Source organism: Peromyscus californicus, unplaced genomic scaffold, assembly GCF_007827085.1.
Source record: "Peromyscus californicus insignis strain IS unplaced genomic scaffold, ASM782708v3 Scaffold_7__1_contigs__length_154581171, whole genome shotgun sequence".
Lineage (NCBI taxonomy): Eukaryota > Metazoa > Chordata > Mammalia > Rodentia > Cricetidae > Peromyscus > Peromyscus californicus.
This window is the reverse complement of record NW_026294595.1, coordinates 128964425-129036513: the sequence shown is the minus strand read 5'-3', so window position 1 is coordinate 129036513 and position 72089 is coordinate 128964425. Positions and strand designations below refer to the sequence as shown.

At 47.3% G+C, this 72089-nt stretch overlaps 1 protein-coding gene across 1 annotated transcript; it reads right to left on the bottom strand.

Annotated features, from left to right (window-relative positions):
* Window positions 1–15910: 15910 nt before the first annotated feature.
* Window positions 15911–59851, bottom strand: Chmp4b (charged multivesicular body protein 4B). Its single transcript, XM_052724509.1, has 5 exons — window positions 59559–59851; window positions 19791–19968; window positions 18133–18247; window positions 17161–17287; window positions 15911–16158 (listed from the first exon to the last, which is right to left on the bottom strand). Exons 1-5 carry the CDS (start codon window positions 59746–59748, stop codon window positions 16094–16096), a joined length of 675 nt encoding a protein of 224 aa, XP_052580469.1. The 5' UTR covers window positions 59749–59851; the 3' UTR covers window positions 15911–16093.
* Window positions 59852–72089: the final 12238 nt, after the last annotated feature.

The following is a 72089-nucleotide window of genomic DNA, read 5'->3' as shown; positions in this document are numbered from 1 at the left end:
CCCCAAGGTTGTCCTCTGCCTCCACATCCACAGGAGCACACACACACACACACACACACACACACACACACACACACACACACACCCCACATGGAATGAGCACCTATTTTGTGCTGGGGACTCACTGCTCAGTTTCTGTAGTCCCCCTGGTGTCCCTGATGCCTTGTCCCAGCATGTGGCCCCGACCAGTCTCCTCCAGGATCTGCTTGACCACACCTCCCTGCTGCACACCCGTATCTTCCTGTCCAGCAGAATCCCCACATGGCCCAAGAAACCCCCCTTGCCCTCCTAGGCATTGCTATCTCTAAAAGTGGCCCCTCTGAAGACCACCACCCCCCAGTAAAGGAATGGACGGTAAATGACTCCCTCCCAGGCTAACAAGTTATGACTCAGTAATTCTGACTGTCTCTTGCTGTTTTATGCTGATGGAGTCAAGGAAGGAAGTCCAGCCAGGAGAGTGACTGGAGAGTAGAAGGTGCCCTCCTTTTGTAAGTTTTATAGGGTGTGTCTGGCCCCAATTTAACTGTGCTCTTTAGAATTGGGATATGGGGGGCTGGAGAGATGGCTCAGTGGTTAAGAGCACCGACTACTCTTCTTAGAGGTCCTGAGTTCAATTCCCAGCAACCACATGGTGGCTCACAACTATCTGTAATGAGATCTGGTGCCCTCTTCTGGCCTGCAGGGACACATGCAGGTAGAATACTGTATACATAATAAATAAATAAATCTTAAAAAATAGAATTGGGATATGATGTGTTTGCCTGGCCTCAGTTTATCATTTCCGGGGCATGGTGGCACTTCATGCTGGTAGGTACACACACACACACACACACACACACACACACACACACACACACACAAAAGGTGAATTGTCCAATTGTCCAAGCACACACAGTGGAAGCAGCCCTGGTGCCTAACAGTGAGGACCGGAAGGAGAGCAGGCATGGTGGCACACATCTGTAATCCCAGCACTCCAGGCATGGTGGCACACATCTGTAATCCCAACACTTGGGGAGGCAGAGGCAGGTAATTCTCTGGGAGATGGAGGCCAGCCTGGGCTACATACTGAAACCCTGTTTTCCCCCCACACACACCCCAAACAAATGAACCCCCCCCCAAAAAAAAGAATCAGGACCACATCTGACGGTTCAGTGTTATACCAACCAGTCCCTAAAGTGGTGCCTTGCACACAGTAGGTACTCAGGAAATATTGTGGGAGGAAGGATGGGGGGGCGGTGAAGAGGGAGAGAAAAAAAGAAACTTTGATTGGTTCTTCCAGAACAGCAGGAAGCAAACCCATTTCCATCAGCAGAGCTGGAGAAGATGAGGGAGGGGGCTTGGGGGGGGAGGGGGCATGACTGCTCATTTCAACACTTCCATCAAGTGACGTCAGAATTCAATTCCAGCCTGAGCGTTTTTCTTTTCTCATTTCGTCCTCTGCCATCTTTTTAACACTCTCTGTTGAATTTCATGTTTTAGAGGCTGATTGAATTGTGGCTCCGGGAACTTGCGACAGTCACTTTAGATACTTAAGGGTTCCAATCATGCTGCCGCCACCCAACCTCCCACCACCTGAGTGCTGAAGAAACCATCTCTTATGAGAGCTGATTATATCTTTACAGCCCAGAATGTCACACTCTAAAAACAGGGGACTGTAAAAATCAGAATTCTCCATGACTAACACAAGTCACAGGGAAAGTAGTAAAATGCCGATTTAATGAGAAACGGCTGCTTAGAAAGAGCCACATGCTGGGAAAGTGTGTAACTGATGTCATTTTGAGAGTCATGGGGTGGGTCGAAGGCCGGGGAAGCCCACGAGGTCACTCCTGCCTAAGTCAAACTGTCCAAATCTCTCAGACCAGTGAGTTCCCAAGGTCCCTCCCACCACAGCACCCGAAGAAGCTGATGGCTCAAGGAGACAGTGTGCACTCTGACTGAGCGCCTTCTCCATGCCAGGCACAACCTTACGAAGTCCTAAGAAGAAGGCGTTTCCACCCTTTTCCAGGGGGTGTTTCCCTTGGGGCTTCAAAGGGTGAAGAGGAGTAACGGGAATGGAAAGGTCCGAAAAGGTGTTATCTGAAACGGGAACTGCATGTGTAAACCAAGCGACAACAGAGTAAAAATAGTTGGCACTGCTGCAGCTTTAAATGTCAATGGGGATAGGTGACGATGACGAGGTTGGAGGTGACAGGACAGTCACCAAGAGTTTTAAGCCAGTGCGTGCAAGAGTAAGCTGTCATAGAGTTCCCGGAGACAGGCCATGGAGCCTGGGGCCAAGTCAACAGGACTGGGTGGCTAGCTAGATCTCATGGAGGGAGAGAAGATGATGCTCGAAATCCAGTCTCCAGGGCTGATGGTGGGACCCACAGGAAGTAGAGCCATAAGACACCAGCCTGGCCATGACTCCTAAAGTCACGGAGTTGAAAATATGCTGGGACAGTGGGTGTGGGAGGCCGCAGTGGGTGGTCCCAGGATCCTCCCTACTACACACAACTCAATTTGACCTATATAAAATCTTTGAGCTCTGTAGCTTGTCTGGGGAAACATGGCCTGGAAAATCCCAGAGTAGCTGTCCCTGGCTGGACACCACTTGGACAGGATACATGCTCTGCACCGTCCTCATCACCCCTGCAAGCAGAGGCTGTGTGGCAGGAGCCACCCCACAGCACTCGCTGGGATTTCTATGGCCACACCTCTGTCAGCTTCTGGGAAACCAGGAGTGGCCTCAGAGAGACACGATCGCTTGTTTCAGTCGAAACAGGACAGCATAGTTATTTGCCAAGACAAGTTCTGTAACAAGCAAAACAAGACCAAGACAGGATCCAAATCTAGGCTAGGTCAGGCCCTTTTCTGTCATTCAAGAGACCTGCTACTGAGGACTCCTGGTCCAAACAAAGACAAGATGGTGTTGCAGTTACTTTTGAACTGCTGTGACCGAACACCATGACCAAGGCAATTTATGGAAGAAAGCATTTAATTTTGGGATTGTGGTCTGGAGGGTTAGAGTCCATGGCTATCCCAAGGTATGTGGGCGGGGGGTTGGGGGGGAGAGAAACATGGCAGCAGGTATGCCCAGCACAGGAGCAGGTCACTTTATCATGGCGCTGGGGATTCACATATGGATCCACGATCATGAAGCAGAGAGAGCTAACTGGGAATGCCACAGCTTTTCAAGGCTGCCCCCAGGGACACACCTCCTCCAACAAGGCCACACCTCCTAAGCCTTCCCAAATGGCTCTACCAACTGGGAACCAGGCATTCAAATATATGAACCTACGGGGTCATTCTCATTCAAACCACCACAAAAGAGAAGGACACACAGGGGAGAGGGAGGAGAGGACAGTGGCAGAGGAGGTGATGGGGGAGGGGCGTAAAGGAGTTACCATTGCTGGCAGGATATTACAGTGGGTAAGGTGTGTGTGGGGGTGTTTGGGGGTGTGTGTGTGACATGCAAACACACTCCACGCTGTACATGAATCCACACAGAAGAGTGTACACATGAGTACATGCACACCCACTAGGCATGTATGCAAGCCCACATATGACGCTGCATATTTACACCCTTTCGTATGCAGAGGTACATGTATGCACAGGCACAGAAGAGTGCATACAGGGGTGAAGCAACATGTACACATAGGCATATGTATGCATATATATACATTAAAGCATACATAAAGGCCAACACACTATCCTGTGTACACATACTCTTTCCTGCACAGAGGTATACATGTACACACTCAGAGAAGAAAGAAATACAGAGGTGTGCAAACGTAAGTAGACACACAAACATGCATGCGCATGGACTCAGACATTAGGTACACATGACTGACAGACTGACACACGCATGTGCACGCAGCCTGTGGTCCCCACCTCTAGGGATCCTTGCTCAGACCTCATGAAACCCTGCCAGTAACAATCCAACGACTTGTAACTAAATAAAAATGATAAATAGCCCCTCCAGATGGCTCCACACACACACGCCCACTCCTTATGCTGGAGAGATGGCACTCTCTGTGCCAATAAATCCTCCTGTTTGAAAACATTTGCCTTCTTAATTGGCCCGTTTAGGAGTAAAATATGTTTTGGGATAGCGCTTTCCCAGAGAGGGCTGCTGGGCACAGGGTTGCTGCACAGGACACATCCCTTCCTTACCCAAGGCCTGCCCGACCTATGTCCTTGAGACCCAGCAGAGAGGGTGTCACTGCTGCCAGAGCGGTCCTCAGGGGGTCCTCTGGACTCACTTCCGTAACAGCCTTGGTAGGTGAAGGGTGATACCCCTGAACAAATGTTCCCACCAGACCCTGTGAATGGGACATTCCTGGATAAAGGCTCTTTGCGGATTTGAGGGTTTTGAGGTGACGTCATTCAGGGTGTCACCTCCGATGTCAATGACAAGCATCTTTACAACAGACAAGAAAAAACAGTGGTGGCACTGATGTCTGTACACAGAGCTGGAAATGGGGCCAGGGAGGGCCACGGGCTGCCCGGAGTCCCTAGGAGGGACCCTCCCCACAACCTAGGCCACCACCACCTCAACTTCAGATCATATAAGGCCTCTTCAACTACAAAGGAATACATCTCCACTGTTCAAAGTCAGTTTGAACTGCGAGGCAGTGAGTCTGCGCAGCCTGAGGAGACAGACCCAGCCCCTTGCCTCCACAGGAAGGGGCCTGATGCTTCCAGACAGCCTGAAACTGCCTTTGCACTGTACCCTGGTGCCTCAGACGGATGAGGACCTGACTCCAGCGCCACTCCCCTAGTCATTTCCCCACTAGGAGCTGAGCAGGTGGTGTGTGCAGCCCAGAACTGCCCAGCACAGGCACCACCAGGGGCCTGCTCTGGACTCCACTGGGGAAGGACAGGAAAGTCCCCATGGGGCTCTGTCTGTTTCTACTGTCCGATGGAGCCCGAGCTTTCTCCTCACATACCCACCCCCACCCAGATCAGTGGGCATGGACATCTGTCCTCTGCTGGCTTGGCTGGGAAACGAAGCCAGGAAGCCATCTTTCTGCTGCGACTCCAGCTCGGGCCTGCTTAACCATCCTGCCTCCCAGGAGAGACAGGGCTGCTCCCTGTTGTGAGACACACCAGGCCAGAACATCGGCTCGGGTACCGGTTCTGCTTCCCCTATTGTCCTAAGAGCTGTTCTGTGGCATGCAGCCTCACTGTGTTCAGGTCAGGTGAGTGGGTTAATCTTGACCCGATCACTCCTCCTCACAGACTATTTTTCATCTGAACAATGATGAACATGATCATGGCCCCTAAGGATCATGTGAGAATGCCCTCCACATCATGCTAGGCACCCAGGTAGTGCCTAGCATAGGCTGGCTGTTGTTGAAGAGAGTTTAGAGGCCAATAACGGGGTGGGGGTGGGGGTGGGGGGTGGGGTGGGGTGGGGGGTGAAGTGGTTTGTACAGGACAACTGCCATGTGACTGCAGGCTGTTAGTTGGGACTGAGCCCTGGTCTCTCCACAGGACACCAAATCCTCTGCGTGACTCAGCCTGGCCACTGTCCCCAGAGCTTGGCCCAGGGTGGCCAAGAGGGATCTGCACACGCACGCGCGTGCGCACATGCACGCGCGTGCGCACATGCACACACACACACATACACACACACACACACACACACACACACACACACACACACACGGAGGGTAAGGGAATAGCTGTGAACACCATCTGGATTTATAACCAGCGTGATAGCTGAAGTGAGAATCTGCCTTACAGGAACATAAACCAGGTCATTAACACAGCCAGGAGTGGGGGTGAAGGTCAAGTGTATTGGTGACAGTAACGTCACCCAACCTTTCACACTTCTGCAGTGGCCCTGTGCGGAATCCAGAGTCAGAGCTGCAGTCCCCGGCCCCTCCCTTGACTCTGTGGCAGGCGAAATAGATGCACTGTTTTATGTCATGAAGATATTATTTGTCTAAATGATCCTGTTACCAAAACCTCCTGTCCCGGTCCAGCTGTCCCCTTTAATTAGTTCAGTTAGCAGCAGAGTGCCGCTCACAGAGCATGAGAACATCACGGCTGTGGCTCTCACAGAACCTGTGGTCTGGAAGGAGAGATAGGCATTGAGGAAGAAAATGTACAGTTTCTACAGTGATGAGCAAGCCAGGCCAGGACGTACGAGTGGAGAGTTCGCAAAATACAGAATACAGTTAAGAGCCAAGCTGAAAGGCCTAGTCCTGGCTGTGTGTGTGTGTGTGTGTGTGTGTGTGTGTGTGTGTGTGTGTGTACACACGTGTGCACACCCATGTTCCCGTGTGTACACATGTACATGCGTGTGGAGGTTGGGGTCTACTTTGGGTGTCATTCCTCAAGAGCCTTCTATGGTGAATTTTGATTTAGGGTCTCTCTCTGGAATCTGGGGCTGAGCGAGCCCAGAGATCTTCCTGTCTCAGCGCCCAGGGCTTTTTACGTGGATGCTGGGAATCAAACTAGGTCTTCAGGCATGTGTGGGAAGCACTTTACTGAGTGAGACTCCCTCGCTCTGCCTAGCTCTGAAAGGACAAGTGTCTGGTGATGCTATAAGCCGCAAAAATATACAAAGTAGGATTTCAGCTGATTATGACAAAGCTATACCTGGAAGAAGCCAAGGGCCTTCCAGAGGTCAAGCTGAGGCTCAAGGAGCCTTGGTGAGATTTGGCTTTTGATTATCAGCTGTTTTCCGCTGAGTTTCTTGTGTGCTGTTGTAGCTTTTCCATCATTGATTGGGCACCATTTCCCCTCTACTAAAGGAATATTTAGATAACCTGCACTGACAGCTGTGCACAGCCAGAACCCCAGTTCAAGCCTCCCTGAAATTATCATCATTGGCAGCATCCGGCCAGGTCCAGCCTCAGACAGAGTTAAGTACCTTATCAGAGATACCTCTGTACTCTCTAAGAACAGACTTAAGCATCCAGACTACCTGTTTGAGAAGGCCTGGCGGATGTGCCAATTAAGCTTAACTTCCTCCTTTCCCAAATCTTACCCCTAGTTCCAGATCTCCCTTTAACTATCACCAGAGGCATCTAGCTGTACACAGGTTGCCTAGCGACTGAGCACACTTTCCCCCACCCTGCAGAAAAACAGCAGATAGCTTGGACAGATAGGAGCCACAGGGGGAAAAAAAAGGCAGTTTTATTTTCTCCCATTGACCTAGCAACTTATAAATTCTTAACATTTTCTACCAATCACGTTTAAGGTTATAGCTGAGCACATAAGATCCCTCTCCTTAGATATTACCCAAATTTAGCCTTTAGTTAATTCATTAGTCACTTCCCTTTGGGGTTGCAAATGATAATTAACAGCTACTGCCCCATTAAATGATTCTTATCACCCCTCCGTTTGACCCTGGAAGCCTGGTGGTTACTGCCGGAGGAAAATTCTTCCCTACCTTTATGACCCCGTAGAATTCAAGCCTGGTGACCTTGTTCAACCAGGGGATTGCTATTGCTTGGGTTTATAACTAGATCCTGAGAGACTTGGGGAGGACAGAGAGATGGAGAACGGAGAGGGATAAGGAGGATTTTGACCAGAAAGTACAGGTGGACGAGATGGAAGATGAGGAAGAGTCAGATGGGGAATTACTAGCTGGGTAAGAACAAGACGAAAAGGACCTAGATGAGGCAGAGTTAAGACAGAGAATTAAGATAAAACTTAGAGGGAGCAGTAGATGAATATAGAGAGAAATCAGGCAAGAAAGGAGCTAGACATGAGAGCAGAACTGAAGCTGGGTATATGTGGATGTTATGCCAGAGGAACTAAAGCAAGTGGACTACAGAGCTCGGTGTGCTGAGATTCTATTTCCTGAATATAGTCCTCGCCGTTCGTACTTCTCTCTCCTGAGCCCCTGGGATGTGTAATATTAAGGCTGGTCCCTCTAATATTATACAAGATGGTGGGAAAGTGACAAGACCTTGACTAGATGCTAAAATGCCCCCGACTGCCTATCAGAGACCTGTATACAGGGGTCAGACGGAGAGCAGGAGGTGGTGGAGGTCATGGCTGGCAAAGATGGCAGTGGGTGGGGCCTGTTAAGTATCATAGTTACTCAATCCTCACAGTTACACAGGCCTCACCATGCAACACTCACCTTTAATTAAGACTCACTCTCTTGAAATGCTTGTTTTGGATTGGTTTTTCTTGTGTATATTGTTTGGAGACAAGGTCTCACATACCCCAGACCTGGAACTCAAACTTGCTCTGCTTCTGAAGACAGCCTTGAACTTCTGTTCTTGCCTCTACCTCCCAAGTGCTGAGTTTATAAATGTGTGTCACCATGCCCAGCTACAATACCAGATTGCTTTTTTTTTTTGAGTCATCAGCTCATGTAGCCCAAGCTGGCCTCGAACTTGCTATGTATCCGAGGATGATCTTGAACTCCTGACCTTCCTGGCAAAGCATGAGCCACCACCCAGTTTGTTTAGGTTTTTTGAGGCAGGATCTCACACTGTTATGGAGCCCAAGCTGACAGAACTTTCTAGGTAGCTCCAGCACCCCTCCTCCGAGCCTCCACGAAGGACCCCTGCAAAATACTCCAGGGAAAGCAAGTCCTGTGATCACCACTACTGTCGCAATAGCCTGCCTGTCCCTGAGGTTCTCTTACTCACCAGCCTCTGGTAGGAGGAGAGCACATCACACATCTTTCCCTCAACTGTTGGGGGCATCTCTGAGACAGCAGGCAACGATGAGGGTGTGAGGGTGCGATTAGAAGAGGGGTGCAAGGAGAGGAGACCCCCAGTGACACACACCCTCCTCCCGTGGTCAGCGCGGGAGGAGCCCAGAGCTGCTTCACTGCCTAGGAGATGGCGCCACCTGCAGGCCGCCGGGAGCGCTGCTGCCCTCACGCCCGACGCTCCTCCTCGGAGTAGCCGGCTGCCTTGCTGGACCACACATCACACCGCCGCGTCCCAGCGACTCCCCAAAGGTCTGTGGATCTAGTAGTTTGGAAATGTTCCTTGGACATGTGCATCCGCCCCGAGTCTGACTTGAGTTAACCTGAACAAGACCTTGGGGAAGGAGGGGGGAGGGGGGAGAGGGGAGAGGGAGAGAGGAGAAGGAAGAAGGGGGGGGAGGGAGTGTGTGTGTGTAGGGGAGTGAGGAGGAGAGACACACAGAGAGATACAGAGAGACAGAGAGAGGCAGGTCTGCCTGAAACCTGGAAGCTGTGACCACGGCCAAGGAATATTTAGAGCAGCTATTTTCAACCTGTGGGTCACATAAGACCACCAGAGAGCACAGATTTTACATTACAATTCACAACAGTAGCAAAATTACAGTTATGAAGTAGCAACGAATTAACTTTCGGCTGGGGGTCACCATAACATGAGGAACTGTATTAAAGGGTCTCAGCCTTAGGAAGGTTGAGAACCACTGTTTTAGAGGGAGAATGACAGCTTTTTTTCTCTTCTAAAAGAGAAGATCTTGTTGTGTTATCCATGCTGGCCTGAAACTCACAATTCCCAGGCCTCTGTCTCCCAAGTGCTGGGATTACAGGTAAAAGCCGCCATGTTTGAGCATGATGATCAGGTGGACAGCAGGAAGACCAGGGAGGCAGCTGCAGAAGTTTCCAGGGAGAAGAGAATGATGCCCCTGCCCACGATGGCAGTGGAGCGGGAGGAAGAAGGCAGATTTCAGAGGTAAATCCTTTCACTCCTTTGGAATACAGGAAGAAAGTGCTACACGTTTTTATTATGCTTATTTCTTGTGTGTCTGCCTTTAAAAGCTTCAGGCAGTTACCTGTATATTGCTATACAACCTAGCACAGCAGTGTATATAGAATTTATAAACACAGAATATGGTAGATATTCAAAAATAATCTTTTGATGCAAGTTTAGGGGCCAGATGAATTAATTCATACTTGGAACTTACTGAACTGTGGGGGACCAGCCCCCACTTTTACGACCAGGGTACTCTTGAGCAGGGAGAAGTGAGGAATATTTAGATAAAAGAGATACCTAAAGAGATTAAAGGCGGTGGTGGCGCACGCCTTTAATCCCAGCACTCGGGAGGCAGAGGCAGGCGGATCTCTGTAAGTTTGAGGCCAGTCTGGTCTACTGAGCGAGATCCAGGAAAGGCGCAAAGCTACACAGAGAAACCCTGTCTCGGGGGAAAAAAAAAAAAAAAAAAAAAAAGATACCTAGATGACGAGAGGAAAGACAGAAACACAGGATAGCCTCGGGAGGGCCTGGGTCAAAATCCACCAGCCCAGAACTTTATTCAAAAGGGCTTTTTACAACAATGCCAAGGGGAGGGGCAAAAGGCCTCCCCCTTGCTAGTTACAGCCAAGTGTAGACCCTCCCAAACACCTGGTACCCAGGCCTATGGCCCAGCCATCCTCTTATGCAGTCCTTCTGGGTAAAGCAACTAGGAAATCTAGATGAGCTCCAACACCGAACATGATGTAAAAAGCTGGGTGTGTAGCTCAGTGGTAGAGTGTTTACCTAGCATGGGCAAGACCATGGGTTCCAGAGCCCAGGAAAAAACACACACACACACACACACACACACACACACACACACACACACACACACCACACACACACACACACACACACACACATTTCAGGGTGGCTTTTTTGCAGCAATAAAGAAGCAAGCCAGCTTCATTATGTACCTTGGTGGCTTTGCCCACTCTTTCTGTGAAGGAGCCAAGTGTCCCCAGAGGGCCATCCAAGTTGAAGAGGGAGAGGAAGAACCGAACATCAGTGTCTGGAGAAAAGAGAAAAGGTCTAAGATCGAGGGAGGGGTCTGGCCTTAGGGTCCCCATCTTATCAGTCATTATGGAAGGACACTGGGCTATTGCATGGCTCTGATCCCACTCTTCATTCCAGGATTCTCTAGATGATTCTGGCTTCTGTGGCTTATAACCCTTTTGGCTCTCAGCAGCAAGCAGAAATGAGAGGCAGCCCTCATTTCTGAGACTTTGGACCCCAGCACTGGGTCACATTCAGGTGTGGCACCTTCTGAGACAGGTATATGCCTCTGTAAACCTGCCCCTGCCTCACCATGGTGACAGTGGAGGGTATGAGGAGGGAGGTTGGTTTTGTGCCTCCTTGCTCAATGCCCTATGACCTTAGGCAAATCTCCTTAACTCTTCTGTGCCAGGGCTTGCCCAGCTGTACAACAGGCAAATAGTTCTGAGATGATCTTCGGGGGTTGACTGAAATGGTGGCTGTGTGTGTTCTGAGTTCACTGCTCCTGCTGAGCTGTTGATCCTGCTGAAACCGAAGCATTCGGGCCTGTGGTGCTCTGAGCCAGAGAACACACTTCTGCCAAGAAAAGGACCAGCAAGGCCAGGATGCAACCTGGCAGGAAGGAAGGAAGGAAGGAAGCTGTTTTTGTTAGGTGGATACCTACGACATATTGAAGGAGCCCTGCATGGGCAGAAGGGCTGAGACCATGTCTTAGTGCTGGCTGAGGCTTGGAACCCCCTGGTGCCTCAGTTTCTTCATCTATAATTCATTTCATAAATATTTACTGCAAGTCTACTGACTCCGCCATCACTCAGAAGTGGGGCAGCTCCTGACCTCTGCTCATGCTTCAGGGTGGGGCTTCCTGTCTTCACCATCCCCACCCCTCAGTCCTCCTCACTCCTCCACTCTGGCTAATGGTGCGCCTTCCTACCAGTGCTCCTGGAAAGGCTGGCGGGGGTTGGGGGGCGTGTTCTTTCCAATGTGTTTCATCAAACTGATTACTCAGAGCCTGGAGGCGAAGAGAAAGAGGAGTAATGGCGACAACCTTTCTCAATTTCCTATCAAACCAAATTTTCATAAGAGATGGCAGAGAGACACTCAGAATACATTTGTACGCTGGCAGTGGTGGTGCACACCTTTAATCCCAGTACTTGAGAGGCAGAGGCAGGCGGATCTCTGAGTTCGAAATTAGCCTGGTCTACAAAGCGAGTTCCCAGGACAGCCCGGGCTACACAGAGAAACCCTGTCTTGAAACAAAGAAACAAAAATGTATTTGTAGGGTTGGGCTTAGAGTGGGCAAGGTGCTGGGTTCTGGTCTCAGCACACACACACACACACACACACACACACACACACACACACACACACACACACCAGAGAGAGAGAGAGAGAGAGAGAGAGAGAGAGAGAGAGAGAGGAAGGGAGAGAGGGAGAGAGAAGGGAGAGAGGGAGAGAGGGAGAGAGAAGGAGAGAGAAGGAGAGAGAAGGAGAGAGAGAGGGTAAGAGAGGGAGAGAGAGAGAGAAGGAAGAGAAGAGGGCTGTGTCCAGGAGTGGGAGGCCAAGGCCAAGGGACTAGAACTCCCGTTCCAGGAATTCTGGGTAACAGTAACTGGGAGATAAGCATGGAGCCAGGTCGCAGAGTGACCGACCACATGCTTTCCTGAGGATTTAAGGCTGCTGGCTTTAAGTGTAGGCCCCGATAGTTACCAAGAACTTTGCTAAACTGAAGTCTCAGATCCCTCACCTTGTTCTGGGGCTCCAGTTTTTGATAGGGTCTCACTCTGTAGCCCTGGCTAGCCTGGAACCCTGTAGACAAGGGTGGCCTGGCCTCCAGCTGACAGGTCCCTCCACCTCATAAGAGTAAACGCTCAGCTATTCTCTCTTAAAGAGAGAATCTGAAGATGACTGAGGGATTTGCAAAAGTGTCTTGATTCCAGCTACTTTTAGGGGCTGGGAAGACAGCTTAGGAGTTAAGAGCACTGGCTGTTCTTCCATAGGACCCAGGTTTGATTCCCAGCACTCCCTTATAACCCCACAACCTTCTGTAACTCCAGTTCCAGGGGATCTGACACCTTCCTTTGCCTTTCTCAGGCACCAGGCACATACAGTGTACAGACATACATGTAAGCAAAACACTTGTACACATAAAACAACCTTTAAAACATTTTAAATCCATATTAGCCATGTGGTTGATTTTTGGTGTCTGCATGGTGGACCCTGATGCCACTGCCTGCCCAGCAACCAGCTACTTCCTCCTGGTAACAGAAGCCCAGTTTTGTCTACATAGCCCAGGCAGGCTGGGCTTGAACTCAGAAATTCACCTATCTCTGCCTCCTAGGGCTGAGATAAAAGACATGTGCCACTCTGCCCCAGCTTCTCTAGGCTCGGACTGGGCAGACTGTAAGATACTCTGGGACTGGAAAGCCAATCTCCAGGTGGGGGCGCATCCTTGTAGACTGTTGCACACATCCTATCTCCCAGGCTCCCTTGCAGTAGGAACCACCCATGTAACAGTCATGGCCCGTAGAAATAGTGTGTAATCTTACGGGATCTGTTAACACAGGCAGAGGCGAAAGCAAGGCCAGATGTGGATCCTCCCATTGTTTGCTCTGGGAGTGAAGTGGGACCCAGGGACCAGAGGTAGTAATCTAAGGAGAACGCCCACGTGCCTAGGCAGAACCGGAGGCAAAGGACTTTGGTTGTTTTTAGACAAGGTCAGTCTCTCTATGTAGCTCTGGCTGTCCTAGAACTACCTATTATAGATCAGGCTGGCCTTGGACTCATAGAGATCCTCCTGCTTCTGTCTCCTGAGTATACCACACCTAGCTGTTTTGGTTGTATTTTGAGTCAGTCTCACTACTACATACAACAAATTAGCCTTGAACTTGTGGTCCTTCCAACTTCAGCTTCCTTGGTGCTGGAATTGGTTGTGTTCCATCAGACTGGCAAGAGTGTTGTTCTTGAGAACGTGGTTGAGCCACTGCTTCAGACCCAGAACCTCAATACTGCCAAGACTTCCTGTCCTGAGACCTGCCTGCAAATACCAAGGGCATGGGCTCTTTTGTACACATTCCCAGTGCCTGCACACAGTAGGTGCTCAAAAAAAACTTGAATAAATTTAAAGTGTCATGTCTGTGTGTTGGTTGAGTTTTCTGTTGCTTGTATCCAAGGAATCTGGCATGGTTATGTCTCACCAGGCCTGAGAACTTCCTAAGGACAGAAAGGGGTCTGGGCACTGGTAAGTCCTGTGCCCCACAGACCCAGGCACAAGGTGTATGTTTTGTAGAAATGAGCAGCGATTTCTTGGAGAGGCCGAGACACTGCCCTGGACTGGTCTCTGTGCCTGTTAGAGATGGGGGGATCTGGAAGCCCCACTCACTTAGTCCTACGGTGAGAAGTCCAAGGCAGCTGGTAAGACTCAAGAAGGGCCACTCTGGCTTTCCCCACACCAAAGGATGCCTGGGAGCCACACTACAGTTGGCTGTGTGCTACCATTAAATTCTTCATGAGGTGTATAGAACTTGTGACATTAGCCAAATCCAATCTCTCCCAAGCCAGGAATTTTCAACCCAGTCATCAAGTCCCAATTCTGAGTGTGGCAGCCATGAGGGTAAGGAGCAGGGCATGAACAGCTTCACATAAACAAAGGAGAACATGAACCCAGGGAGCTATGGGGTTTGAATGAGGATGTCCCCCATCAGCTCCTATGCTTGAATGCTTGGTCCCTAGTTGGAACTGTTTGGGGAAAGATTAGGAGGTGGCCTTGGAGGTATGCCACTGGTGGGTGGGCTCTGAGGTTTCAAGCCCATGCCAGGCCCAGTCTCTCTCTGCCTCCAACTTGTGGATAAGATGTGAGCTCTCAGCTACTGCTCCCACACAGTGGCTGCATGCTGCCACGCTCCCTGCCATGAAGGTCATGGACTCGCCCTCTGAAATTGTAAGCAAGCCCCCAGCAAATGTTTAAAAGTTGCCGTGTGTCTCTTCACATCAAATATAGCAGTGTCAAAGACAGGAACACAGGCAGCTTGCTCTGGGCACACTGTGAGTATGCAGTATTCCATTGTGGACTCAGATTGGTTTTTATCTCAGGAAGTTGAGAAGCTAGGGTAGTGGGGGTGACTTCTCAGTCCTGAGACAAGATGCAGAGGAACAAATGTGGAGATCCACCTGCCCGGAGGAGAGGTCAAAGCATCCATCAGTCTCTAAAGAGGAAGGTGCTGAGTGGAAGGGTTGGGCCAGAGCCCCCCAGACCGGCAGACCAGAGTGCCCCAGTCCTCCCTCACTCTGCAAACTTCCCTATCATGGGAACGCACCTCCTGCCCGGGTCTTGTCATGACAGCACCATGGTTTCCACCAGGCAGAGGCTCCCACAGGCACTGCCTAGGTGCTGGCAAGCAAGAAGGAAGATTCTGGGGCTGCACAAGAACCAACTCACTGAGAGTGGACCCAGAGGTAAGGGCGGGCCACAGCTGAGTGGCCTCCAGGAGCTCGAGGTTTCTAGGAAGGGCTGCTCTTCACAAGCCCTTCATGTTTCCCCAGGTGACCCTGGACCAGGGCTGGCCTGGAGAGGGTCGACTCCCAAGGGAGGTGAGCGATTGACTGAACACAACACCAAGTGTGAAAATTAAATCGAGATATTTAATAGACAGTGCAAACCATAATTTCATCTGAATATAAATGTATGCACATGTTTCCAATGAGTTATCTATCCATTATCACAAACAGCATGAGGACCTTAGAGCTATGTTAGAAAACTGGATAGCTGGAATTCAATTCTAACAATCTTATTTGCTCTCAAGAGAATACATCCATTTCAGATCTGTGTCACAAACTCCAGGAGACCAGGGGAGCAGGAGTGACAGGGTCAGGGAGGTAAACACGGGCTGGTACACAGGTGACAGACAGAGACACAGCTCTTGAGGAAACCAAAACCAGATGTGCTATGACGGCTGAGGACAAGGGGAAGCCTATCTATGGCTTTTGAAAAACGACTTTTCTGCCAGTACCATACGCATCTTACAGAGATGTGGGACAAGTCAGCTGACTTAAGGACACAGGCTACAGTTCCGGATCATTTCAACTGCAAGTGGCCGACCCTTTCCACGGAGGATTCAGCAGTGGAGTTAGCGTAGTCCAGAAGCTCAATGTTGGATTTGCAAATACAGTTTATTTTACAGAAATTCAACATTATAAACAGCAGGCACCTCCCTCCCGCCCACCCCTCCCCCCGCCCGCCCCTGGGCACAGACCATGCTATGCGAGAGTGGGCAGTGATGCGGCTACTGCTTTGGGTGAGAGCTGAGCGATGGAGGCTGCCTGCACCGCGTCCTGCCTGCCCTGCGCACGCACGCGCCTGCCCGTCGCACAGGCCACCAGAGTCTGTCCGGGCCCAGCCTATGCTGGACCAGTTACATGGATCCGGCCCAGTTCTCCAATTCCTTCATGTCGTCATCTTCCTCTTCCTTCTTCTTGACTGTGGAGACAGAAAGGGCGATTTCTGAAGGCTGGCTGGGAGCTGGGGCTGTGCTCCATTGCATCTGCACACAGCCCTATCCTGCAGCTGGCTGGGGCCTACAGCGCGCTGCTCTTGGGCCCACAGGCTGCCGCCCAAATTCAGGAAACCAGGCACACCGCTACTCCCCTCAGCCCTCAGCCCTCGTAGGGGCAGCCACACCAGGAGGGGCTGTCTTACACTGAGAGTCAGTCCCTCAGTCCTGAAGCACCCAGGGTTGGGGAGAGAGGCAAGACCATCCCTCCAAGAGATGCAATCCTTGCCAAGCTGACCCCATTTGGAGTTGCTGGAGCCATGCTTTGGTGGCTGCCGCTGGCTGCCTCTGACTAGCGAGGGGCCTCTCTTAACTGTGGCAGAGGGAGAGGGTCACACCCTGTTCACACCCTGCTGGCAGGCCCTTGTCTCCACTCCAGATGGGCAGTTCTGCCTTTTTAGGAGCTTTGTGTGGAAGAAGGAGAAAATGCAGACAAGGAAGTGATGGTTTTACAAAACAGGCCTCCAAACCAGCCGAGCCGGTTCCTTCCCGAGCGCACACAGCGCAGGGTCCTAGATGGAGCAAGACTTAAGTTCTCACACCTCTGCACAGTGCCTAGAACTTTCCCCTTTTGGTGGTAAGAAAAACCATTCTAGAACAGAAGCTGTTAGTTCCCACTCCCAACCCCACAGGGGACATGTAGCAATGTCTGGAGACACTGTAGTTGATACAACTTGTGTGGCAGCAGCGGCTGCTTATCCGGTGGGGAGAAGTCAGGGGTGACGCTATAAGACAGCCCCACTGCCCCCGAATTATCTAGCCACGTCAGCTGTGCTGAGGTTTGGTTAATCCTGTCCTGCAAATGACACCAGCATCATAGTCACCATAACACACCCTCTTTGGCTCAGAACCCAAACCAAAGTCAACTGACCATGAGATCACCCCCTTCTCATGGTGCCAGGGTGTGTCCCAACTGTGGGCATACTCACCGGGTTTGGACGGTAGGGCTACAGAGGGGACATTTGGTAGCGGGACTGTTTCGGGCCCACTGATCTCCAGCAAATTCTTGTCTAGCTCCTCCTGTTCAAGTTCCTCCAACTCTGCCAAGAGCTCGTCCTGCAAAAGGAAGTGTGGTGAGAGCCTCCCTGCAGCCTTGAAGCCCAGTGACTCTTCTGAGGAGGTCACAGGTGCATGTATGCATCTGGGGTCCCACCTATGAGCTTCTTGGGAAGAAGGACTGTATCTTTTCATTCCTTTGCAGGGGGAAGTACTGGGAACTAAACCCAAGACCGTGCGTACGCTAGGCAAGTGCTCTACCACCCAGACTCTTTTTCACCTTTTTAAAGGTTTGAGACAGGTTCTGGTGTTGCCCTCTATGGTCCAGGCTTCTTGCTCTCCTGCCCCGACTCGCAAGTTGCTAGGTTACAAGCCTGCACCATCAACCCAGCACTGTTGTTTGCTCTTTTGAGATGTGATTTTAAGTGTAGGCGTGTTTTGTCTGCATTTGTGTCTGTGCACCATGTGCACGCAACGTCCAACAGAAGGCATCAGATCCCCTAGGACTGGAGATACAGACTGTTGCTAGCTGCCAAGTGAGTGCTCACACCCTCTTCTGGACCTCCAGGAGAACAAGGCGTGCAAGTGGTGCACAGATATACATGCAAGCAAACACTCTTAAATGTAAAATCAAAATGATCTTTTCTTTCTTTTTCTTCTCTTTTTTTGAGACAGGGTCTCATTGTTACTCTGGCTGTCCTGGAACTCTATGTAGACCAGGTTGGCTTCTGCCTTTTGAGTGTGGGGATTACAGGCATATGCCACTATGCCAACCATGAAATACATTTTAAAAGTTAAAAAAAAAAAAAAATCCAGAATCCAAGAAGGTGCACACTGTGCCTGTTGACATCCAAGTCTCCAGTTTGCCACTGAGAGACTCGCATGATCTTCAAGAAACCACTCACCTCATCAAACTCTTCCCCAAAGCCTACAGGTTTGGAAATGGCTGTGGAAATCTCCTCTGCAAGTTCCTGCTGGTCAGCAATGTCCTGCATTAACTCGTCCACTTTATCAATGTCCCTTGAAGTGAAAGGAACAGGTTATCACGTTAGCGAAGACCAGCCTGAGCCTGGAGCAGAGAGCCTGCTGCATGGCCTCTGCTTCTCTGCACTCAGTAGCTCTCCTTCAGGAAGCTGCCTGTCATTACTGCCTTCCTCCTTCCCTTCGAAAGTGAGTCAGGAGCTGGCGAGAAAGCTCAGCCAATGAGGTGCTCGTGCAAGCCTGGTGACCAGAGCCCTTGCCCCGAACTCACACAGAGGTGGAAGGAAAGAGCTAACTCCACAGAGTTGTCCTCTGACTCCCACATGCACCAGGCATGGGCACACACACTCAAAATAAATGTCAAATTGACAATCACAGAATCAAGCAGACATCATTTAGTACAACACCGAAGGAAATCAGGCTTAGCACCGGGTGGAATCAATTCCCCCCCCCCCACATTTATAAACAGATTTATAAACCGATTTGAGACCACAGGACTTAACTCCTGTGCCAAGACATCTTCTTCAAGCCCCAGGCAACTCTAAACAGGAGGAGGTAAAAATCACAAACCACAAAACACAGCCGTGCCCTTCCCTACTCAAACACCTATGAGGTCCCAAAGGAAAGGTAAATGCGTGTGTTTTATACACTGTGTGTCACACAGTTAGTTATTCAGGATGGTCTGGCTGTGTACTTCAAAACATACATGCTATCCGTTGTGCTAAATGTCTGGGAAAGCAGAAATGAAGGGATTCGGATTTCACCTGAACGGCACACTCCCACACCTCATGCATGGGAGGGCAATGTTCCTGCACCTCTTGTCTCTGGAGCAGAGAGTGGCAAATTTTTCCAGCCCACTAATAAATATTTCAACGTGGTTTACAGAGACTGTTAACACTCAGCAGCGCAGCTCCAGACAGTGTGTAAATGAAGGACACGGCTGCTGCACAATGCAGGCCAGGCTGCATCCTGCCAACCCTGAGGAGCTGGAACATGGCTGAGCAGCCAAAGCAGCAAGGGCTCCAAGTACCCGAGTGCCAGCTGAGGGGTCAGGGACTACAACAACCGAGTGTTTTCACGGAAAGACCCTGCCCTTTACAACCGGAACCAGGCTGAGTATCTAGTTCTCAGGCCACTGGCACAGAACCATCCCCAGGGAGGGAAGGACTGATGAGGGCAGAAGCAAAGCAAGGGCAGCCATAGCCTGAGGGCAGGGAGAGGCAAACAGGTCCCTCAAAGCAGACCTAAGGACAAACTCAAAGCCCTGGCAGGAAGCGCATGGGCTAATCCCATCCCCGCTCAGCACAGGCAGCTTCCATCTCCGCACAGTCTGATGAACAGAGGCAGCTGAGAGGACCTTCTAAGGACTGTCCCAACTTGGAACTAAGCCTATCACGATAACCTAGCACCCGGCAAAGCAAGAGCAACAAAACCACTTCTCTTTCTGCTCCCGAGCTCTCGTGGAAACAGGCAGCAGGCCACCGTCCACTCAGAAACTCCAAAGAGGGAGTCAACCACAACCAGACCACGGCCTCAGCAACGTCCTCCCTCCAGATGTCCCCTCCCCAGCAGTGGCACGCACATGTTGTCGTGGGCAGCCTTCATGGCCTTGGCGGCATAGCCCATGTTCTTGAGCACCTCTGTGTTGGTGTTGGCATTCTCCAGGGCCTCCCGCTGGAACTCGATGGTTGACAGGGTGCCATCGATCTGTGCCAGCTGCTTCTCATACCTCTTCTTGCGCTTCAGAGCCTGCAGGGCCGCTGGAAGGAAGAAAGCAGACTTGAGCGTGCCTGGCATGGCGTGATGTCAGAGAGGACTCGGAACCCTTCTCCCAAGTGTACTGCATGCACCTCAGCTGTTGCCCCCTCTGTAAGAGGGCTACTAACGTCTCCCAGGAGCACATTCAGTTTTCTAAGAAAAGGCACAAAGTTCACACACCTCACAATGCAGACAGGGAAGACACACACAAACAGTTTAAATTCTCTGGCAACCCCATCTGCTGCAAAAATCAAAGTATGGACAGGCTCCTAGAGTAAGAATGCATTCTGGGATCAAACTGCAGCTCACAGACACAGGTGAGTGGCTCAGCTTCCCTGCTAGGTTCACTGTGAGGAGTAAATGGGCTAACACGCAGAACAGCCTAGCATATTAGCAAAGCAGATAGCACACACACACACAAAAAAACCCTGCCGGCTCTAATTTTTATAAAGCACCATTCCGGTGCCATTTCACACCAACTAAAGGACAAAAATAATAAATGACTGTAGCAAATACTAGATCAGTTTGGTTAAAATGCTATGTCCCACAAAGCCAACAGTTCTGCAAATTGTTATGCTTCTGAAAGTACAGTGGGAACAGAGGACAGCATAAAGATGTTTCTGGCTCTCCAAGCCAGTACTTTCTGTCTGGAAATTAACTGAACAAAATCAGAGAGCCCCATGCCTACTGATGGCTAATACAGCACTCTCTGTAACAGAAACCACATAAACACAACTGAAGATGGGTTCCTGCCATGAACAAATCTGGAGTTGGTCAAATCAATGGTATTTGCTCTTAGCTCTCAGCCTGTGTAGAGAGAGATCATTTTGTCTGAGTTCCAGTAAAGGCAAGCATTTCAATAAGACCAATCTGTGGCAAAGCTAGGACCAAACTACATCTCCCCACTCAAATGCGGGCTCCTTCCCCTTACATTCTCAGAAAGGTAGCCCAGCAGGCTTAGGCAGAAGGAACAGCTGGACTGGACTGGGTTGGGTCAGGGAAGCTGCACGTACATGCACTCATGCATGCATGCTCCTTCATCCAGGAGGTGTGTACCAGTTCCATCCCCAAAAGGTGCAGGTCACAATCACCTCCACTACAGAGGTGGTTTCTTTGTAAGTCATAAAGGTTAACACAGTCCTTCCACTTCAATTGTCTACCCTACAACATGTCCACAGGGTATATATCAATACCCAACACAAAACTGTAAAGTTACTTAAAACACTGTAAAATTACCTTTTTGTTTTGTTTTGTTTTTTTTTCCTTTGGTAACTCAATTGTGTACTTCTCCACTGAGAACTCTGTAGATGACAGCATTGTGCCTAATGTCTGATGGTTGAAGACACCTGACTATTAGCCTAGGCATCTGTTCTAAGAACCACTTGCCAATAACAATGGTTTGGCCTCAAAATAATTAGGTCTTTTGGTTTTTTGAGACAGAGTTTCTCTGTGTAGCTCTGGCTATCCTGGAACTCTCTCTGTAGACCAGGCTGTCCTCAAACTCAAGAGATCCACCTGACTTCTCTTCCCAAGTGCTGGGATTAAAGGCGTGCGCCATCATACCCAGCATAAGTAGGTCTTTGAAAGGGAACATTTAAATTGGTTAGGGCTGGGGACACAGTTCAATCCTAGGTTCAACCCCCAGCACCGCAGAAAAGCCAACTCCCCGAGCCAGAGGAAGAGGATAAAGGCTCTCAACCTGCAGGTCACGACCCCATTGAGGGTCTCTTATCAGATATTTACCATACAATTCAGAACAGTAGCAAAGTTACAGTTATGAAGTAGCAGTGAAAATGATTTTATGGTTGGGGTCACCACACGTGGTATTAAATACATGTTGTATTAAAGGATCACAGCATTAGAAGGTTGAAAACCACTGGACAAGACAACCTGAAACAGACGAGAAGAGCGATGTACTGCCCCTCACTGAAGTTTGAAAAGCCACTGAATCTGCCGACTTAGATCTGGTCCTAAAGGACCGAAAGGGCAGACCCAGCCCCCTTGTTGAACTTGTATGTGCATGCTGTGGAAGTCTCTCACATCAGCAACCCTGCAAGGTTTCAGCAGATGAGGAAACCGAGGTTCAGAGCGGTCCTACTACTCAGCCAGGATCTCCAGGCAGTAATCCCAGAGAAGGACTTAAACCTGGTGCGGAATCCAAAGCCAGTGCTGTGCTATTCTGTTAGCAGGCTCTCTCTCGCCCTGGAGGGAGTCACCAGCCCAGCAAGAAGTGGCCAAGAAGAATAAATCCAACCACGTTTCTTAAAAAGTTTCCATAGCTCTCTAGCCCACACTACAGCCTCCTCCCTTCAGGGTCCTGCAGATGCAAGAGATGGCTTTCCTCCATAAGCCTAGTCTGGGAACACTAGCACCCGGCGGGAACAGCCACCCTCAACAACCACGACAGCAAGCAGGACAACCAAGTTATCCAGGTCTGCGGCTACTTCACTTGTGACAGAAACTTAACACCCCCACCCCAATTATCCAGTGACTTCAGGCCTTCTCAGGCAAGGCCCTCCATCTCCCAAGTGTTCCTTCCTCAGACTCCCCTGCTCCTTCTAGCCATTCCAACCACCCAGGGCTCAACTGAGAACAGAACCCGTCTACAAAAGAGTCAGAAATGTAGCTCCATGGCTGAGTACCTGTTTAATCTCTAGTACCAAGGGACAGACAGACAGACAGACGGACACAGGAACAGATGGACATACGTACACACACATTCTCTCTCTCTGTCTCTCTCTCTCTCTGTCTCTCTCTCTCTCTCTCACACACACACACACACACACACACACACACACACACACACACACACACACCTACAGAGTATTCTGGAGTCTAAAAGGCTGTTTGTGTGGCAGTCACTTAATTATATCACTCAATCCTCTAGCACTCTGTCGTAGCATAGAAACTCCAGATCACAGCCTAACATGGAGACTTGGAGGCCATAAAGGGAAAACATTCTTCTACGAGGTCATCGGCTGTTATGTGGGAGAAGACAGCTCGGCCACTCCCAGCTCTCGTCCCCTGCTCCCCACCAGCGCAAACTCAAAAGTGACTGCAATTGACGCCTAGACAGTTCTCAAGAAAGAGTAAGGTGAAGGCATATCAGCCTTCCTTTTTTTTTTTGTTTTTGTTTTTCGAGACAGGGTTTCGCTGGGTAGCTTTGCACCTTTCCTGGAACTCACTTGGTAGTACAGGCTGGCCTCGAACTCAGAGATCCGCCTGGCTCTGCCTCCGAGTGCTGGGATTAAAGGCGTGTGCCACCACTGCCTGGCAGCCTTCCTTCTTAATGTGCTGAGATAATCAATTTACAGAGCTGACTATGTAGCTGGCAACGCCCGAGTTACAACTAAATTATTATTATTGTTTTGTTTTTGTTTTTGTACATAGGGTTTCTCTGTGTAACAGCTTTAACTCACTCTGTAGACCAGGCTGGTCTTGAACTCACAGAGATCCACTTGCCTCTGCCTCCTGAGTGCTGGGGTTAAAGGCGTGAGTCACCACTTCCTGGCTAAAACTAAAGTTATTATTTCCCTACTGACACCATTAGAACCACTTTATCTTTTTCTCTAGTACATTTTTCTGGTTAGCAGTAAATCCTAGTATGCCAAATCTTAAATTTTCCTGATTATCCATCTCTACTTCTAAAATCCCCCCAAATCCCAGGCATGATAGATAGCACACCACTTTAACCCCAGTACTTGGGAGGCAAAGGCAAGTGAATCTCTCCAAGTTCAAAGCCAGCCTGGTCTACAAAGAGTTCTAGACCAACCAGAGCTACATGAGGAGACCCTGTCTTAAAACCAATCAAACAACTAAATTTAAATATATATATATAAAAGCTGGGTGGTAATAGTGCACGTCTTTAATACCAGCACTCGGGAGGCAGAAGCAGACAGATCTCCAAGTTCAAGGCCAGGCCAGCCTGGTCTACAGAGTGAGTTCCAGGACAGCCAGGGCTATACAGAGAAACCTTGTCTCAAAAAAACAAAACAAAAAATAAATTATATATGTTTAGACATATATAATTACACACACACACACACACACACACACACACACACACACACACACACACTAAAAGCCCCAAGAATAATGACTTGGAAGCAAATGCCAATACAACAGGAAGTAAGGAAGCAAGCCCCAGTGAATGAAATGATGATTACTATCTGTCTTTGCAGACCAACATCTAACACACGGACTGGTATGCAGTTAGTTAATATACGCCAAGTTGAATCTTTAACTCCATGTGTTTTCATAATGAAATGGTCCCATCCTAGCACTTAAGGTAGCTATGTAAGGAGTACTGTATGCAATTTTTATTTTTTATTTACAATGGGTTTATCAGTGTAACCAGAGGAGTATATGTTCTATATAGGAGTCTTCAGGTGGGGTACACTCCCTGCCTCTCCCTGCCTTTTTCTTGGTTCATACAATAGCTCCTTTTGCAAGCCCCTCACTGTAAGGTAAGCATGCAAAAGCTAGGTAAAGGTCCCCAGAAAATACCCTGGTCTCCAGGATCCCTCTCCTGCTGCGGGCATATAAAGTTCATACCAGAAAGCAGTGGATTCCCCAGGCTGGTGTCTGTCAGGGACTACGTATGGGTTTTTTTCTTCCTACCTCATATTTAACCTGTATTTTTCAACTACCTGACCGCTCTAAAAAGAAAGAGTACACTCTGAGAAAACCCCAAAATATGCTTCACAAGTAAAGTAACCCTGAGAAGTGCCATTTGCTGACATCTGGCCCCCAAGAACGTGTGTGAACACAGGTATCCCAGCCCTTCACTTCCTGCACTTTCAAATGTGGGGTACTGCACTGGAGGATATAACTCAGGGGAACCGGTGCTCCCATGGGCCAAGTGACACATTTCTTTCTCAACACTGTCCAAGTAAAACTCCCTTCTTCCCACCTGGATATCTACTTGGGGTGGGAGTTTGAAACAAGGCCTTTCTTATGCTATAGTTCAGGCTGGTTTGGAATTCACTGTAGTCCAGGTTGGCCCTGAACTCTCAGCAATCACCCTGCCTCAGCCTCCCAGGTGCTAGGATGAAGCTATGAGTCACTGTACTCAGCTCTAACCAGATTCCTTTCTTCTTTCCCCCTTGTCCCCTCCCCCCACCCCAGAGCTGAGGACCGAACCCAGGGCCTTGCACTTGCTAGGCAAGCGCTCTACCACTGAGCTAAATCCCTAGCCCCATCTAACCAGATTTCTAACCAGACTTGTTTTCCTAAGTAGCCAAAGTCCACAGAGCCCAAATCCAGTATTTACATAAATAAATGCAAACTGGCTCACAAGGACTTGCCAACCTCCCCAAATTCTGGATGGTTATGGTAAAGAAAGAGCTTTGAGGCTAAGGAACAGCTGTTCATCAAAGCCAAATCTTCAAAGAGGAAGCATCCAAAGAAACCCATCTTCAGCCACAGAACTCAGTGTCATTTGCAAACACACTGGCTTTAACAGCAGAAATTTAACCCTGCTAACAGAAGTTTAAGAGGTTGTTTTTAGAAGAGAAAAAGTCTGTGAAATCTCCATATTTAATTATGCCTTTGCCAGTTCCAAGAGAGTAATTACAGCAGCAATTACAGAATCTAATAACCAGCTTTATTGGCTCTGAAAGCTGAAGCAAAAGCAACTGCAACCATGTTGACATAAACACTGGTCTCCAGACAGTTGCTTCATTAGCCCTCCTAACAGCTATTTAGACAGCGTGCAGGAGACACCCAAGAAGCAGAGCAACTATAGGGAAGACATTCACCAGCACTGGACCCCTTCTACAAGGCATCGACAACAGAGGCCATGTCAGTTCAGCACCACTAGGGAGGACTTCCTTTCTTCTAGGCCAAGGTCAACTAGATTCTCCTGGAAGAAGAGAGGTCTAAGTGCTGCGATCTGCCCCACATTCAGTATAGATGAAAACAGCCCAAACCACCTCAACGGACTTGAAGAAAGCATGCCCACGAACGGACTTGAAGAAAACATGCCCACGCACTCCCTGTGGATACGGAGAGCCCAGGAGCCAACTCTCACACAAGTAGATGGCTGTGTCTGAAGTTCTTCCAAGAGTCATGATCTACAACTGAATTATCCATCAGAAGTGAAGATGGGGTGGGGTGAGGGTCTGTACACTTCCTTCCCAATCAGCATATACCACACAAACACCAGCACAGTCCAGAAGATATTTCCCAAAAAAGACAACACTGTGCCTCCAGCATTAATGGGACTATGAAGACCCCTCAGTGGCTTGGGCATGCACGGTAGGACCACAACAGGCAGAGAGCCAAAGGCAGCTGAGGGGCTTGATTCACCTGCCTCTAGCCTCTTTCAAGGGCTCTTGCCTCACTCTGCTGTCAATGAAGATTTTTGGAGAACCATGAGCTAGGAGACTGGAACTAGGCATCAAGCCACTGATCACTTGCTGAAAGCAGGCTAGGGGCTCATCTATCATCAGTCCTATGCATGAGAGCAAGACAAGACACAAAGTCAAAATCCCAGTTAACCAAAGTCAAAGGCGATCTTCTGCAGGAGCAGCTATCAGCCAGAAGAGGGGTTGGATCCCCTGGAGCAGAGTTAAGGGGGCCTGAGCCACCCAATGTAAGTTCTGGAAACTGAGCTCTAGGTCCTGTGCAAGAGCAGCATGCTCAACTGTGGAACCAACTCTCCAGCTCCTCTCTTTCATTCCTAAACTCTATCCCTTGCAAATCTTGTTTAAGATTTGTGCTGACCCATGGAAGAACTGAAAAATGACACTGTCTGCTCTCCTAAGTCCTCAGAAGAAAAAGAGGCCAGACACAGTGGCTCACATCTGTAATTCCATGCCAGTCTGGGCAACAGAATAAGGCCCTGTTTTAAGAAAACAAAACAGGAAAAAAAAAACAAAAAAAAAAGTGTTGACAGCTGACCCAGGTCAAAGGTATTTTCTCTGAGCAGGCGCTGTGATTTTGCCTACAGCACAGAACAGGCTGGGTTAGGGTGGAGTTTTCATTCTCCTACCCTGTGAAAAGGCAGCAGGGGCAGCTTGGACTTTAGAGTAAACACAAAGTTCTTTGGGAACCAGGTCCAGTGAGCTGGATCAGCAGGTAAGGACACTTGCCAGCAAACATGATGATCTGACGTAGATCCCCCAGGATCCACACAGTGGAAGGAGAGATATCGTTTCCTACAAGTTGTTCTGTGATCTGCTCGCGTGCGCACGCGCGCACACACACACACCTCTAAATAAATGTTATAACTTTTTTTTTAAGTTCTCAGAAGCAAAAACACACCTTTAAAGTCCAAACAGGTTGCTTTGTTTTAGGATCCCCTGAAGACCAGCCAGCCTTACTCTGAAACAGCCTTGGAATGATACCCCAACATCACTGTATTTACTCCCACACAGCTGGGGAGTCCAGGTCAAAAGCACAGACACATTTTCCAAGCAGCATCATTCTCGCGATGTATCGCCCTGCTCCCTAACTTGCTCTCTGCGGCCTGGAGCAAATGCACTCCATTTAGAGATGGTAAAAGAAGTACTTGTGTATGACCAGGAAATGGGAGTCCGAAACCCTGCTGACTTCATCAGCAGACACACAGGGAGTACACAGGCAGTACAGTACTCTCGGCAGAGGAAGATTCTAGAGAAAAGGACTCTCATCTGTGTAACACAGACAAAGATGAAAGAAATAAGCCCCACAATAACAACCTCACAGAGTGCTGAGCCACCCAGAGGCACTGAGACAGCAGCACATAGTGTGTTCTATGTACAACTGGATGAGACACCTGCATGGTCCAGCAAACTTAGGATCTGCTGGGTTACAGCATGTTATAACTGTGGCTTGGGAAGTGGCTCTACCATTATCACCCTGAGCCAATTTCATAATTGTGACAGTACCAATCTCAAGAGGTTATCGTGCTGGTCAAAATGAAGTATGATGTGACATGCTGAGCACAGAGTCTGATACACAGTAAGTGCTCAGAAAATGTCTGTCACTGGTATATATAACTGTGGAACTTCTGGACAGAGCCTATTTTAACAGGAAAATATAATCATCAATCCCAAGATTAATAAAAAAGACCCAACAAAGCAAAATAAACAGTGTGCATGTGCACACACAGACATATACACATCAACATCTGCAAAACACAGCATGGGGCCGGGCAGTGATGGCACATGCTTTTGATCCCAGCACTCGGGAGGCAGAGGCAGGTAATCTTTGAGTTCGAGGCCAGCCTGGTCTACAGAACGAGATCTGGGACAGGCACCAAAACTACACAGAGAAACCACACTTCTCAATGTTAATTCCTTCAATTCTGACACCTCAGGGCCCGGTGGTTTCATTATTAAGGCACAGTGAGCCTGGCCATGCCGTGACTACACCGCGAGGGAGGTAGTGGAGACTTTAGTAAGAGGGAGCTGTTCCAGACTGTGATAAGGAATGGCCCGAGACACAAGAGAGGAGAGGCGAAGGGAAATCACCCACGAGGGAGAGGGTTCAGGGGCCAATGTGGCCGACACCTTCTACTCACATGAGGGAATGGCTTCCCTTTGGCTCTACTACATCAGGGTTCTGCCTGGGTAGGAAGAGGTGGGGATTCTTGTTGTTTTTGTGTTAGGGTCATGTATGTGCTAGATAAGCACTCTCCACTGACCCTGACCCCAAGGGGGTTCACTTCCCAGACACAGCAGCAACCAGGAAGTAGCCGTGGTGATAATACAGACCAGGACAGGGACATTAGGAAAGAGGTAGGCCTATCACTGGCTATTGAGGATCTACCCAAAGCCAAGGTCCTTTTCTGCTTATCATCCAGGCTGAATTCCACTTGAACAGCTCTCAGAAGTTCAAACTCAGAACCAGGCTAGCCCACACAGAGGTCCTAGGTATTTTTGTGTCTTTATTAAAATTTGTTTTAATTAAAATGTGGGCCTTAGCCACATGTGGTGATACAAGGCTGTAATCCTAGCACTCATGAGGCTGAGGCAGGAAGATTTTGAGTTGGAGGCCGGTGTAGACTTCAAAAGTGAGATCCAGTCTCAAGGAAGGAAAACAAATTCATAAAAACAAACAGACAAATGTGTGGTATGGCAGCACAAACCTACAATTCCCGCACTTGGGAGGACCAGAAGTTCAAGGCCACCCTCAGCTACACAGTAGGCTTAACACCAGCCTGGGTTATATGACCCTGTCTCAAAAAATAAAGTAAAATAAAAAACAGACAAAAGGTCTTTATATTTATTTTTTATATTATATTTTACCCCCAAATCTACATTTGGGGCTTCCTCTGCAAATGCTGATTATCTGGCAACATGCAGCTTCTCTGCAGCCTGGCACCGATCTGCGGCAGCTAAGTAGCAGCCAGCAGCCCCCTGATGTGTCTACCTACCTTTCTATTTCTCTGTCTCTGATGGTTTTGAGATGAGACCTCACTATGTGGCCCAGCTTGGCCTTGAATTCTTGATCCTTCTTGCCTTACAGCCTTTTATACAATGGGATTACATATGTACATTATTCATGGCCAGCTTTAGAAGAGGCATGATGTACTTTCTGGTCACCAGACAGCCCCTCTGCTAGTGACAGTGCTGGACATCCAGTTTATCTCTGGAGGAAACCAACAGGAATTATCCTGATATACGGCTTGTCTTCAGGCAGTGCAGGCTACATCCAACTGAAAACAAGCTCAACACCTTGCTTGAGGTCACAGCATTGAAGCTAACAGACAAGAATCTAGGTAGGCATGTTCTGAATGGACAGCACTCTCTCTACTCTCTGAGAGAAGACAGTTGGGTCCCGACAGCACCTGCAACACACACCCCATGTCTGTATATGCAATCTAACTCCAACTGTGTCATCACCAAATGAGGTCACAAGTAAGACCCCCTCACATCTCATAGCCTCGGCCTCCCCAGGAAAGGCATGGGAGTGGAGAACAGACATTTCCCTTTAGTCTTCTTCCAACTTTACAACATGGGAGCTCACGGAATTTGAGATTTGCACTAACAAGTCAAACAAACACAAAGGTAAAACTCTCCTGATGGACATGTATCATCCTGAAATGCAATTAACATCTACACACGCCACTTCCTGAGTATGTCATATATCACGTTTATTCTGTGTGGGGTATTTATTAGCAGCCTCTCTCGTCTTGACTGGTTTCACAACCTGCATCAAAAAGATCAGAGACTCCTGCTGGCCTCTGAACTCAGCTACTCCAGCTGGGCAGAGGAAGTCAGCCCCAGATTTAATGCTGGCCATAAATGTCACTCGGGAAGAATTAAAGCCAGATCCCTCCTGCCATCTCCTTACACTTCTAACACTACCACCCTCTTGAAATCCCCTCTGCTGGGGCACTCACTCTGGCAGGCTCCCCTGCCCCACAGCCATCTCTTGCTTTGCTTCCCACCCACCCCCCCCACCCCCGGCTGGTAACTGAACCCAATACCTCACACAGAAACACATGTTCCAGCACCAGGCTATACCTCCAACCCCAGCCATTTCTTCAGTTTAAGAGGGTTTCAAATGGCCAATAACTACCCTGAACTCCACTGTTGCTGGGTCCTAACGGCTCCCTGGGGGAGGGGGACAAAAAAGCGCAGAGTCAACAGCACAGACACCGGGAGTCAGGTGAAAGGCAAACAGTAGACTTGTTTATTCAGCAATGAGAAGAGGCTTATATACCCGCCTCCCAGCACCCAGGCTGCTTCCTGATTCAGTGACATTGTGTGGTTGCCCCTCATTGGCTAGGCACAATCATAATTTCTGACAGCGTCTATTGCTAGGCACTCAGGAACACTCCAGGTTGGCTCATCTCTCGGCCTCATAGGCCTTATCTTCCTACATTGCCACCCCAGGTCATCCTCCTGCTTAACCCCTGTATGCTGGGATTACAGCCACACGTACACCCCACTGTGAGGATTTTTAAAATAAGCCCGCAAAATGGAGTCCAGACTGGCCTTCCTCAGACTTCTCAGTACTGGCATTACTCATTTGTATCACCATGCTCAGCCATAACTAGCAGATCTTAAAAGGATAAACAGTTCCCAAGGAAAAAACTCTATAAGAATACAGAAATAATAGTATCCAACAAGGAAAAATTTACATTTGAGATTCAACCAAAAGTTTCTGATCATAAGAAAAGGGAATAGGGATAATAACCATAATGCAAAGAAAAAAATTCAACTGTTACAAAGTAACACAGTATGAACACAGATGTTAGAATTAGAAGAGACTTTTGTTTTGAGATTTTTTTTATTTCTGATTTGTTTTATTTTTATGTATTTATGTATGTGTTTGAGTGTGTGTGTGTGCGCGCGCAGGGGTCAGAAGAGAGCACTAGATCCCCTAACTGGAGTTACAGACAGTTCTGAGTTGTCATATGAGTGATGGGAATTGAACCAGGGTCCTCTACCAAAGTGTTCTTGACTGCTGAACCATCTCTCTAGCCTCTAGGTCATATAAAGCCCAGGCTAGCCTCAAACTCACCATGAGGCCAAGGATGACCTTGAACTTCTCTTCCTGTGTCTGCCTCCTGTATACTGGGTTACAGATGGATTATAGGCAGAACCATTATACCCAGTTTATATAGTTCTGAGGAAATAGGCCAGCCTTCCTGCATTTGAGGCACTCGCTCTGACAACTAGCTAGGACACTAAAACAATTATAACCTCTACAAACTGGGCAAACCTGTAATCCCAGCACTCGGGAGGTTGAGACAGGAGGATTGCTTCAAGTTTAAGCAGATTGGGCTATATCACAAGAACCAGGCCAGCAACCAGTTACACAGCAAGACCCTGTCTCAACAACAACAACAACAACAAAGGAAAGAAAGAAAAAGATTTAACTATGCTCTGTGTTCAAAATATTATGGTGATTGGAGATTTTTTTGTTTTGTTTTGTTTTTGTTTTTTTTGTTTTCAAAACAGTTTCTCTGTGTAGCTTTGGAGCCTGTCCTGGAACTCACTCTGTAGACCAGGCTGGCCTCAAACTCACAGAGATCCACCTGCCTTTGCCTCCTCAGTGCTGGAATTAAAGGTATGTACCACTACCTGGCTGAGATTTTTTTTTTTCTTTAAACCAAACTGAGCCACTAGACTTAAATTACTGTCGAGGACACACTGAGGATTCATACTGCTGAGGAGAGATGGTAAATAAGAATACACAACAGCACAAACTAACCAAAGAAACAAACTGGTACTAGGTGGAAAAAAGTAACAATCTAAGCACAACAAACCTCTAACACACACACCGCTATCCTACAGCACAACAAAATAAAAGTTCTCAAAACAGAGATAAAAAGAAAACCTAGCCGGGCGGTGGTGGTGCACGCCTTTAATCCCAGCACTCGGGAGGTAGAGCCAGGCGGATCTCTGTGAGTTCGAGGCCAGCCTGGGCTACCAAGTGAGTTCCAGGAAAGGTGCAAAGCTACACAGAGAAACCCTGTCTTGAAAAACCAAAAGAAAAAAAAGAAAACCTTTAAAGCAGCCAGAAGAAAAACATAATCATGACACAGATTCCTCACAGAGAATAATCATGGTTGCTCCCCCATTATATTACCTCAGCACTTGAGGCTGAGGCCAACCTCAGCTACACAGTGAGCCCTTGACTCAATAACCAAACAAGGACTGCGGGTGGAGCTCAGCTGGTATATGCGCCTGTCCAGTGTACAAGAAACCCTGGGTTCAACCGTCAGATGTAAACTATATACAGTGGCACATGCCTGTGATCCCAGCATTCAGGTGGAGGCAGAAGGATCAGAAATTCAAGGCCAGGGCTGGAGAGATGGCTCAGTAGGATACAGGGACTTGCCACCAAGCCTAAAAACCTAAGTTTGATCCTACATGGAATATGCAGAGAGTCAACTTCCACAAGCTGTTCTCTGATTTCCATGTGATATGTACACACACAAAATGTAATAAAAAAAAATTTCAAAGAAAGAAATTTAAGATCATCCTCAGCTATGTATGGGAGTTCAAGACCAGCTTGGGCCACAAGATACCCTGTCTTCAGAACAACAAAAAGATACCAGTGGAACAATTTCTTCATTTGTTGTAGTGCTGGAAGCTGAATGCAGGGCCTCAAGCATGTCAGACAAGTGCTCCAGCCCTGGGCTCCACCCACAGTTCACTGGGGCAGTGTCCTTAAAGTAACAAGAACATCCCTGGAACCCACAGTAGAAAGAGGACAGCCTTCCGACCTCTGACCTCCACGTGTGCACTGCACCACATGGGCACCAGCACTCACAAACACATTACACACATACACATTTGTACACACACACATACACATACTATTAATTTTAATTAAAAAAATTAAAGTACCAAAAACAGCTGTGCATTGTGGGACATGCTTGTAACCCCAGCCCTTGGGAAGCTGAGGTAGGAGGATTTCTAATTTCAGGCCAGTCTGGTTACATAGTCAGACTCTTTAAAAGAGAAAAGAAAAGAAAAGAAAAAAGTCCCACAAAATTCCATCATCTTAGAATTCTAAATACAGTAAAACTTCTCAAAAACAAGGGTAAAATAAATAATTCATCAGGTACAGAAAAACTGAAGAAATTCCTCATCACACCCCCCTTGAGTCAGAAGGGAAACGGCAGAGCTGAAAACCAGATTCCTACAGGTGTAAAATGAAGAGCATCACAGAGGACAAACACACAGGCAATCGCGTCAGACTTCAGTTGTTTAAATCTTGATGAGCAACAACAAAATAATACAGGACAAAATAAAACATACACAGGGAACTCGGAATCCCAGCACTCAGTGGGCAGGGAAAGGTGGAACTCTGTGAGTTCTAGGCAAGCATGGTCTACATAATGAGCTTTAGGACAGCCAGGGCTATATAAGAGAGACCCTATCTCAAAAAGCAAAACAAACAAAGAAAAAAACTAACCAAATGTACATGGGAGAGATGTAGCAGTGCGTAGGTGTGTCCTGAGTTCTATCCACGGGACCTACACTGTGGAAAGGAATTGATTCCACAAGTTGTCCTCCGACCCCCCCCCCCACACACACACACTACATAAATAGAATATAATTTTTAAAAAAAGAAAATTAAAGCTGGGCGGTAGTGGCACATGCCTTTAATCCCAGTACTCGGGAGGCAGAGGCAGGCAGATCTCTGTGAGTTCAAGGCCAGCCTAGTCTACACATGGACATAGGACAGCCAGAGGTACACAGAGAAACCCTGTTTCAAAAAAACAAACAAGAATAAAATAAAATAAAAAGCATGTGTAAGCTGAGTGTGTGGTGGCACATGCTTGTAATCACAGCCCCTGAGAAACGAAGGCAGGAAGACTAGCAGAAGTTCAAGGCTTGCCTGGGTTATACAGTCAGTTCAAGCCTGGGTTAACAAGACCCAGTCTCCAAATTCCAAAAGCAGGAAGTACCCGCAGGCTAAAGTAACATGAATGACACCAGTTGCGCCCAGGCCAGGAGAAGCAAGGCAGTGTGCTCCTGTGGTCCAGAGGCCATACACAGGGTGGCAGTCACATCACTGAAAGCAGACCACAGTAAGTTAAGGATGTGCATTAAGCTCGGGCATGTGAGAGCACTTGTCAGCATGTATAAAGTCCTGGATTTCATCCCTAGCACCAGCAGAAGGGGCAGGTAGAAGATGTATATTATAAACTCTAAAACAGACACTAAGAATTTGTTTGAATTATAAAGAAGAGGATAAAAATAATTATTGTCTTAGTTAGGGTTACTATTGCTGTGATGAAATACCACAATCAAAAGCAAGTTGTGGAGGAAAGGGTTCATCTGGCTTATACTTCCATATTATAGTCCATTACAGAAGGAAGTCAGGACAGGAACTCAAACAGGCAGGAACCTGGAGGCAGAAACTGATGCAGAGGCCATGGAGGAGTGCTGCTTACTGGGTTGCTCCTCATGGCTTGCTCAGCCTGCTTTCTTACAGAACCCAGGATCACCAGCCCAGGGATGACACCACCCCAATGGTCTGAGGCCTCCTCCATCAGTCACTAAGAGAATGTTCCACAGGCCTGTCTACAGCCCTAACTTATAGAAGCACTTCCTCCTCCTCCTCCTCCTCCTCCTCCTTCTTCTTCTTCTTCCTCCTCTCTCTCTCTCTCTCTCTCTCTCTCTCTCTCTCTCTCTCTCTCTCTCTTTTGTTTTTTCAAGGCAGGGTTTCTCTGTATAACAGTTCTGGCTGTCCTATAATTCAATCTGTAGACCAGGCTGGTCTTGAACTCACACAGATCTGCCTATCTCTGCCTCCAGAGTGTTGAGATTAAAGGCATGTTTCACCACTGCCCATTGTTGAAGGCATTTTCTTAATTGAGGTTCCCTCCTCTCAGATGACTTTAGCTTGTGTCAGGTTGACATAAAACTGTCCAGCACAGTTAGTATATCATTAGAGAAGATAAAGTGAAATTTAAAAACCACCCAAGAGAATGGTATAGAAGGGTCTAAGGTGAGATCCTGAGGGTCAAGTCTCAGCACCAAATACACACACATGCATACACTAAGGCACGAGAAAAATGTTTTAAAGAGTGTGGTGGTTGGGCCTGGTGGCACATGCCTTTAATCCCAGCACTCTGAAGGCAGAGGAAGAAAGATCTTTGTGAGTTGGAGGCCAGCCATCTACACAGTCAGTTCTAGGACAGCCAGTGATACATAGACACCCTATCTCAAAAAATAAAAAAAGGAGGGGTGTGTGGTGGTACAGTTTTGAATCCTAAAGCAGTGGCAGGTAGTTCAAGGACAGCCTAGTTTACATTCTGAGGTCCAGGCCAGCTAGGGCTACATGGTAAGACCTTGTCACAAGGGGAGAGAGGGGCACAAAGAGATGGCTCAGAGGTTAAGAGCACTGTTTGTTCTTCCACAGGACCCATGCTCAGTTCCCAGCACCTACATGGTAGCTCACCACTTTCTGTAATCCCAGTTCCAAAGGGTCTGATGCCCTCTTCTGGCCTCTTCAGCACTGCACAGACGTGGTGTACACACATACATGCAGGCACCCACACACATAAAATTAAAAACAAAAGAGAGAATAAGTGTGAAGAATAGATGAGACAGGGTGGGAGGAGACAAGTGACAAATTTAAATAGTAATATTAAATAATCACATTAAAATGTTTTTAAAAATCATATTAAACCCAACTTTCTAAACACACTAATTAGAAGGCAGAGATTGTTTAACACGAGGGGGACAGATACTGAGCTTGAACCTAGGACCTTTTGAATCCTAGGCAAGCACTCTACCACTGAGCTGTACCTACAGACCTTCAATTGTACCTTCTTTTTTTTTTTTTTTTTAGAATGTACTTTTTTTTTTTTTAAGATTTATTTATTTATTATGTATACAGCATATATGACTGCAGGCCAGAAGAGGGCACCAGATCTCATTACAGGTGGTTGTGAGCCACCATGTGGTTGCTGGGAATTGAACTCAGGACCTCTGGAAGAGCAGTCAGTGCTCTTAACCTCTGAGCCATCTCTCCAGTCCTGTACCTTCTTTTTTTAAAATTTGAGAATATATATTTTGAAATTTCTATTGTGCACTATTATAAGAAACACACTTCAAATACAAATCACAGATACCAGTCTATAATTCTATCTACTTAGGAGGCCAAGGCAGAAGATGACAGGTTCAAGGCCTGCTTGGGCTACAGAGCCTAAGCCAGCCTGAGCAACTCAGTAAGATCCTGTCTCCCAAATAAAGGGCTGGGGACAAAGCTCAGTGGTAGACTGCTTGCCCAGCATGTGAGAAGGCTGGAGTTCAATTCCTAGTACCACAGGGAAAGAAACAAAACAAAAACCTTGAAAATTAAAAAAAAAAAAATTAAAAAAGATCGAAGCTATCTTGTGTCTCTGCCTTTCTCGTCATCTCCGTCTGTATTTCTATCTAATACTTCCTCACTCCTCTCTCCTCCCTCCAAGAACCCTTCTACAGCTGGCCTCCTACAAAAAGGATTCAAGTTATGCTTTCTGACCAAAATGGAATTAAACTAGAAATCATAGAAGGAAGGTATAAATGAAGTCCAAGGCAAAAGAAAGATAATACAGATGGAGTAAAGCCAACATAAGAGAAGACAGAACTAGAGGTCAAGAAAATAAAATCTGGTTCTTTAAGAAGACCAATGAAATTGAACTTCTAGGCTGGACCGTGGAGGAGCACACCTTTAATCCCAGCACTCAGAGGAGGCAGGCAGATCTCTGAGTTCAGGGCCAGCCGGGTCTACAGAGCAAGTTCCAGGACAGCCAGGGCTACACAGAGAAATCCTGTCATGAAAAACAAAAACAAACAAACAAACAAAAAATTGAACTTCCAGACAAATTTATCAGGAAATAAAAGATGATAAATAGCAGGGGTAAGAAATGTGGAATCGCTACAGATCCCACTGCTATTTAAAGGGTAAAGGACAACTCAGATGAAACAAACAAATTCTTCGATCAACTCAAATCCAAGTTCTTTCTACTACATCAAGACTTTATCTTGTTCTTGACATTTTTCTAGAGACAGCACACACTTTACAAGAAGGTATGGAGGGCTGGACTCTCAGGCAGGAGACCCCAAAGGTGTGGGAGAGCTGAGAGAATCGTGCTTTGTTAGGGAGCTGTTGCTAGACTTTATCCCAGGGCCAATGGGAAGCTACTGAAAGACAAAACAGGACAGCAAGAGAAAGAGACTTCCAGTGCAGAGATCTCCAGCGGCTGTGGGCAGTGGAGACCACTGACTCAGTGGGCGGTGTTTGGATTTCAAAGGCCTGAACTGGGGCTGGAGAGAAGGGCTTGCTTGAGTCTGAGACACACTAAGGAGGGTGACTCCAGGGGCCTGTACCACCCTGCTTGTCCGAATCCACATCAGGGAAGAAAGGGGTGGGGATCCTGCTAAAGTTCCAGGTTGTTAGGTGGGGTGCCCTCTGACTGCTAGGACTACAGTGTGTGACACATGCTTTGTTCAAATCCATTAAAAAACAAATACATACAACTATTAAGAGCACAGGATCCAAAGGTAACTGTTCCTAACAGTTACCATTTCCGGGTGTGTATATCACAATGCACAGGCCTATCGCCATCTCAGAGTCCACCTCCGGGCCTTGTACCTGGGAATCTTGGGAAAAGATGAGTGGGTGGCCAAGCAAGGTACTTTTCATGGTGTTATCACTTATACAAGTTTCCTAACAGAAAAAATAAAAGTAAAAAGGTGACAGCCAATTCCTTCCCAAGGGAATGGCAGCTGCCGTGAAGGCTGCAACCAGTTCCCAGGCACAACCTCTGCTCTGTGCTAAGCTGTGTGGTCTGGTCCTGCCCAGAGGAAGAAAGCTCGACGCTCTTCCCTACAAGCCAGGCCCTGGGCTAACCACCCTTAGCCTGGGTGACCAGCCTGGGCTGAGATGGGGGGAACTGCCTGCCCTTGGTTTCCGTTCCCAGGCTGGGACGCACGGTTTCTTTTCCAACTGGCTTTTCTTCCTCTGCTTCTAACTGAATCCATGCCAACAAAAGCCCCCTTCTGCCTGAGCGAGCATGAGTGCCTTGGCGACTGAGGTGGCAACAGAGCTGGGGGCTGGGGACACTTGTGTGGAAGTGAGCCAAGAGGAATGTCAGCAGAAAGTGCTTCCAGTCTGTGCAACTGGTGGAAGATCGGAGCAAGAGACCAAAGCAGCCCGCCCTTCCCGAGTCAGTCAGTCCCAGGGAAGAGGCTGCAGGGCCACGTCATTCCCCTGTCCAATCGGCAGCAGGGGGCACGGGGCAAAAGAGGCTCGCTTCTGGGAAAAGGCAGCCTTTGCTTGGTCCATACAAAAACAGGGCCCAGAACTTCAGATCCTGGCACCGTGATGCGTGTCTCCCTTTACTCCGCGTGCCGCTTAACTAGAATGTGGCCCACTCTCCCAGGACCCCGGTACACAGCAAGTGCTCGGAGACAAGCACTCCTGCACAGGAAGTTTAAGCCCTGGGCAGGGAGCTCAGCAGACCCGGACAGTAGCCAATGAAGGAGTGGGCCTAGGAGCAGAACCCAGGTCTCCGCCTCCCCTACAAGCCCTGCTTGGGCTGGGAAAGAACACCTGAGCAAAGCAACATGGCAGATCAGGAAACAGGAGAGATGAGGAGGGCAACTGTTTTCCTAAAGCTCGAGCCTTGGCAAACAGATTGCTTCCCTATCACAGGGTGGGGTAGGCCTGTTATCCACAGGTTTGTAGTGATTGGCTAGTCATGAACACATGACCCCAGCAGCCAATCAGAATCCTCTGCTGTGAGTTTTCTAACTCTGGTGGGAGAGAAAAGGAGGTAGGAGGAATTTTCCTTCCAGGAACAAAACTATAAACCATCCTGGCCAGCTGCCATGACTAGGCTTAGAGGAGGGAGCCAAGAGAATGGAGGTGACGGGCAGAAAGGAGTCCAGCCCCACCCTGCCCTTTCCCACAGTCCTGTGAGCCAATAAACCCCTTTGCTGCAGAGTAACGAATGCCAGCACCTCTAACTACAGCATCGCAGGCCTGGTATGGCGGCTCGGCTTGCAATCCCAGGCCTCAGGAGATGGAAGCAGGAGGCTCTCTCTCCTGACCAAGGCAGACCTGGGTCTCCCTGAGGAACTGAGCTCCTGTCTCCAAAGAAAATCAAAACAATTGCTCGTAGCAAGGGATGGAGCTCAGTTCCCCTGACTCCAGAACCCTTCCACTATCCTGTGTTTTGAGAAACAGCTCATCTTAATGGCAGGAAGGAACCAAACATAAGAAGAGGTTTACATAAGAGGAACCGCAGGGACTGGAGAGATGGCTCAGTGGTTAAGAGTACTGACTGCTCTTCCAGAGGACCTGGGTTCAATTCCCAGCAACCACATGGCAGCTCACAACTGTCTGTAACTCCAGTTCCAGGAGATCTGACACCCTCACACAGACATACATGCAGTGCACATAAATATTTAAAACAGAGTGGACACAGAGCAGTTTAACAGTAAAAAGTGTACTTAATGGCACAAGGCTGTACGTTTACTAGTCATTAAAATGGTAAGTTTCACGTTTTGTGTTATATATATTTTTGCCACAATTAAAACAGAACAGGAGGCTGGAGATGCAGCTCAGGTGACAGAGTATTTGCCTAGCATTTGCAAATCTCTGGGTTCCATCCCCAGCACTGCAAAAACACGGTGGCACACGCTTATAATCCCAGCCCTTGGGAAGTAGAGGCAAGAGAATGAGAAGCTACATTCCAAGTTTGAGGCTGGAAAGCACTTGGTCAGCATTTGCAATGTCCTGGGTTCAATTTCCAGCACTAGGACCAACAGCAGACTGGTCATGAGCCCACCCCTGATCTTCCCTAGAAACACAGCAGATAAAACATGTCATGTATATGAGAATAACAAAGCTGGAGGACACGCTCCAAACTGCACAGAATTAACAGAAATTGAAATACTGGATGAAAATGATCTCTGCTCCCTTCAATAAGTCTCAACAGTGCTCCATCACAGACTGCTAGTAAAAAAAGAATGCAGAGTAGGAAATGATCAGAAAGGAGGAGTCCTGAGATCCAGCACAATGTGTTGCCCCTAGAATCTTAGCACTCGGGAGGTAAAGACAGAAGGATTACCATGGGTTCTAGGCCAACCTGAGCTAGGTAAGACAAACAAGAAAAGAGTGCTGAGGATAGTTTAGATGATGGAGTGCTTGTTTAACACACAGGAAGTGCTGGGCTCTAGCTTCTGGATCACATAAATCGAGCACTGTAATGCACATCTGTAATCTCAGCAGTATGGGTATAATCTCAGAAGGTACAGGACAATCAGAAGTTCAAAGACTTCCTCAGTTATACAGTGAGTTCAAGCCACCCTGAGCTGTTACACGCTGTCTCATAAGCAAGAGGTAGGAGATGAGATGGCTCAGTAAACAAAGACTAATGACCCAAGTTCCATCCACAAGACCTACACAACAGAGACAGAACTGACTCTAGAGATGCCCTCTGACCTCTACACATGCACTGTGGCACGTGCCTGTGTACATATGTATGTAAAATAAATATAATTGTTTTTTTTTTTTTTGTTTTTTTTGTTTTTTCGAGACAGGGTTTCTCTGTGTAGCTTTGCGCCTCTCCTGGAACTCACTTTGTAGCCCAGGCTGGCCTCGAACTCACAGAGATCCGCCTGGCTCTGCCTCCCGAGTGCTGGGATTAAAGGCATGCGCCACCACCGCCCGGCGTATAATTGTTAAGAGTAAAGGACGGAATAAAGACATTTAAAAGGGGAGAGAAGGATTAGGTGATGGCTCAGAGGGTAAAGCACATGCCACAGCATGAAGAAGGGAGTTTAGATTCCCCAGAACCAAGGTAAAAAGGCAGGTGAGAGAGCTGGGCGTGGTGGCGCGCACCTTTAGTCCTAGCACTCTGGAGGCAGAGGCAAGTGGATCTCTGTAAGTTCAAGGCCAGCCAGGGCTACACAGAGAAACTCTGTCTTGAAAAACCACAAAAAACACTGGGAACGAAAAAAAAAAAAAAAAGGCAGGGGGGGTAAGGGTAATAACACACTTGTAATTCCAAAGAGAAGGAGAAAAAAGAACTTCCCAGAGCAAGCTGACTAGCCAGGATTAGCCAAAATGGTGATTTCCAGCTTCAGAGAAGACACCCTGCCTCCAAATACAAGGTGGAAAGTGATCCAGAAAGACACTCAGTGTCAACAGTAGACCTCCACATGGCCACACATGAAAACACACACACACACACACACACACACACACACACACACACACACACACACACACCCCCCAGGTGTGGGCAATGGCCAAGGGAGGCCATGTGAGGACAGAGAGGGATAAACTCAGATAATCCCTGGTCTTTGTATTTCTAAGAGTCAGGGACTCATTGGAACCTGAGCAACATTCAGCCAGACTGAGCCATCGCCTCCTTCCCTATCTAGAGTCTACACATGTGCCATGATAAGGCTGCAGCATTCAGACATCAACCCAGGGGGCTGGGATACCCTAGGGTGTTGCCTCCCCACACTGACTCCATCTTAGGAACCTTTATAAAAGTGGTCACCAGGAACCTAATTTGGACATGGCCTTCCTCACTCCCACTGACCAGAGAGCCATACTCCCTGTCAGCAGTTAAAACCTCTACTGTACTTCAAGAAAATAGATCAGAAAACTTGCTCTTGGTCTGTTTTCACTTAAGAAAAAGAACGCTTCGTGTTTTAAATTATCCAACCGAAGAAAGCAAACATTCAAGCCAAAATGATCTCAGATATGTGATCTTACACTCTGAAGATGCAGAGAAGTCAGCTTCTGGGAGCCTGGGACCAGAGGGGAAGAGGGACTGCTTGTTTTTGTGCCTGCCTGCTTCCCAGAGAGGAAGGTAAGGCTGGAAACAGAAGTACAGCTCTGAGCAGAGCCTGCACCTCTCCATAGAGCATGAGAGTGCAAAGAGCCAGCTGGGAGGCTGAGGAAATGGCTCAGTGGTTAAGAGCACCAACCCCTGTGAACCCAAAGCCCACAGTGGCCTCCACAGGCACTACATGCACTAGGCACACAGACAGACAGACATGCAGGCAAAATATCCACACTGAGCAAAACAAATTAGTACTTTTTTATTACTATTAAGGGGGGAAAGAACCCGCAGGAAGAGGCTGAAGTGTGAAAGTTATTTACAAACACTGGAAAAAGGACTTGGGGTGGGGGTGGGGGTACACGGACAGACCACCTACATAAATGTCCATATAAATTCTTATACCCACCCACTCCTCTCCTAGTAAGTGGTAGTTCCTCTTCTAGAAGCTCTCAGTTCTTCTGGATTGCTCCCTTGGACTATAGTCATAACCCGATGTGCTAGAAGTATAAGACAACAGACAGCCATCGATCATTTCTGGGCTCCCTACAATACCTAGCACTGTGCACTGCAAGGGTCTCAGAAACACCTGTTGAGATAAACACTGTCTCCTCCAAGTCCTGAGTGGATGGCTATAAGGTCAAGACTACCAAGGGTGGAGACTTTAGACAGCTTCAAGGGAAGGGAGTTGTTTACACAGGTATTTATTGGTAAAAATTCATTAAGCTATACTCTTCAGACTCATCTGCTTTACTGTAAATAAGTTACATTTCAATTACACACACACACACACACACACACACACACACTCTCTCTCTCTCTCACTCATAGAGTTGGGGTTGGAAGAGATGGCTCAGTGGTTAAGAGCACTGGCTGCTCTTCCAGAGGACCTGGGTTCAATTCCCAGCAACCACATGGCAGCTTACAACCACCTGTAACTCCAGTTCCAGGAATCTGGGGCCCTCATACAGAAATCCATGTAGGCAAAACACCAATGCACATGAAATAAAAATAAGCAAATCAATTTTAAAAATTAAAAAAGGAAACCCCTATATACTGCTATGCCAACTTTTTCTCAGGTCTCTAAATCCTCCCAAAGTGGGTTAAAAGGGAGAATTAGTCTGATCCTTTGCATGGGGAGATACTGGGACAGAGTAAAAGCCAATGTCTTCTTAGCCTTGTCACAGAGAAGAAACGTAGCCATGGCAGCCCCTGAAGTTTGCGATCCTCCACCCAGGTTATGCCAGCCGGCCAAACCACCTACAGCCACTTAGAACTCCAAAGAAAACAAACCCCAAAATAGCAACTGTTCATTCCATCTCTTCCGTGCCGGCTTGCTGCACAGCAAGTTTTTTTCCCAACCATCCTGGCTGGGTTGGCAACACTGAGCCACAGTGCCAGTCTGTCTGTCAGAAAGCATCGAGGCAGGAGAACTCAGTCTGCAGTGGGCTGTGTCCCTGTTAACAAGGCACCTGGCCTCTCTGGACCTGGGATACCCTCCTATGTGACAGAATGAGCTCTGGAGTTCTCCGGCTTTCCAAAGCTTCTCAGGAGAAACAATGTACTGTGCAAGTCTGTAAAACTCAGGAGAGAGCCACTAGGGTGGGCACTACTTGGGACTTGAGGTTTTAAAGGTCCTGATTTAGAAGCAGAGAGGAAATGTTTTCCGTATTAGAGGCTTGGCTGTTAATGGCGGGGCCGGGCCTTACACTGAAGCCTTTGGAGAAAAGCCTGCTCCTCTCTTTTCCTGACACTCCCAGCATGCCAGCAGAGATGGTGTCTCAATCACTGCCTGACGTTAGAGCACATTTAATTAAAACACTCGAGGTAGGTCAACCTTAACAACTGGTCCCTTTCTCCACTCTCCTTACACAGGAGACAAATCCTCTACACCCGATGACCTCACAGGTGGGTCAGCGAGGAAGTAAAATCCTGTCAAGGGATGTATCCCTGGTGCTTAATTGGTCACTGTTAGAGTTTTGTTCAGTAAAACCTGAGGCTGTTCAAACCAAAAAGAAATCTGTGTTTGATTCACCAAATGGCTAGCCTGTTATGGAGCCAGGAGAAATGCCCTCCTGAATCTGCGCTGTTGCCTGGATCCAGGCTCAGGGGAGCAGCCGAAAGCCATTATCCAGCTCTAGCCTCTGAACTAGGGAATCAAAATGGAAACACCTCAGCACCTTCTACAAAACAGCCTGTGGCTGCCCTCGACTTTACAAGGAGCAGGGTTAGACTGAACGAGCTGTCAACCAACAAAATGAAGGCTGAGTTACTACATCTTTTTACGCAGCCAAACTGCTTGGAGCAACACCAGGCTCTCTGGCGATTACAGTAATGTGGCACTTGTTGACTCTGAGAATGGCAGAGCATGAAGGAGTCTATCTTCCTTTTACTGCTGAAAACATAAAGGCCCAAAGGTGAGAAGGCACTTTCCCAAAAAACACAGTATTAGAAGCAGAACCTGAGAGCACAGTGTCTTGAAGCCTCAAGGCTCTGACCTTTGTGGTTAATGCCGAGAGTAGTCAGAGGCAGGGAAGCTAGGAGGTTAGGAATCCAGGGGCTTTTGTGAGTAAGGTAAAAGTCTGGACTTAATTGAGAATGTATAGTTTTAGAAACAGAGGTCATGTTGTCATCCAAGAGAGGTAACTGCCTCTGCCTTGGATCAAAAATAAACATACAAGGAAGATTACATCATTTTTAAAGGGCTAGAAATATGGCTTAGCAGTTAAGAGTACTTGCTGCTCCTGCGGAGGACCCAGATTCAATTCTCAGTACCCACATAGCAGCTCACAAGTACCTGTAACACCAATTCCAAGGGATCCAACATCCTCTTTTGGCCTCTATGAGCATCAGGTGTACACACAGTGCACACAGTTACATATATACATACAGGCAAAAACACATATGCAAAATAAAATGTATAATTTTTAAAGCATTTTAAATGATTTATTATCTTATGTGCACTGGTATTTTGCCTGCATGTATGTCTGTGTGAGGGTGTCAGATCCCCTGGAACTGGAATTACAGTTGTGAGCTGCTGCATGGGTACTGGGAATTGAACTGGAGTCCTCCGGAAGAGCAGCCAGTGCTCTTAACTGCTGAGCCATCTCTCTAGCAAACCCCGCCCCCTCCCTTTTGTTGTTGGTGGTTTTTTGTTTGTTTGTTTGGTGTTTTTTTTTTTTTTTTTTTTTGAGACAGGGTTTCTCTGTGTAGCCCTAGCTGTCCTGGAACTCACTCTGGAGGCAAGGCTAGCCTTGAACTCAGAGATCCACTTGCCTCTGCCTTCCGAGGGCTGGGATTAAAGGCATCCACTACCACACCAAGCCACCCCCCTTTTTTTGAGACAGGGTCTATGTATCCTGGCTGCCCTGGAACTTGCTATGTAGACCAGAATGGCCTTGAATTCACAGAGATCTGCCTGCCTCTGCTTCCCAAGTGCTGAGATTTAAGGCATGTGCCAACACACCTGGCTTATTTTTACTATTTTTAATTTTGTGTGTGTGTGTGTGTGTGTGTGTGTGTGTGTGTACATGGGTGCCAGTGCCAGAGGTTTCAGAGTCCCCTAGAGTTGGGAGTTACAGGAGGTTGTGAGCTTCCAAAGTGGGTATTAGAAACTGGCCTTGGGTGATCTTGAACACTAAGTGATCTCTCTAGCCCTAGATTATATAATTCTGAAGATCAGAGCTAACCAGGTGAATCAGCCAGGCAGCTGAGAGTGGGCCACACAATAAATAAATACCAGGAAGCCAGGAGCCTGCTAGTTAAATGAGGGTGGGTCAAGGCAGTTTACGTAGCAAGGATTGGCCTGCTCCCTGTGGCACGCCACTTGATATAGCTTCAGAGTGTGTGTGGGGATGGGGTGGGGGGGGCATGCTGCTATTCTTTCTCTGTTCGGCTGCCCAAGATGTGCTGGCACAAGGAAAACAAGGGCAAAGTAACAAGAGAAAGAGTCGTGATGGCTGGGACTTCCCTTACAAGAAAGCAAGCAGCCCCTCTCCCCTCCCTGTCCTCACAGGCAATGATGGATAAAAAGCCCTTCAGAATGCTCAAGAGAGGTAACTGCTGGTCCTCACAGAGTGTGGGTGCGGGAAGTCCCTCAGTATGTACCTCAACACAACTCAAGCTCTTTGACTTAGCACCTAGGGTTTTCTGAGGTAGACTGCAACCTACCTAACTCTCCTCACCCCCCCATAACACACGGCATATGCTAATCTCTACACCCTGGGTTCCACAATCTCTACCTGGAATGGTCCTATTCTTTAGTTTCTTCTGCACCCCATTCACCTACCCAGACCCAGCTCAGAAACACCCCCACAAATGCATACCCCCTGGCTCTGTCTGACTCTCCCAGTTGGAAGTCTTCTGTCTCTTGCCACACTGTGACTGAATACCAATGGCAGTATACTTATTTGAGAGCTAGCTGGGCGCCTCTACAGAGTCACAACTGTGTCCCAGATGGCCCATGCAGACAGTTTCACAGTGTGCTCAAAATGTTTGCGGAACTGGGTGGAACTTAAAACTACCAGCCTATTTTCTTTGCCATCATCATCTAACAGAAATAAACAGCCCACCCTGGGAGCCATCCAGGAGCCCAGATCCTAATTCTGGGAACGGCTAGCTCTTTTTCTGGGATGATCTGTGTGGCCTGGCTTGGTCTGGCCTTTCTGCTTCTTACCTCTGAACTAAGAATAATGGTTCTTGTCAGAGAAGCTGAGTGTTTTGAGATGAGCAGCTCTAGAAAGATTCTCAAGTTCAAGGCCATTCTTTCTTTCTTTTTTTTTTTTTTTGGTTTTTCGAGACAGGGCTTCTCTGTGTAGCTTTGCGCCTTTCCTGGAACTCACTTGGTAGCCCAGGCTGGCCTCGAACTCACAGAGATCCGCCTGGCTCTGCCTCCCGAGTGCTGGGATTAAAGGCGTGCGCCACCACCGCCCGGCAAGGCCATTCTTTCAAACTCTCTTTAGACTTGTGTACCATTTACCAACTAATGCTAGAAACTTCAAGCCTGTCTGCAGCCAGATGCCTCTTCTTTCCTCACAAACACCCTAGAGTGTGGCAGATGAGAGCTGCACTGAGCACTCTTGGGGAGCCTGTGGGTTCTGTGTTTCCAGAGTGTAAGGATTTCCGTCTCAAGTGTGGAGACAGTTAGTTCACAGTTTCAGGGAAAGCCCAGAGTTCCAGGCCCGCTGTGCTCGCCAGTATCCTGGTAGAAATCATCCACGAGCCCACAGCGTTCAGTTAGCACCCCAGTGCTCTGTGACTGTGCTGACAAGCACTGCTTGCACACTAACTGATGACTGTACCAAACCTTCACAGACTCCTCTGCCTGACCATTTCCAGTGCTGTCAGATACAGTCCAAGGGGTGCTTAGTGGACACTGGCTGCGAAATTTTGTAGCTGCATTTTAGTATCTATGGGTACCAAAAGCACAACTAATATCACCGAACTGTTTCTGATAACTTTTAATTTAGAAACAGATCATCCAACTTTTAAAAAGGGTCCCAGCTGGGGCTGGAGAGATGGCTCATCGATTAAGAATACTGGCTGATGCACTAAGGACAGGTCCTGGTCCCACTGCCTGGGGGCCTCCCAAACAGTTCAAGCTAATCAACTGTCTCACTTATCCAGAGGGCCTGGTCCAGTTGGGGGCTTCTCAGCTATTGGTTCATAGTTCATGTGTTTCCACTAGTTTGGCTATTTGTCCCTGTGCTTTTTCCAATCTTGGTCTCAACAATTCTCGCTCATACAATCCCTCTTCTTTCTCAACAATTGGATTCCTGGAGCTCCACTTGGGGCCTGGCCTTTTGGAACCTGGGGCCTATGCAGGGACATTTTGCCCAGCCTGGGAGGAGAGGACTGGACCTGCCTGGACTGAATCTACCATGTTGAGCTGAATCCCCAGGGGAGTCCTTGCCCTGGAGGAGAAGGGAATGGGGAGTGGGCTGGGGGGAGGGAAGGGAACGGGAGGAGGGAGGACAGGGGAATTCATGGCTGATATGTAAAATTAAATCAAATTATATATAAAAAAAATGCTGGCTGAGACAGTTTCTTCTTCTGCATAATCAGGCTAAAAATCACAACCTAGGCTGAGCTTAGTGGAGTGTGCCTTTAATTCCGGTACTCAGAAGGCAGAGGCAAGCAGTGAGTTCAAGCCAGCCAGCCCAGTGATATACAGTGAGACCTGTCTTAATAAATAGAGACAGATAGAGATGGATGGATGGATGGATGGATAGATGGATGGATGAAAATCAAATCATACCCTTATGGCTCAATAGTGCATCATGTGCCTACCATGTACAAGGCCCTGGGCTCAAGAGCCTGGGTTTGATCTGCTCTATTTACTGTATGTATATGACAGTGCTATGGATACCATAAAACCCTGTAGTTGCTTATAGGTGCTCAGACTGTGAAGGGAATATTATAAAAATGCATTCCCAATTATACTGATAATTTATGAGTGTTCAAGGAGATGGAGTTCTGGTCTTACGAGAACATTAAAGATACCACAGCCACTGTGATGCAGTCTACCTCAGAACACTCAAGGCAGGCCTTAGTCAGCCCCAGTATGTTTATGTAAACTAAGCCTCAGCTTTCTCATCTCTAAAATAGGAGACACCATGCAATGCATGGGGCTAGTGAAAAGGCCAAAAAAGGGATCAAATTTGTAAAGTGTGGCTTTTTTCCCAGGAGCAACAAGCTGAGCAGCAGGCAGAATGACGCCAATTCACTCCTAAGACATGGCCAGCATTGTAACTTGATGTCCCAACCATCTAACTGTTGTAGGATATTATTGTAAGGTGTGTCACTTTTGTTTATGTTGCATTTGTTTAACTCTGTAAAGCTGCATTACTGTGCCTGTGTAAAACACCTGATGGTCTAATAAAGAACTGGCAGCCAGTGGCGAGGCAGGAGAAAGGATAGGTGGGGCTGGCAGGCGGAGAGAATACAGAAGGAGGAATGAGAGCGGAAGGAGGAGGACGCCAGGGGCCAGCCACCCAGCTACACAGTAAGCCATGGAGTCAGAAACAATGAAAAGTACACAGTAATAGACAAAGGTAAAAGCAAAAGCTAGATGGGATAATTCAAAGTTAAGTAAAGCCGGTAAGAAACAAGCCAAGCTAAGGCCAGGCATTTGTAAGTAATAATAAGCTTCCATGTGTGATTTATTTGGGAGCTGGGTGGTAGGACCCCCCAAAAGAGCAAAAGCAAACAACAACATCTAACTCCAGAACTGTCAAGCAATCAGTGACAATGAGCTACCAATATGCAAACTCTAATGGGCAAAATGCTCCAGAAAAGTAAAAGCAATGGGTCTACCTGAGAAAAAAAAATTAAGAAATTAGCAATCCCAGCACTCAGAAGGCAGCGGCAGGCGGATCTCTGTGAGTTCAAGGCCAGCCTGATCTACAGAGTGAGTTCCAGGATACTCAGGGCTACACAGAGAAACCTTGTCTCAAAAAAAAAACAAGCAAAAAACAAATACATAAATAAATAAATTAGCAATCATTTAGCTTTTAAAAGTCAGCCCTGGGGTTGGAGAGCTCAGTGGCTAAGAGCACTTTCTGCTCTACCAGACTGAACCCCAGTTCAGTTCCCAGAACCCATTTCAGATCCCAATTGCCTGTAATTCCTGCTCCAGGGCATCTGACTCCCTCTCCTGGCCTCTAGAGGCACCCACATACACAGCAGGCAAGCAGACACACAGAGACAATTTTTTTTAATGTCAGCCTTGTCAGTCATCATCCAAGTCATATGATCAAATTTGTCACTTTGGTATGGAGGTCTCAAGCAAACATCTTTCAGGCAGCCTTGTCTAAAGAGGCCTTCCTCTCTGAGCCTGTACAGGGAAGAGCAGCAGGATAATACAGAGACAAATCCTATTTTTGTGTTTACAACTATTGTATCTTATTAGGATTACATACAAAAAAATTCACAGTTCTTGCTTATGCGGATAGTAAAGAATTCATTCCTAGAGTTCTTCATTTCTACTTCCTTTTACAGGAAGCAAAACAACTGTTATTAACTGATCTAACTGAATTAATGAAGCAAATTAATCATTGGAACAAGCAATGCCTTAAAATAGATTCCAGTGTTAATTATTTTATTACTAGACAGAGTTAAACATTGATCCATTCTCACATCCCCTCCATCACTGGTGCTTCTGATCCAGACACAGCTTTGAAAAAGCACAGCACATAAATTGGGCGGCGGTGGCGCACACCATTAGTCCAGGACATACACACACACACACACACACACACACACACACACACACACACAAAGCACAGCATATACTTTCATGGTTTTCTTTCTAAAATTTTTTAATGGGGCTACAGATATGACGCAGTAATTTAGTGCACTTGTTGCAAAGGACCTGGGTTCAGTTCCCAGTACCCACATAATGGCTCACAACCATCTGAAACTCCAGGTTTAGAGGATCCAATACCCTCTTCTAGTTTCCATGAGTACTGCACACATGCACAGACATACATGTGGCCAAAACACCCATACATATGAAAATAAGCCTTCAATATATATTACATATATAAAATTAATAAAAATCTATTAATTCCAAGTAAATTCAAACACTTGAATGTTCCTTTCTGCCTAAAATTCCATCAGTCTCCATAATAACTATACAATAAAACATGAATTTCAAGGTTTCTCCCCTCTCCTCTATTCTAGCTCCTGCCACTGCATTACCAAGTACTCGTTTTTTTGTTTTGGGTTTTTTTTGGGGGGGGGGTTGAGACAGGGTTTCTCTGTGTAACAGCTCTGGCTGTCCTCAAACTCAGAGATCCACCTGCCTCTGCCTCCCAAGTGCTGGACTAAAGGTGGGTGCCACCAGGCCTAGTACCAAGTACTTCGGAAGATGCCTCTAGAACAGATCATCCTGTACCTGACTATCTGTTTATCACTTCAGGTAAATTGCAATTTACCTAGCAATGAGGACAGTATCAGCACACCTCCCCACTAAAACATGCTTACTCATCACGTACAGGAATGGAGCCAGGTCCCAGCTGCTTTCTTTTTAAGACGAACACCTGAGCAGAACCTGGTGGTACAGATCTGTAATCCCAGGTCTTCTGAGGCTTGAGGATCACAAATCCATTGTCACTTCTAGACAATGAAGTGAATCCCTATCTGGAAGAGCTGCTAAGGCTGGGGTTGCAGTTTAGAGGACTCGCCTAGCATGTGAGATGCTGAGTTTTAATACCTAGCACAGAAGTGGAGGAAAAAAAAGAAAAAAAAAAAAAAAGACCTTTTGGGCTAGGCATGTACTCAGTTGGTAGAGTGTCTGCATAATGCACAAGGCCTGGGTTTAATCCTCAGCACCCATAAACCAGGTGTCTGTCATCCCAGCACTCCAGAAGCAGAGGCGGAAGGACCAGGAGTTCAAAAACAAACAAACAAACAAATAAATAAGTGTTGCAGAATATTTGTTTAACTATGTAAAGATGTGTTGCTGTTTCACCTTGCCTGCCTAAGGCACCTGATTGGTCTAATAAAAAGTAGACCGGACAATAGCCAGGGAGACGGGACTTCTGGGCAGGGAGAGTAAGTAGGAAGAGAAATTTAGGCTCGAGGAGAAAAAAAAAGAGATGTCAGGGAGATACCTGGGGCCAGCCAGACACTGAAGTAAGAAAGTAGGACATACAGAATGAAAGAAAGATAAAAATCCCTGAGGCAAGACGTAGATGAATAGAAACAGGTTAAATTAAGTTAGAAGAGCTAATGGGACAAGCCTAAGCTAAGGCCGAGCATTCATAATTAATAATAAGTCTCTGTGTCTTTATTTAGGAGCTGGTTGGTGACCCAAAGAAAAATACAACCACAAACAGGGCTGTAAGTGTGGCTCACTGGTGGGGTGCTTGGCTAACACACAGAAGTTATGAGGTTTGGCCTCTAATACTTAAAAACAGACAGAGCACCCTTGGAATTAAGTGCAAGTACCTATCTATGAAATATTCAGACCAAAAAGACTTGGAATGTCACCGGGCCATAGTGGCACATGCCTGTAACCCCAGTATTTGGAAGATGGAAGAAAAGTTCAAGACCAGCTGAGTTACAAGAGTGCAGTCTCAATGGAAATGGAAACAGAGTCCCTCCAAGATGTATGATATCCAAATTGGTTTTGAAATCAATCCCTCAAACTTTCCAGACATGGTGGCACAAATCAGTGATCCTAGCACTTGGAAGGCTGAAACAGAAGAATCACCAATGTGAGGTCAGCCTACGCTACAAAGTGAGACCCTGTCTCAAAAACAAACAACATCCCACAAAGCAAGCAAGATAGTTTGTGGGTAAAAATGCTTGCATGAGAGAACAGCAACTTCAGTTCCAATCCTTAGGACCCACAGAAAAGCCAGATGTGTTGGTAAACACCTGGTGGAGACAACACAGTGACCAGAGGCTCACAAGCCTGCTGGCCTCAGTATACAAACGCACAGGGCAGCAAAGAAAGAACAGAGATTGAGCCTCAAAATGCAGAGCAAAAACGACTCCCAAAAGTTGTCCTCTGACCTCCACACAAACATTATGGTGTGTGCACATGAATACACACACACCCCTCAAACTTTAAGGAACATACAAACTACATAGGAATTCCATAAAACCAATGGTTCTGCTTTAGGGAGTCAGGATGTGGCATCTGTGTCTGCATTTTTTTTTTCTTTTTCTTGAGACAGGGTTTCTCTGTGTAACAGCCTTGGTTGTCCTGGAACTCACTGTGTAGACCAGGCTATCCTGGAACTCACAGCAATCCACCTGCCTTTGTATCCCAAGTGCTGGGATTAAAGGTGTGCGCCGCCGCCGCCGCCGCCGCCGCCGCCGCCGCTGCCACCGCCACCACCACCACCACCACCCAGCTGTGTCTATCTTTCTTTCTTTCTTTCTTTTTTTAAGATTTATTGGGGTTGGGGATTTAGCTCAGTGGTAGAGTGCTTGCCTAGCAAGTGCAAGGCCCTGGGTTCGGTCCTCAGCTCTGGAAAAAAAAAAGATTTATTTATTCATGTATTTTATGTATATGAGGGCTCTGTCTTCATGAACACCAGAAGAAGGAATCTGATCCCATGACAGATGGTTTGAGCCACATGTGGTTGTTGGGAACTGAACTCAGGACCTCTGGAAGAGCAGTCAGGTGCTCTCAACCACTGAGCCATCTCTCCAGCCCATGTCTGCATTTCTAACAATCCCCAAATGTTCCCATAGGCCACATCAAACACCAAGAATGTATAGCAACTAGTGTATTCTGAATTGCAATTGAAGAAGCCAATGCTCATAAAGATGAGGAAACTTGGGCAGGATTCCAGAGTACCAAGAGGCAGACTGTGAACTTAGGTCTTCTGACCCCAAACCTAGCACTAATCTTTTGATCTAAACATCACAACCAAATAGATACACAGCTTTCCTTTGCCCTATATGGAAGAGGGAGGAGGTAGAGCTGGAAATACCAGCTATGGGAGAATCAAGCCAGTCAGATACTCATGTTAATTTCAATCATCCAACCTTCAGCTAAGACTCCTTAAAGGGCTGAAAGGGGTGTAGGGATTTACACACACACACACACACACACACACACACACACACACACACACAATACAAATTGTTTTTTGAGGGGAGGAAAATCTGGCTTGGTGATAGGAGAACTACCTGGCCCAAGAGCTTGTACTAAATCCTAAACAAATGGCATGACCCTGTATGTTCTGAGCTATGTTGTTCAGACCTCTGCTGGAATATTCTGAGTACTCAGCAGCACCCACCATTGAATGGGTGAACATCCACAAAGGGTAACAGAAGGAACAGAAACATCTGTCTGTCCTAGAGAAGTGTAGGCTTGACACACACACTTGACACTTTCTCCATCAGCCATGGCAGAGAGAGTTCAGACCTGTCCTCTGTGGCCCAAGGATGCCAAACCCACGCCAGTTTTCCAGTTCACAGTTGTCGAGTATCAGACCCCAAGCTCTGTGACTTCAGCCCAGGCTGCTTCCCTACAGGAGACCATTCAACCTGATCCAATGTAAGCCTTTCAGGAAGACAGCTCTCAGCCCAGGCAGGAAACGTAATCTCACAGGCAGAGCTGTCCAAGACAGACTAAGCTTTAACACAGGCCAGAGATCCTAAATGCAAAACTCTGATTGGAGGGTGGTTCAATCAGAGGTTAATCACTCAGCAGGAATGCAGCAGGAATGCAGCAAAGGGAATCTGGGCCCTGGATGTGTGGCTGGGTGAAATAAACCAGCCAAGTCCAGAGTAGCGTCATCCCCTACGAAGGGGATGAGACTCAGGGTGAGTGAGCTTCAAGGCCCTGATGATGGTAAGAGGGAAAGCCGCATGAAAACAGGGAGCTGTCCACCCACACCACTATGTGGACTTCCTCCTAGAAAAGCACAGTATCACCTCCAGGTACCAGGAAGAATCTCAGAGAGGAACTTCTTCTGAAGACATCCCTATGGAAGTACAACCAGAGATTATCTCCAGGCCAGAGCAGACAGAAGACTGCCAGAATCCTGATGCAAGCTCCACATGTGGGGGTCGCCAAAAGAGACTCCTCAGAGACCCAAGGACATACAAATGTGAGGAATGTCCCAGAACCTTTAAATATCCCTGTAGACTTTCAGCTCACCAGAGAATACACAAGAAGGAGAGGTCATTTTTCTGTACCACGTGCCATTTTTCTATACTCACTCAGACCTGAGAATACATGAGGTCATACACCTAGAAAATAAGCCTTTCGAATGTAGTACCTGTGGAAAGTCTTTCAGCAATCAAACAAATCTGAAAGCTCATGAGAGGATTCACACAGGAGAGAAGCCCTACACCTGCTCCCTGTGTAACCGTAGCTTCTGCCAGTCATCCACATACCACCGTCACCGGAGGAAATGCCACAAATCCGATGGAACTGTGTACCTTCCTCACCAGAGGTTAGCAGGGCTCCAGCTCAGTGCTTCATCTGTAGATGAAGAAGCGTGTAGCTTCTAAACAGCAAGTAGCCATTGAAGACATGACCTGTAACTTCTGGATTGTTCCATCTGTCTGTTGTCATAGTCTATTGCCATGTGTGGATGAAGAAGATGAGTCTGTTTTCTGTTCAGTAACATTTTTCTAAGGCCTTAAATAGCTTATAATTTCTGCCTGATATATATTAAATAAATGAATGGAATTGTTTAAAAAAAAAAAGAAAGAAAAAGCACAATAAATGCCTGCTGACTTGAGCCCACTACCTTAGATGCCAGCTAAGACTGCTGTTTCTTCTTGCTGTGCTCAGATTTTCCTTCCAAATATAATCATCCATCCTCAGTGACTAACCTATATTATCATCAATCCTCAATGACTAACCTATATTATCATCAATCCTCAATGACTAACCTATATTATCATCAATCCTCAATGACTAACCTATATAATCATCCATCCTCAATGACTAACCTAAAGCACCTGCTGGTTTAGTCCAGGCTTGCCTGGAACTCGCTATGTTGTCCAGGCTGGCTTCAAACTCATGGAAATCCTCCTGTTTCAGCCTGAGTGCTGGGTCAAAGACCTGTGTGCGTAGACCCGAACAGTAAACGAACTGATCTGCTTCCACGAATCTACAATGTACCAACACAGGGTGTGACTACCAGTCTCCATCGCTGAATCTTACACAACTGTGTGTAACTAAAATAAGGCCCTTCCTACAAACTCGTTTCCTCTTTATTAAAGAAAGAAAAGAGAAAATCTGAACTACCTAGAGTAGATACTTCCTTAATTAGCTACCATGCCGTAAAAAGAAACAAAACTGGGACAGTAAGTTGGCTCAACAGGTGAAAGGGCACTTGCCTGGAACCTGCTGACCTGAGTCACCCCAGCTCCCACTCCCATGGTGGAAGGAGAGGACCAACTCCATCAAGCTGTCCTACACACAGAGAGTCACTGAAAAAATAAAGATGTGGTGGTACACATCTGTAACTCAGAATCCCTGCACTCAGGAGGCTGAGGCAAGGGGTCACAAGTTCAAGGGTAGCCCCACCCCCACCCCGCCCCCGGCCCCACCACTGCCCACACCCCCTTAAAAAGATAAAACAAGGAGCTGGTGAGATGGCTCAGATGGTGCTTGCTGTCCAAGCCTGATGAACTGGGGGTGAGGCCCAGAACCCAGAGAAGTAGAGGCAGAAAGCTGACTCCTGAGGTTGTCCTTTGACCTCTCACATGTGCTGTGAGTGCCCCCAAATAATAACAACAATAGTAACAATCATAACCATAACAGTAACAATTTAATTTTAAAGTAAAGAGGCTGGAGAGATAACTAATTGTGTAAGGGTGCTTGTTGCTCTTACATAGGGCCTGGGTTCGGTTCCTAACATCAGGCAGCTCACAACTGCCTGTAATTCCAGTTCCAAGTGATCCAATGCCTTCTACAGCCTCCCAGAGCACCCGCACACATGTGGTGCACATAAACACGGAGGCACACACACATACACATAAACAATAAGTATAAATCTCTTTTTAAGAAGATTGGGGGCCGGGCAGTGGTGGCACATTCCTTTAAAGCACAGCACTTGGGAGGCAGAGGCAGTGGGATCTCTGTGAGTTCGAGACCAGCCTGGTTAGGACAGCCAGAGCTACACAGAAAAAAAACAAAAACAAAAACAAACAAACAAACACCCCACAAAAAAAAAGGAGGGGGTGGAAAAAGAAGGGAAGAGAAGAGAATCTGAGCCATATGATCAACTTTCTTGGGAAACTAATAGAGTACTGTCTACAAAGGTGCCTAAAAAGGTTTGGATGGTTCTTGTTGGTAGGCCTCGACCTGAGGCTGGTTTCTAGTAACAATTAAACCATATAAATCTGATCAGTGGTAACTATCAGTCAAGTGCCTTATGTCTTATTCTTTCATACATATCTTAGGTAATCCTCACCTCAGCAAGGCAGAAATATTTCACAAGTGAAGATAAACTTAGGTCTCCTGGATGGCAGGGTCTATGTCCTGGTCACTTCTCCACAGTGTCTCAGCTTTCTCTCTACAAGCATCTTGAAAGGCAGTTCAGTCACCTCTACAACTGCAGAAACTAAGCTAGCCCTAGATCAAGAGACCTGAGTTATTGACCCCTTACCATATGGTGGACTCTGTGCTTGGAGTCCTGTGGGATGGGAGAGGATGCACGGTGACACCCTCCTCCACTGCACTGTGAAGAGGCAAGCTTTCCAACATGCAGACTAGCAAAAACCAGGCCTAATTACTGCTGGTGAAAGAGGACCCTGACTAAGGGGGAGCGGTCAGAGAAAAGGGCTGATTAACCAACACAGCCCTCTTCTCCTCCACAGCTACAACTGGTGTCCAGTCCACAGATGGAAGCCTGCAACTTCCCTGCATGCCCCTCCCACTCTCCAGAGAGCAGCCAGATGCTTAAAACTCTTACCAATGATTAGGACTGGCTTCAGAATAACACCCTTCAAAGCTTTCCATCCACTTAGCATCCAAACTCTGCTGCCATTCAAGGCCCATCCCCTCTTTCTATTTACTCCCCTCTCCCCTCAATCACTCTACTCCAGACACAGAGGTCTTTCAATTTCTTAAATCTTGCCAACTTCCCAGCCATCCCTATGCTGATCTCCCAGCCAGGAACAAGCCCCCCAAAGCTGGTTCCTTCGAAGACTCAGTTCAAACTTGAACTTTTCAATGAGGCTATCCCTGACCATCCTACTGAATAGCACCCTCCACTCACTGTGACCAACTCTTCTTGTTTAACGCTCCTCACTGACATCTCCAGAATGGTTCGTTCCTTCACTTAGTGTCGTGCCTGCCCCTACTAGCTCTCTTTTAGAGAAAGGGTCTGTCTTGTTGGTCAGGTTGGCCATGAAATTGCTCCATAAACAAGGATGACCTTGACCCTCTTGCCTCTCCCTCCAGGGACATGCATAGCCAGTATCTTGTCTCTCTTTTTAAAGTGGGGGCTGTTTGGTTCCCCTCTATGAATTTGACTGGATGCTACCTGTGCTCAGAAGTTCCAGTATGTTTGCTATTATCGAGGAGCATCCTCAGGATAGACCACCTTTTTTTTTTTTTTTTTTCTTCTGACACAGGGTTTCTCTGGCTGTCCTGGAACTCACTTTGTAGATCAGGCTGGTCTCAAACTCACAAAGACCCACCTGCCTCTGCCTCCCGAGTGCCGGGGTTAAAGGCGTGCACCACCACTCACAGCTAAGGATAGACCATCTTATTATGAGAAAACATCAAGCAGATGTTTACAATGTTAGTTAAGCCCCTACTATGTGTTGGGTATTATAAATCCTTTCAGAAGGGCAATCCACTAGTTCACGATCCCAGAACAAACTTCCCTGGTGACCTTCTGGGTTAAATAATTGTTTGTATGACTCCTAAACCCCTCTCACCTTTGACCCACTGTCTAAGGAAGAACTGCCAAGCTATGATTCATGCTCACATTGCTGTGACAAAAAGCAGAGCATTTTGACATTCTTTACAGTCACTAAAGCACTTTCACAGTCATTTCCTTAAGAAAACTACAAGGCACTTTCCTAGACAGACTCACAACAGGAAGTAAGGATGCCGTCAAGTATCAATCAACAACAGCACTACACCGGCCAATGGAGGCACAGAGTCCTCCTCACTTCTGGTTCAGGAGGGACAGGAAAGTGGTGAGTCACAGGGGGTAAGGCTTACAATAAATACGGAAGTTCCGAGGAGGCCTGGATATGAGGCAACCAAAAGAGAATCACAGGGCTAGCAACATCTTGGGCCTCAGAGGCCAGATCCTATCGAGCAGATGCGGAAACTGAGGTCTCAAACTTGTTCAATTCCACTCAACAAGTGAACAGAGTGGGTACCAGAGGGTCTCCTCACTCCCCAACCCCCTTTTCTCTCCATAAAGGAGGCTTTTCAAGAAGACTCCTGAGTCAGAGGCCGAAGGCAGCTCAGGCTCCACCAAGGGCTCGGAGGAGGGCAGCGGTGGGCCCAGACACACATAAATGCCAGGGTGGGGAGAAGAAATGAGCCCAAGTGGGGGTAGAGGCAGTGGCTGGGAAGGTGGGTGAGGCCAAAGGGAGCAGAACGCAGTAAACAGAGTGGAACAGCACGGAGTTACAGTGCTGTGAGATCTGGGTCAGAAGAGGCCCGACCGGGTGGGGAAGTTTGGAGGGAGTCTGATGGTGGAAGTGAGCCGGCTCAAGGAGACACAGAAGGGAGTCAGGTGGAAAGGGGTCCCGGGCCGGGAGAGGCACCGAAACAAGTCTGGCCCAAGAGTTCCAGGGCTGAGGGAGACCCCGAAACGAGTCAGACAAAGTGCAGTCCGGGCCTGGGGAGCCTTAGGAGGGGCAGTGGAGAGTCTGATGGGGCCAGGGCCGCCTCACCGCGTTTGTTTTTGGTGCCGTGCTTCTTGGCAGCAGTCAGCTCCTGTTCGATCTTCTTCTCCAGGAACTCCTGCTTCTTGCTTAGCATCTCCTCCGTGTCCCGAAGCCGCTGGATGGCCTCCTGGGGGGTCGGGCCGCCCTTGCCCGCCTTACCCCCTCCAGCCCCGAACAGCTTCCCGAACACCGACATGGTTGCTGCTCGCCGCGCCGGCCTCCGGCGCCTGCTCCGGCTCCGCTCGGCTCCGGCGCCCGCTCCCGGCCCCGCCGCTCCCCGCAGCCGCAGGCCTCGCCTCCACCTCCGCCCCGCAGCTGGGCCCGGCCGCGCCACCTCCCACAGGCCCCCACGCCCGGGCCCGGCCGGCGTCAGGGCAACGCGCCGCTGACTACAGCTCCCAGAACACCACGCGCCCGCAGCCCCTCGAGTCTAAGGGAGGACCGTGCGCTGCATGCCGGGAGTCCGAGTCTTCCGGCTCGTGGCGTACGACGGCGCACCTTTTTAGTCTCGTCGAGGTCAAAGGGCGAGGTGGCATGCTGGAAAACGTAGTCTCCTTGGAATGTGTTCCGTAGAGGCGGAAGAACAGGAAGAGAAATAACTATTACAAAGAGAGGGATTCGTTGTATTGCTCCGTGGTAGAGGCCTGGGTTTGATTCCCAGTCCCCAAAGCACATGATCACATTAGATTCTCATAAGCAGTTTATGACAGATAATGCTGTCCCTGCTTTGGAGCTAGGGCTTCATGTAGCCTAGGCTGGCCTTGAACTCCCTATGTAGCAGAAGCTGGCCTCGAATTCTTGATCCTGCCTCTGCTTCTGGAGTATTGGAATTACAGGTCTGTGCCAGCCTGTCCCGCCTGCTGTTCCTATTTTTTGGGTAAGTGAATCAAGCTCTGGAACCGACCAACTAACTAGCTTAATTTACTGGCCCAGTTGGTTCTCTCTACTTGTGTTGGCGGTCTTTCTACCCTTTATTCACCTAGCAGACTTTCCGAAACCAAAGAAGAACTAGCCACCTTAGCAGTGGATTCAACTGCAAAGCTTCAAATCAGTCTTGAATACTGACTTAGGCAGTTACTTCTTCCTTTACACAACTATAAATTTGATATAGTCACAGGTCCTCTTAAAAGTGAGATAGGGCCGGGCATTGGTGGCGCACGCCTTTAATCCCAGCACTCGGGAGGCAGAGCCAGGCAGATCTCTGTGAGTTCGGGGCCAACAGAGTGAGTTCCAGGAAAGACGCAAAGCTACACAGAGAAACCCTGTCTCGAAAAAACCAAAAAAAAAAAAAAAAAAATGAGATAGGAAATACAAAGGGCTGGCATGCAGCAGGCTACAGGCACTCAAACGAAAATGTGTATTTTAAACGGCATGGCAATTCATGCTGGTAATCCCCGCTCTTGGGAGGCTGAGATAAGAGGACTGGTATGAGTTCAAGTCCAACCTGGGCTACAGAGCGAGTTCCAGGTCAGTTTGAGCTAGACTCTAGCCAATAGAGGGGAAAAACAAAACAAAACAAACAAAAAAAAACACAACTCACAAACACTTTTAAGAGGGCTTGTGACAATTTCTGTCTTGTTGTAAGACAGGGTCTCCATGTGTAGCCCAAGCTGACCTCCAACGTGATCCTCCTGCCTCTGCCTAGAGCCTCCTGCACTGCATGTTCTAGGGATTCTGATCATGGATTATTACTGAACCAGAAGGAGAGCCTAGCACTTTCAAAGTTAGCATAAGGGTCAGGTGTGGGGGCACACATGCCTGAATTCTCACCACTTTGAGATCCAGAGTCCAAGGTCATTCTCTGCTACATAACAAGTTCAAAGCTAAGCTGGAATACACGGAACCTAAACTTTGTCTGGAGGGGCTGTGTTTTATGACACCACGAATTATGAAACATAAGTCACATTTGTATCTATTCTAATAGAAAATTTGCAATGTTTTATCAAAGCTTTTTTAAAAAAGATAAAAGAAAAAAAAAGAACCCGTCTATTAGGCAACATCATGGCACAGCCCATTTGGATCTGAGCAGCCTGCCCCTCACCACTTACCTTAGTCATGCTGCTCTCAGCACTCGGAAGAAAACACTTGCCAGTTTTAGCCATGTCCCTCAAAGCCTATGAACAGGCAGATGCCACAAATCTGCCACCAGTCTCACACACTATTGAGCTAAACTGGTTGACAGCAGAGTCCTGTGTCCTGTGTCCTAACAAGTTTATGTCAACTTGACACTACTAAGGTCACTGGAGAGGAGGGAGCCTCAGTTAAGAAAAGGGCTCAGTGAATATCGGGCTGTAGGCAAGCCTGTAGAGCATTTTCTTAATTAGTGATTGATGGGGGAGGGCTCTGCCCATTGTGGGTGGAGCCACCCCTGGGCTGGTGGTCCTTGGTTCTGTAAGAAAGCAGGCTGAGCAAACCATGAGGAACAAGCCAGTAAGCAGCACCCTTCCATGGCCTCTGCACTGGTTCCTGCCCAGTTTGAGTTCCTGTCCTGACTTGCTTAGATGTTGAACAGTGTAAGCCAAATCAACCCTTTCCTCCCCAACTTGCTTTTTTTTTTTTTTTTGGTTTTTCGAGACAGGGTTTCTCTGTGTAGATTTGCGCCTTTCCTGGAACTCACTTGGTAGCCCAGGCTGGCCTCGAACTCACAGAGATCCGCCTGGCTCTGCCTCCCGAGTGCTGGGATTAAAGGCGTGCGCCACCACCGCCCGGCTTTTTTTTTTTTTTTTTTTTTTTTTTTTGCCAACTTGCTTTTGATCATGATGTTCACCTATAGCATGAATCCTGGAGCTAGATATCAGGGTGAAAGCTGAAAGATCAGAGAAGCAGAGCAGCCAGCCACTAGTTCTTACCTCTACGAAGAAATCTTCAGCTGAAAAGGAACTGACTCCTGTCTCCTCCCGCCTTATACTCCTTTCTCTGCCCAGCCATATCACTTTCTGTCTCAACCTCCCTAGTGCTGGGATTAAAGGCATGTGTGCCTCCCAAATACTGGGAGCAAAGGCATGAGATCCCAAGATTAAGGTGTCTGCCCCCACTGCCTGGCCTCTGTGGCTAACTAGTGGCTGCCTGGCTTTGCCCTCTGATCTTCAGGCAAGCTTTATTTGTTAGAGCATACACAAAATATCACCACAAACCTCAAAGGAGATACCCTGGGAGTTCAGAAAATCATCCTGGGGGATCATAACAGAAAACTCAAATTTAGCTTGAATACTCTTCCCATACAATTGGCATTGGTCACTGGGGAAGAATTTTGAACCTACATTGGGACTCTGTTTTTTGTTGTTGTTGGTGGTGGTGGTGGTTTTTTTGAGACAGGGTTTCTCTGTGTAGCTTTGCGCCTTTCCTGGAACTCACTTTGTAGCCCAGCTGGCCTCGAACTCACAGAGATCCACTTGCCTCTGTCTCCCAAGTGCTGGGATTAAAGGCGTGCGCCACCACCGCCAGGCGGGACTCTGTTTTTTTTTTTTTTTTTTTTTGGTTTTTTGAGACAGGGTTTCTCTGTGTAGCTTTGCGCCTTTCCTGGAACTCATTTGGTAGCCCAGGCTGGCCTCGAACTCACAGAGATCCGCCTGGCTCTGCCTCCCGAGTGCTGCTGGGATTAAAGGCGTGCGCCACCACCGCCAGGCGGGACTCTGTTTTTAAAAAGGTGCTGAAAGCCTGATCCAGGGTGCCTATCTATAGTGTGACCTTTGGAAGTCTGACACAGGAGACCACAAGTTCCAGGCCAGCTTGGCCTTCATAAAAGAATTCTGTCTCAGTCTGAAGAAGAAGAAAGAAGAAGAAGAAGAAGAAGAAGGGGAAGAGGAAGAAGAAGGAGGAGGAGGAGGAAGGCTGAGATCAAGTCATGATGTCTGCTTAGGATGTGGAAAACATCATGGTGACACATGGGTAGCTGCCATCTTGCCTGAGGATTTAACTGCCATGGCAAGACTCACAGTGTACATTGGTTAAATACTGGAAAGCCTGGGCTTCATTGTTCTGGCCTTTGGGGCAAGTTCAGGTCCTTTTTAAAACTTTGATCAACCACTATTAATCTCATTAAAAAGCTATGTGACAAACAGGGCTGTAGTCCTGGCTGCTTCCCAAGCTCAGTTCCCAACACCCATGTGATGGCTTACGACTGTAAGACCTGCTCCAGGAGATCCAGAGCCCTCTTCTGACCTCCACAGATACCAGACACACATGTAATACAAATACATCCATGCAGGCAAAACATTCATACAATAAAAGAATTTGTTTAAAAAAAAATGTTAAAGCGAGCCAAGCATTGGTGGCATCCATCTTACTCCCAGCACTTGGGAGGCAGAAGCAAGCAGATCTCTGTGAATTCCAGGACTGCTGTGGGATGGTCTTTCTATATGCTGTGAATATGTGTTGCTCCCATTGGTTAATAAATAAAGCTACTTTAGCCTATGGTAAGGCAGGATAAAGCCAGACGGGAAATCCAAGCAAAGATACAAAGGAGATGCTGTGTAATAGAACACAGCTAAAGCCATGAGACATGTGGCAATTACATAGATTAATAGAAATGGGTTAATTTAGATGTTAGAGCTATCTAGCAATAAGCCTCAGCCACAGGCCAAACAGTCTGTAAATAATATTAAGCCTCTGAGTGATTATTTTATAAAAAACAACTAATGCCCAGGTGGGACCTGATGGGATTGAGAAACTTCAGTCAACACAGGACAGTAAGGGCTACACAGAAAAACCCCTGTCTTGAAAACAAAACAAAACAAACAAACAAAAAGTGTTGAAGCCATGTGAAAATAATAAGCACAACCTGTGTTACCTTGAATGAAAAAAGCCAGGCACAAAACTCATAGCAACTTTCTGCCTTTTCCTTTCAAGTGCTGGAATTATAGACATGAACCACCATGCCCAGCTGAATCTCTTTCTTCTTTACTTTTTCAGTGCTAGGGATTGAACCCAGGGCCTCTGGTGTGCTAGGAAAGCACTCTCCCACTGAGCTAAATCCCCAGGCCTACAAATCTTTGTTTTACATCCAAAATAATTTATTTATGCCAGGCATATTGGCTTACATCTTCGATCCTAGTACTCAGGAGGCAAAAGCAGGTGGATCTGTGAGTTCGAGGCCAGCCTGGTCTACAGAGTGAGTTCCAGGACAGGTTTCAAAGCTACACAGAGAAACCCTGTCTTGAAACCCCCCCCCAAAAAAGAGAGAGAGAGAGAGAGAGATCCATGAAAGAAAAATGTCTCTGATCTGCAAGCCCCTTGCTCAAGGACAGACAGTTCCTGAAATAATATTTGTGGGAGATGACAAGCCACATGTTTTTCACGTGTTTCACTCATCTGCACTGATGTGCTTGATCCCATGTGGATGAGAGGTTCATAGGCAGGAAATATGTCAGGATGTACACTTGCCCCTGATTGGACCTTATGGGAAATGTAATGAATGATGGGTTTTTGCCAGAGGCCACGATGCCAGAGGCCATGTCAGAGGAGCAGCAGGTGGTGACTGAGGTTCAGGGTGTCAGCCCCCCAGGAGGAAACCCCCTGATGGATAGTCTCTATTAGGCAAGCGCCCCGCCCGGACCCCAGACCCCAGACCCCAGAATGTCTTTTGCTTTTTCTGTCCCTTAGCATGCTTGCTGTGGCTAGCTCTCTCTGATATCTGGCATGGCTGAATTGGGTGTGGGGAAATTCCCCACTGCCTGTAAGGTAGTATTTATCTCTTTGGAGACATCCTGTTCTTCTGGGCAATTTTACCTGGGAATTACTTTGAAGATGACTGGGAAGTCTACCTAAGTCTACTAAGCTCTACCTCCTAATTGATAATAATATACAGAGTTTTGATGAATGAAAGTATATACAAAGATATGCTTTTCAGTCAAGACCTTTTGAGTTCCACCTTAGAAGCTGCTTTAGATAACAGCTCAGCTTAATGATTAAAGGAGAACAATTGAATTCTCTGGAAGCCAGGCTGGCCCTGACTCTCTTAATGCTTAATAGATCCGTGTACCCATCCCTGCCCTCAGTTCTCCTGATATAAGAAACTAGTGATGGGCCGGGTGGTGGTGGCACACGCCTTTAATCCCAGCACTTGAGAGGCAGAGGCAGGTGGATCTCAGTGAGTTTGAAACCAGCCTGGTCTACAAAATGAGTTCCAGGACAGCCAGGACTGTTACACAGAGAAATCCTGTCTCGAAAAACAAAACAAGAAGGAGAAAAGGAGAAGGAGAAGGAGAAGGAGAAGAAGAAAGAAGAAGAAGAAGAAGAAGAAGAAGAAGAAGAAGAAGAAGAAGAAGAAGAAGAAGAAGAAGAAGAAGAAGAAAGAAAAAAACCTACTAATAGATGGGTATACACCCTGAGGACCTAGAGTGCAGCCAACTGATTGCCTTTTATTTACAAAAGTTTAGGTTTGTGATTTCTTTAGGATTCCTTGTAAGATTAACTTTCAAGATAGACAGTAGAATTCTTTCTTGGTAGCCCTGTATACACCCTGCCAGCAAGGGAATTGTCTGTGAAAAGATGCTTTCTGTCTGCTTATGCTCTGTTGATCTGCAATAAGTTACTTAGATAGAAATGTATATGGGATATTGGAATGACTTGTTTGTTTGTTTGTTTGTTTGTTTGTTTTTCAAGACAGGGTTTCTCTGTGTAGCTTTGGAGCCCATCCTAGAACTCACTCTGTAGCCCAGGCTGGCCTCGAACTCACAGAGATCCACCTGCCTCTGCCTCCTGAGTGCTGGGATTAAAGGCGTGCACCACCACGTCTGGCTGACTTTATTTTTAATCATGTAAGAGAGATGAAAACCATGTTACTTATACTCTGATATAGAAATGATAAGGGAAAAAAGTAGATTATTGAATCTAATTTAATAAAAAAAACTGTTAATCTCAAAAAACTTTACATTGGTATAGATTTTGGTTTATTGATACAAATTTAAGGTCAATTTTGTTATAATATATGTATATTTCTACTCTTGTATAAGGTATTGTGTTTATGCAGTTCATTTAAAAATGTAATGTACAGTTAAAAATACAAATTAATAGCCATCTATAATAGTCAAACTTGTAGTCATGTTAATTAGGTTTTCTAGATATGTAGAGATATATTTCAGATAGATAGTCTTCAAACACTTCAAAGACCTACAGAATATGGCATTTAAAAATGTTTTAGGAACTTAGACTTTTCTGGACAGTGAGACACATCCAGAATTGCTTCAAATTACTTTTTTGTAATTTGGCAGCACCAATTACTTCAAAGAAGATGATGGGCGTCGAAGAAACTTGTTATGGAGTTTGCTTACAATATAGAAAAGGCTAGCCATTTGGGCAAGAAACTGCTTTTGCCTGGACTGCTTGATAAACTGGACATGCAGAACCCATAGGAAGCTGACCACTGTACTGTGGGATAACAGTGTACTAGCTCTTGTACACTGTTTTAATAAAACACTGATTGGCTAGTAGCCAGCCAGGAAGTATAGGCGGGGTGAGCAGACTAGGAGAATTCTGGGAAGAGGAAGGCTGAGTCAGGAGTCACCATCCAGACACTGAGGAAGCAAGATAACAAGGCAGAACTGAGAAAAGGTACCAAGCCACATGGCTAAACATAGATAAGAATTATGGGTTAATTTAAGTGTAAGAGCTAGTCAGTAATAAGCCTGAGCTAATGCCCAAACAGTTATAATTAATATAAGCCTCTGTGTGTTTAGTTGGATTTGAGTGGCTGCAGGACTGGGTGGGACACAGGAAAACTTCCAGCTACACCACTGAACTTTGCCAAAACAAGGCGAGATGGTCCTTCAGGTTCCTGCTTCACAGATGAAACTGCCAGATATTCTGCAGGACACAAAGAAAAGTGACTGATGAACTTTGCCACTAGGCAGAACAGTCATTCAGATTTCCTGCTTCACTGAAAAGTATGCCAGAGACTCTAAGCCCGTAGGCTGAGGATAGATGCCCCAAAGTTACACAGGAACTTTAGGTGACTGTCCAGGCAGTCAGATGTCTCTGTCATTTCTAGGATTTTGAAAGTGACTTGCAGTGCATTTCCTGTTTACTCAGATAATATTATATCCCTCTGGGGTCTTTGATGGAGTTGAAGACTTGATAGCTATAATTATAGTTTTCCTTGGTTACAATAAAAGATAACAGGGTTGGGGATTTAGCTCAGTGGTGGAGCCCTGGGTTCCGTCCTCAGCTCTGAAAAAAAAAAAAAAAAGATAAGTTCGATATGAAACTTTAGACTTAGACTCACAAATATAGGATAGAAGACAGAGTATTTTCTTTAATTTTGCCAAATACAAATAGACCAGATATTGTAACTTTAATTCTTGCTTTATAACTGTTTTGTTTTTTGTAATTTTACTGTGTTAAATGAAAACCTTCCTTTTTGATTAGAAAGAAAAGGGGAAGAAGTGCTGTGAGATGGTCTTTCTGTATGCTGTGAATATGTGTCACTATGATTGGTTAATTAAGAAGCTGCTTTGGCCTATGGTAAGACAAGTTATAGCCAGATGGGAGATCCAAGAGAGATACAGAGAGAAGAAAGGCAGAGTCAGCACAGACGCTTAGAGCTGCCAGGGGAACAAGATGTAATGGAACACAGGTAAAGCCACAAGATATGGCAATGCATAATGAATAGAAATGGGTTAATTTAAGATGAAAGAGCTAGTTAATAATAAGCCTGAGCCATAGACCAAACAGTTGGTAATTAATATAAGACCCTGTGTGTTTATTTGGGACCTAGTAGCTGCAGGACACAGGAAAACTTCCAGCTACCGTACTCTGTAAGAATTTAGCAAAATCCCTGTATGGGGTAGAGATTAGGATAAACAGATGTTTTTTAGAGCTACTTTGACCCTGAGGAATCTATGTGAAGAGTAGTGATTGTTTTCCTGAAGGGGCCTTGCAGCCATCCCACGACCTTGGGCACAGGACACCTCAGACACACCTGGGGCTCTTGTGTTATTGTGTGTTGCACATAATGCTTAGTGAAAGACTAGAGTCAGGGAGGCACGGGATGCTTCCTTCAGGAAAACATGTAGATTAAGGTTGGGGACCTTGGATTGAGAAAATACTTTATGTAACAATTTATAAGTATGCCTTTGTACGGCTGCCCCCCTAAAGCCAGCCAAACCCAAGGCAGCTGATCCCACCCCAGGGAGCCCATGAGAAGAGGCTAACAAATAAAGAAGGAAATGATCAAGAGGCTGTGTGAGTGTCTTTTTCCCTCACCCCCTCAGAGAGGAGAGGTCCTAGCTAGGCCAGCCAGCACCGTGGCTTCCCTCCAAACCCTGAGCTGCCGAGAGGCTGGTCCCTGAGGCAGCGATAGATTTTCCTTCTTTTTTTTTTACATTATGGAATTTTTTTATTATTTTATTTTATTTTACAATACAATTCAGTTCTACATATCAGCCACGGATTCCCTTGTTCTTAGATTTTCCTTCTTAAACTGCTGCAAACTGCGACTCCCAGCCACTTCCCAGGAACCTGGGTATGGACATGGCCAGAGCCCATCCACCTGGCCAGTATTTAATTAAAGCTTGCTTCAAATTTGGCTTTAAATTGTGGTAATGGTCTTATTCCCAGTCGGTGGGATTAACACATGTCCAGCCCCTCAGAACGTCCTGCTGGCTTAGCCCTCGAAGGTCCTGCTTCCACAGGACCCCAGCATCTGTCACTCTCCATGGCTGTTACCCCACTCCAGGGCACCATTATCTCTGCTAGACTAGTGTAGCAGCCTCCAAAGTGTGCCACACAACAGCTTTCCAGAGATACCTATGCCCTCTCCCCAGAACGTCCCTTAAAGGTCTTTGAGAGGAAGAGAATATTCTGGATTATCCAGTTAGACATGGTGTAATTACAAGGAGGAGGATCCGGAATGCAAGATGCTCCTCCTGGCTTTGAAAATGAAGAAAGGCCCAGCCAAGAAATGCTCACTTTAAGAATCCAGAAAAAGTGCTGATGGGATGGCTCAGTAGACAAAGGCACTTGCTGCCAAGCCAGAGGACCTGAGTTCACACACACACACACACACACACACACACACACACACACACACACACAGGAAGAGCACACCAAAGCCCTTTCAAGTGTCCCTTGATAATGTCCCATGATCCTCCCTGCCCCCGCCTTCTTCCCCCAGGCACCTCAGTCCAGACACTCCCCTTTTTATTCTTTTCTGCTCTACAACAAACCACATAATTGATATATTTACTGTGTTCGTTTTATCTCCGCAAAGGCTCATACAAATCATTGTGTTCATGATGTTATCTTCAAAGCTAGGAAAATATTTATTAAATGAATTAATGAAAGGACAGAGGTAGGGATGATCTGGGAGCCTTGCCCCAGTGAGACCTTGGAAGGGGCCCTTTCCCTCCCGGGCATTCTTCGGGACTTTGCAAAGGACAAAGACTTTGATCTTTGGTCACCTTCCTCAGGGACTGGGCTCTTTTTTTTTTTGTACTTTTTATTCTCTTAGCGTGCATTAGTGTTTTGGCATGGGAAGTTTCGGTTTCCCTGAAACTCGAGTTACAGATAGTTGTGAGCTGCCACATGGGTGCTGGGAGTTGAACCTGGGTCCTCTGGAAGAGCAGTAATTGCTCTTAACTGCTGAGCCATCTCCCCAACCCCCGGGCTTGGGCTTTTAAATGTACCCCCAAACACCCCCAGAGAATGTCAGACCCTTAACCCTGGGTGCAGACCCTGTCAACCCCCGTGATCCCACATGTCCAGGGCCCTGAGAACCTGAACAACAGACTTGAAACTGGGGGGGGGGGGGTTGGGAGCACCTGCATTGGAGGCCTCCATTCCTTCTTTCCTGGGGGAGGGAAGTGGGGGAGGAGGAAAAACCGGTCCAACCTGTTTTCCTAGGCCACAGGGACCTGCTCAGTCGACTGAGACTTGCAAGCCATTGCTTCAGTCATTTTCCCAGATGGTTCCTGCTCCATCTTCAGACCACTGAGCTGTCCTCTCTCAGGCTCTGGCTAAGCCCACACCGCAGAATCTCCCTGGGGGAAGTCCCTCTTAGCTGCCCTATGGTGAGAAGAGAGGACAGGCACCCGTGTCTGGTTCTGTTAAAGTGTGTTGTTCATCCCACAGATGTTGACTGAAGAATTCCTGGGCAGTTCCAGGCATGGTAGATATGTCTATCATAGTCTTTGCCTTTGTTAGAATGGGATTGATGGAGGCGACGTGGAAATCAGAGACCAACCTCTGTTGTGGGCTATTTGTACACTGTGTGAAGATGTGTTGCTGTGATTGGTTTAATAAAGAGCTGAACGGCCAATTGCTAGCAGGAGGTACAGATGGGAATTCTGGGCAGAGAGAGAGGAAGTAGATGAATCCAGGTGCACATCAGAAGCCAAGGAGACATGGAGGGAGTTGGATATACAGAATGAAAGAAAGGTAAAAAGCCATGAGGCAAAATGTAGATTAATATAAATGGGTTAATTTAAGTTATAAGAGGTAGTGGGACAAGCCTAAGCTAAGGCCAAGTTTTCATCGTTAGTAAGTCTTCATGTCGTTATCTGGGAGCTGGATGGCAGGATAGAGAAAGACTCATTACAAACCCTTACTCAGAATTGTTCTTTAGTCAGAGTGACTGACAGTAAACTAGTCTCTGCAGTAGTGGGGGCTTGGGGGTTTAGGTGGAAAATTCCATCTGAAGGTCAGTGTGAGAGTCAGAGTTACATTTTTTGGTTGTTGTTGTCTAAGGTTTTTTTTTCTTTCTTTTTTTCCGGAGCTGAGGATCCAATCCAGGGCCTTGCGCCTAGCAAGCATTCTACCACTGAGCTAAATCCCCAACCCCCCCGCCCCCGGCCTTTTTTTTTTTTTTTTTCCAGAGCTGAGGACCGAACCCAGGGCCTTGCGCTTGCTAGGCAAGCGCTCAACCACTGAGCTAAATCCCCAACCCCTATTTTTGGCTTTTTTTAAGACAGGTGCTTGTAGACACCTCGCTCTATAGACCAGGCTGGCCTTGAACTCACAGAGATCCGCCTGGCTCTGCCTCCCGAGTGCTGGGATTAAAGGTGTGCGCCACTACCGCCCAGCTCAAAGTTACATTTTAAGTTTTTTTTTTTTTTTTTTTTTTTTTTTTTGGTTTTTCGAGACAGGGTTTCTCTGTGTAGCTTTGCGCCTTTTCCTGGAACTCACTTGGTAGCCCAGGCTGGCCTCGTTACTATGTGTTGGAATTTCTGGCCACTCCCCCAGCTACATGACCATATATTCGCTGTTCAGATGTTTAGTCATTCCAGGGCTGTACATCCTACGTAATCCGTGTGCTGCAGTGTGCTGCGTGGTCGCTGCGTGGTCCCATAATTTGAGCACAGCGTGATCACATAATCTATGCTCATGCATGGTGGTGCTCCATAAGCCTGTATGTGCATATGCAGGGGAATGCATAAAAAGTGGGTCACAGACTCCCCCGCAACACACACACACACACACACACACACACACACACACACACACACACACACACACACACACGTCTTCCTCCCTCCTCCTAATAAAACTCTTATAGTGGGTTTTGTCGTGCCTCTTGGTTTTTCTCGCACAGTAACAGCGCCA

Excerpts from the sequence above, each read along its gene's own strand:
- Chmp4b (XM_052724509.1), bottom strand. The coding sequence starts at position 59,748 with ATGTCGGTGTTCGGGAAGCTGTTCGGGGCTGGAGGGGGTAAGGCGGGC. Across the intron at positions 19,969-59,558 it reads CGGCACCAAAAACAAACGCG|CGGCCCTGCAGGCTCTGAAG; the intron begins GTGAGGCGGCCC and ends TCTTCCTTCCAG. Across the intron at positions 16,159-17,160 it reads AGCCCTACCGTCCAAACCCG|TCAAGAAGAAGGAAGAGGAA; the intron begins GTGAGTATGCCC and ends CTGTCTCCACAG.